This window comes from Corvus cornix, chromosome 7 (genome assembly GCF_000738735.6).
Source record: "Corvus cornix cornix isolate S_Up_H32 chromosome 7, ASM73873v5, whole genome shotgun sequence".
NCBI classification, from domain to species: Eukaryota; Metazoa; Chordata; class Aves; order Passeriformes; family Corvidae; genus Corvus; species Corvus cornix.
The window spans coordinates 38,544,729-38,605,676 of record NC_046337.1 but is presented as its reverse complement, the minus strand read 5'-3'; the positions used below and the strand labels follow the sequence as shown (position 1 = coordinate 38,605,676).

Below are 60,948 nucleotides of genomic sequence, written 5' to 3'. Positions count from 1 at the left end.
TTGCATGGAATGACATGATTTATTTTTTAATGGCCCTGGACACGACAGCAGGGAGCTTTTTCCCTACAAATTTTTTGGGTTTTTTTTTCTTCCCGTAGTGGATGGGGAGAAAAGGTCATTTGGGATAATTTAGCCCCATGTTTCCAGATCCCGGTCTAGTGGAAGGTGTTGGGTTTTAAGGTCCATTCCAAGCCAAATCGTCCTGCAGGACATCAGCCCGGACAAGTGAGGCTCACACCCATCACCCACTCCCTGGGAAAGAAATTTTTAGCCAAACTTCTGAGTGTCAAAACATTGTGGGGTGCAAGGAAGAGTCTCAGCCTCTGCTGGGGGCCATGGAGTCGAGAACATAAATCTCAAAGCCCCGGTAGCTGCATGACATCTTTATTTTTATTGGCAAGAGAAGCAGTATACACAGCGACATTGCAGTCTCTTAGCTCGTTAAAAATATCTCAATAAATAAAACAAATAAGCAACATATACACTGGAACAGAAAATGAAAACAAAAAAAAAAATTAAAAAAAAAAGGGGGGGGAAGGGGATGAGCGGTAGCAAATCATGGAGCAATAAGGGAGAGGTGGCAGAGTGTGGAGGGCAGTCTGTAACCCAGGCTGTACTTGAAACAAATCATGCAGGGAGCTGGGGGCATGGTGGGCTTTTCTCCTCCTTGTCCTGTTTTTTTCTGAGAGCCTTGGTCCAGTTTTGCCATGACTGTACAAGAAATCAGGTTTGGAACTTAAAAAAAAAAAAAAAAAAAAAAAAAAGAGAAGAATACAGCTAAGGGGAAGTAAAACTCGAACCCAAAGATGCCTCATAAATGTGTTTCCTGAATTAAGGTTTTTTCCTCAGAAATAAAAATAAAAACCAAAAAAATCAGCGATAAAAACACCAAACGCACAGACAGACAGACACAAAATCCCAACAACAATGAACAACCAGGAATGTTGCTTCTCCTTCTCTCTTTGGTCAGTCGTTCTGGGGAGAGATGCTGCGAAGTCTCAGCCCCTTCTCTTCGGTGCCGTTTTGCTGCTCAGTCTAAAATGCTCCGCAAGAGTTCAGAGCGAGGGAGGTCAAGAGGGGTCTTTTGGAGCAGTTTTCTTGAGGTTTTTAAGGTTTCAGAAGCTACAAACTTGGATAAATCCCAATTCCACTTCAGTTGCAGACACTGGACAGTCTGGAGAGAAGGGGGGGAGAAAAAAAGAGAAGAAAAATAAATACACCGAATCCAGGACATCTTTGTGAGACAGGTTGTGTGGGAAGGGCTTTTTCCCTACAAATCCAGGCTGTGGTCTGAAACCATGTGTTGGATCCTGCCCCTGGTTCCAGCAGTGTGGAGTTAATCCAGGCACAGGGCAAGATCCAGTCTGCCAGGAGCAAGTGGAAGCACAATTCCTTAGACTTTTGGATAGATAGCCTAAATTCAGAGTCTGGCAGGGACAGACAGGGACACCTCCCACTATCCCAGGTCGCTCCAACGTGGCCCCGAACACCTCCAGGAACAGGGAACATTTTGTGGGACAAACTCCATGACCCCGCAGTGCCCACAGGATCCCCCATCCTGCTCGGGGCAGGACGAGATGCTGCTCCTGCCTTCAGCAAAGCCACCTCAGCTCAGATATCAAAAAGCAGATATAATTATTTCCTCCCACCGAGGAAAGCTTCCATTTAGCTGATTTCCTTTCCTTTCCCTCTCCAAGTTATTAATTATCTAATTACAACCACATTCTGCAGGCGAGCTCAGGGACTTGTCAGGCTGCCCAGGACCACTTAGGAAAGCTCCACCTCTCCCAGTGGTTTGGGGATGCCCACGTCTGACAGATGACAGGCTGGTCCTTTCCCTGTCCAGGGAGGGCTCCAGGAAAGAAAAATGAAGTCCAGGGAGGAGGAAGATACCACGGAGCAATTTTCTGGGTTTTTTTTAATTATTATTTTTTCCAGCGAGCAGGAGAAGGGGGTGGAAGATGGTCACAAGGTTTCGCTGTGCCCCGCTCTTCTCTGAACGTGGCTGACAGGAAAACAAGGTAAAACCAGATAAAAAGCTGGTCTAGTTCCAGGGATTTTTAAAATCCCACCCAAGAGTGGAGAGCTCAGCACAAAGCTGCTCCCAGGGCAGAGCTGACGTCTTCAACCCCGGCTGAGACCCCCTGCTCTGGCTGCTGCTGCCCTGAGGCACCTCTTTCCCGCTGGCTCTTTCCGGTTTCCAGCACCAGCTGGAGAACTGGGAATTTCACAGCAGCTCGGTGCTAACGGGGTGATTTTCTTCCCTGTGGATCGTAGATGTTCCAGAGCTCTGGAATGGCTCTGCCACATCCCATCCTGTGCTCCCGAGGGATTGGAACTAGACTGGCTTTGAGGCGCCTTCCAGCCCAAACCGTGCTGTGATTCTGTGAAATCAGACTTTGATACCAGACTCTGAATCTGGCTTGTGACCCTCATGTCAGCAACCTGGCCCCTGCTTGCTGCAGTATGAGTCTTGCAGGGGGAAGGAAGGGCTGAGGAAGAGGGAAAATGCCCCCCAAAACCTCAGCAGGCTGCTCTTTTCTCCTCTCCTACCTGGTGTGTGGAGGCTGCCCTTGGCATCCAGTGCCACCCCAGCCATGGCCAGGGACACCTTCCACTAGACCAGCTTGCTCAGAGCTCCATCCAAGCTGGCCTTGAGCACTTCCAGGGATGGCAACTGCTTTCTCCTGGGATTTCCAAGCTTTTCTCAGGCATTTCCAAGCTTTTCTCAGGCATTTCCAAGCGTTTCTCTTACCCTGACACAGAGCACAGCTGTGATGCGCTGCCCCAGTGCAGACCCAGCGCAGCTTCCTCTGGCTGAGGCCTTGCTGATCCTCTTTTCCCTGCTTTAGGAGCATTTCCCAGCCCATCATGGAAATCACAGGAGCAGAGAGCTGCTGGCCTGATGGAAGGTGGCAGCAAGAGCACGGCCCAGCTTGCAGGAAATTTCGCAACAGGTCCCCCAGGCCTTTGCTTATATAGGATTGGGGCGGGTTTGGTTACAAAAGGATTGAAATCATTTCCATGGCATGGCCAAGAGTGCAAATGAAATGGGAAATGCAGGAAAACCGTTGGGAGTTTGTTTGGTTTTGCTGGGTTTTGCTGTTTTTTTTTTTTTAAAGGCAGCTTTTCCAACTTCTTTTAAAGCTGAGGATGTAGAAAAAAGGCTCTGCCTCCAGGGCCCAGCCTCTCTCTCCCTCCATGTGGGCTTCTGCCAGCCTGAGTCCCTGCCAGGAAGGTGCTGCCCCACCTTCCTGCCCTGTGTTTGGCACTGGGAAAGGGGTGAGAGGGGTGAGAGGGGTGAGAGGGGTGAGAGGGGTGAGAGGGGTGAGAGGGGTGAGCGGTGCAGCTCACACCAGCTGCCCCCGATTTTGCCCATCACCAGGAATTTTATGGGTTGTTTTCTCCCCACTTTCCCTTCAGCCTGGGGAAGTAAAAAGCAGCGTGGGTCCAAGCTGAGAGCCCAGCACTGCTCAGTGCTGCCTTTGGGTTCCGACCAAGCATCCTTTGCTGGAAGGAGCTGGAATTGCAACAACTGTTGAGATCACTGCTCCTCATCCACGCTGTTAATTAAGGATTTAATGCTCAGGTGCTGCACCATAGCTGGGAAGATGTCCCAGGCACATTTCAGGGTGCTTCTGCTTGGAGGTAAGGCCTGAATGAGATGGGACAGAGCAAACATGGCAAGGTGAGGAAGATGTGGCATTCATAGAATCCCAGCGTGGTTTGGGTTGGGAGGGAACCTCAAAGCTCATCCTGTTCCACCCCTGCCACGGGCAGGGACACCTCTCACTAGACCAGGTTGCTCCAAGCCCCATCCTTAAACGCTTCCAGGGATGGGGCAGCTACAGCTTCTTTGGGTAACCTGTGCCAGGACCTCCCCACCCTCAGAGTGAGGAATTTCTTCCTCCCTTAATCTCCTCTTTTTAGTGTAAAAAATTACTCTGGAATAGCCCCACCAGTGGCTTCAAGCAACGCTGGGTTACAGCACAAAAGGCGATGCTCCTGCTTTAGAAAATCACTAAAATCCCATTCCTGATGGGATCATCATTCCCAGCTGTTTTGGGAATAATCCCTCTAAAAAGCCCTATGGCACAGATCAATCAGAGCACCCATGGTCAGGTCTGGACACTTTGCCTCCCAGCATCCCATCTGCTCGAAAACCTCCCGAAATTTAGACCTCTTGAGCTGAAAATTTTCCACACCCGACGGTGATTCCTCTTTCTCGCCGCTGTTTTTGTTTTCTGGGCAAGAAAAATGGCCCAGCTGTTTCAGGCTACAGGGGGAGTGGAAAACAGCCGTGCTCCAAAAATGCTTCCCCATGCCTGGGAGGTGTTGCAGGCTGGAAAAGCTGGAAGGCAACACGCAAACTGCCCGGCTTGCAGAGCTCCATCCCACCTGGAGCTGGGGGACACGGGGCTCGTTTGGCCCCAGCTCCGAGTCTCCCCACATTGCCTTCCCAGCCGTGCCTGGGGCTGAGTGCTCCTGCGAGACCAAAGGCAGGGAGCACACGGAGATATTTTGGAGATATTTTGGCTCGGGTTCATCTCCGTTGCTGGGCTGGAGGCACGGTGGTGGCTGGCAGGAGCTGGACTCGGAATCACGGACTCACGGAATCATGGAGTCACAGGATGGTTTGAGACCGTAAGGATCATCCAGTTTCAACCCCCCCTGGGAAAAACCAAGCTACAACACACGGAGAGCTTCAGCTGGATGGGAATTCAGGTGGGGTGACGGGAACATCACACGGGGCTCTGCTGTGGCTGAGCATGGGGAAAGCTCTCTCCCCGTGTGTTTCGTCCCTGTTTTTGCACGGTTTAATACATTCTCTGGTATTTTTAGAGCAAAGCTGATGGAAGAAGGGCAGCACCGGCCAATGGATTGCCTACACAAAGCTACACTCGCTGCAGGATCACTGCTGAAGGGATCTTCCCAAATTATTTCAGGGAGTTGTCAACTGTCCCTGGATGTAAAAGTGATGGTAGCCACTTCACAGAGTGGTTTGGGCTGGAAGGGAGCTTAAAGCTCATCTCATTCCATGGGCAGGGACGCCTTCCACCAGACCAGATTGCTCAGAGCCTCATCCAACCTGGCCTTGTTTAAATTCAAATTGTTCAAAATTAATTTAAATTTATTTTCATCGAAGCATCATTTAAATTTAAGTTTATTCATTTAAATTTAAGCCTGTTTAATTTAAGGGATTTTTTCACCTCACAGGTGAACAAGGACCACGCAGAGCCCTTGGAAAGGTTGATTCCCATCCCTCTGGATCTCCGTGCCCCAGATTCTGCATGGAAAAACCCCATTTTATCATCTTAGAATTATAAATCATTATTTTATAATCATTTATAATAATTTAAATTTAAGCTGGTTGAATTTAAATATAAACCTGTTTCAACTTAAGCCCGTCCTTGTTTAAATATAAAACCTTTCCGGGATTTGGATGGTGCAAAAAAAAATGCACCTTAAACCAGCAGAATTCCCTTGTGTTTTGGGGTGTTTCCCACCAGGAAAGGCTAAACCCAGCAGAAATCCCTTGATTTTGGGGGTGTTTCACACCAGGGAAGGCTACAAAAGATGGGTTGGGGATAAATTTCCAGCCTCGTGGTTGTTTTCCGCTGTCTGGGGGGTGCCGGTCCCCGTGGCCCTGGCACAGACCCCTCCACAGGTCCGGAAAGGAGGGAGCCCTGGAAAAGGCAGCAGGGCCAGGCTGCGGGGCTTCAGAGGGGAGGAAGCAGCGGAGAAAGGAATTCAGATAATTGTGTCCGTGCGAGGGGGCGGAGAGAGGGCCAAAATCAGATCTAATGCTGCGGGTATGGACAGACTGAAACCAGATCCCCTGGCTCGGGCTGCTCTGCCTTTGCTGCTCTGAACCCTTATCACCCATCTGCTCTTGAAGTCTCCCAGATGAAGGGAAAGCCACAGTTATGTGCATCTCACAGCTGGGAAAATGTTTCAAAACACATCCCTGGCAGAGAGGTTCATTCCTGAGCCGCGGGGCCCCCCTCGGACCCTTCCTCAGCCAGGGAGAAGCCTCTCCTCTCTCTGATTCACCTTTTCAGAGCTTGGGGCATTTATCTGCCCGTGGCTGGCTGGAGGTGAAACATCCTCCCTGTGCTCTGCAGCCCCCAGTTTGTTATCAGGAGCAGTTTGATGGGGGTGTGGCATGAGGAAATGGAGATTGAAGCCTTTTCTCCTCCCCCTGAGGCTGTTTCTCCCTTTCCAGACCCTCTTGTGCATCACCGAGGAATGCCCATGGTTTGCTAACACCTCGCTGTCTGGGGAAAGCTGAGGATCCTAAAGGGATGATGCCACAAGAAGAAGCCCTGGTCTCTCCTGCCTGGGTCTGCTCCCAGCCATTGGAGCAGGATGGAGCACGGCCACAAGGCTGGGACTGGCTAAAAAGCTCCTCACCCATGGTTGAAAGAAATTTGGGGCAGTTTTGAGTGCTGCTCTCGCATATTGCCAGAAATTACTCCATAATTTTGCTTAAAGTATTTTTTCTCCCCTCACGCTGCTGCAGAAGAGGTTATTGGTCTCCACAGAATCCCAGAATGGTTTGGGATGGAAGAGAGCTTAAAGCCCACCTTGTTCCACCCCCTGCCATGGGCAGGGACACCTTCCACAATCCCAGGTTGCTCCAAGCCCCGTCCAGCCTGGCCTTGAATGGAATGAACCCCTCAAGAAGAAGAGAGGGATGCTCACCAAGGAGAGGAATTCAGTGGCTGCTACCTGTGGGCTCAACAACTCCCCGTGGAAAAAGCTGTCCTTTGGGGCCCGAAACACCTCGAAAAAGCCAATTCTTCAGCATTTCAGGTTGTAGCCCAGCTGAAATCAGTCTCCTGGGCTGTGCTCACCACAGGGAGGAGAAGGGAATGCTGAACAACGAAGCATTTTGCTGCTGGGATGCTCAAAGTTGCTATGTTATGTCCTTCCTCCCTGCAGCAACCTCTGGGCATTCAGGAATGTGTTGCCCCAAGGTGCCGTGTCCCTCCCTGGCCAGAAAATTAAAACAAATATAAAAACAGCTTTAAACCAACAACAACAACAACAAAAAGGAGCTTTAAACAGGAAGAACTCCCTTGCCAAAGGCCTGCACTCCTCCACAGGCTGAGTGGGGCTGGTGGCAGCTGGAGGAGGAGGAGGAGGAGGCAGGTTTGTGGGAGCCCCTCGTTAAAACCTTGGCAGCCCATCACTGGAATGGCAGCTCGGAGCTGCCGAGGGGCGGAAGCTGCTAATGAGCAGCCGGAGCAGGGAAAAGCAGAGCTGCCCCGGCGTTTGGGAGAACCATCGGAGCTGCCTCGTGGGTGGCTCAGAGGAACAAGCACTGAGGGACACCAGAGGCATCTCCCAAGGCAGGGAAGGGTGTGTGGGCAGGGATGGGGGACAAAGAGGGGCAGGAGATGGCCCCCACCAGCCCTCCTGGCTAGCAGAGCTCACCAGGGCTTGCTGCGTCTTGGATCTACTGCCCCGAGTCCCTCACTCACAAGCCACAGGAGAAAGGTGTGGAACCAAGCGGGGAAAAGGCAGGGAAGGAGGTGTTCTCCCGGTGCAGCTCTAGGGAAATACCCAGGGCTGGGGAGGAGAACCTGCCCAGACACCGACGTGTCCCGAAGGAGAGCTCCGAGGCTCACGCCAAGGCTGAGAGCAGCCACATCCCACCTTCCTCTGCTGCCCGAGTCCCACATCCTGCGGCCTTCTCGGGTCCGGATGGGCTCCAGCTGCCCGAGCACCGGCAATCCTGGGCAGGCACTGCCTCAAATGCCCACCCAAAACGGGGCCAAAGCGGTGGGAACGGGCAGAAATCAGGGAAGGAGGGTGGAGTTGCCAGAGGTGGCCCGTCCGCTTTTGCTGAGACACATCCCACCCTGCACAGACACAACTCGCAGGCTAAGGGGGAATTTAATTTAGGACCAAGCTCCCTGGGACATGGTCTCTGGACCCAGGGATAAACACAAATGAGATACCAACGGGGCTGTGAGAACACCCTTCTGCCTCCACCCCATTTTAGGAGAGCAGATATTATTGGCCAAAGGGAAACCTTTCCTCCTCCCCCTCGGCGTTCCTGCCAAAATAATACAGATCCTAGGAAAAACACCTTCTCTAAAAATAAACATATACCTCTGTGGCTTTCTTCTTTTTCCAAGGGAACTCTCTGGGTCTGGCCCGCTCAGCCAGCATCTCCTCTGCTCTCACAGTTTTCCTGCGTGCAGCTGCAGTTCCCAAACCTCAGGAGCGGCAGCATCCCTGTGGGATGCTCTGGGATTTTCCTACCCCATGGACGAGACTTTTCCTACCCGTTTCCCCACTTTACCTGCCCTTGCATAGATTAAATATTTTGGGAGCGAGTCTGGCTCTATCTGTGGCTGAGCACAAGGAGGAACAGCCTCAGTTTTTTTCATCAGTGCAGCACAAAGGCTCTGTAGTAACATCTACTCCTAGGAGTAAATCAGGGAAAGGATGATAAACATCCACTGTGACTGACTCAGCTGCGTGGATTGATGCCAGTGGAATTAATAACAACAAACCCCCCCTGTTTTAAAAGCATCTAGGGTTTAAACTCCTTCTTTTAAATAAAACAGTAACGGGAAAACAAGCAAAAAAAAAAAAATTTGGGGCCACCCACTGAAAGGCAGAGACATGAAATCCACGGAATCCTGGGGGCTTCTGGGAACAATCCACGGGACAGGTACGATTGCCCCGGGAACTCGGGGTGCTTTTTCATGGCCCTGACAAAGAGCAGCTGAGACACCTGCGGGCCAGATGTGCACAGCTGTACGTGTGCTGCTGCCCATCAATCCTCGGGTTCCGTCCCGCTCCAGACGCCGGCCCTCACAAACACAGCTCGGAAGGCCGGGCTGGAGCAGGGGAACGGCGAGCCCAGGCATTTCCCTCTTCCCAGCCGTGCTGCCGAGTCTCCTCCGCACGCAGAGCCCAGCCCTCGGAGCCCGCCTGGCCTGCACGATGCAAACGTGGGGCAGAGACCCTCAAGGGAAATCTGGGGAGAGACACTGGCATCCTATAGCCAGGAGTTTTTAATGCCCCTGCATGAGGGACCTGGCGGGGTAGGTGCCACCCACACTGCGTTTCAGACCCAAGAACCCATCAACACCCGCCCTGGAACTGGTTTGTCCTGGTGTTTATCGCCACGTGGCACAGTTTTGCCACCTCTCCACGGGCACACGTGTAAAGGATTTTAGTTTTTCCTGCAAAAAGTATGGCACTCATGCCCACAACTCTGGGAAGAGAAACCTCGCCTGTCCTGAGTTAGCCTTGGAGGCGATTGCTGAAAAAAGAGCTGAAAAAAGACCCTTTTCCTTGGCATCTGGAGCAGGAATGAAGCTGTGTTTGCTCCTCAAAACTGCCAAAGAGATGCTGGGGCAGCTTCCCTGAAGAGTGGATGGATTTAATCCTGGTTTTACTCTTACGGATCCTTACAGAGCACCACAAAAAGCCCTTGGTGGGAAGGAGACAAGGAAGATTCCCCATCTCCTTGCCTGCTGTGCTCAGTGCCCAGGTTTTGGCCTCCCATCCCAGGTGCCATTCCCAGATGTTTGCAGGAGAAAGGTTGCTACTCTGGCATCTTCCCCGCCGCTACAAGGCACATGCCGAAGGTCCCTGAATTCCTCAATCCCAACTCTCTGGCCCCATCCTCAATGTTTCCCTCATGGCAGGTGCTGTTCCTCGTTCCTTGATAACCACCCAGGCTCTGAGCAACGGAGGTGATTCAGTCCCAGGACTTTGGGAAGGGATTGTACCCGGCCAGGTCTGCATCTGGGATTAATCAGCACGGCTTCCTTGAAGTCAAGGGGCCAAATTCTCACTCGGAATAAAGCGGCTTAACCCTGCTGCAGTCAATAAAGCCTCTCTGATCTTTTTTTTATGTCAAGAATCGCTCAGCTCTTTAAAATACCTGGGGTTACAGGGCGCTGCCCTCTTGAAGGGGGAGCTATATTTTTATATGACAAACAATCCTGCCGGGGGAAGGAGTCCTTGGCACGGCATGAGGCGCTCTGGATTTTGTGGGGCTGGGGTGAGTCATTGGGATTGGCATTTTGGGCACCCTGGGAATGGTGACAGTGACTTGGAATTTGAATGGGTGTCATAAGCTCGGCATTCCTTATCTCCTACTGCCCCGGGGCTCTTTCTGTCCCTTTTCCTTGGCCTGGCAGCTGCATCAGCAGGGCACAAGCCTGGCAAAAGCCACCCTTGGTCCTGCATCTCTCCTCGGTCCCACCGTTTCTCCCAGCCCTTAAATGCAAGCACCACGCAGTGCACTCGTTTTCCTAAACTTTACAGCTGCTGCCTTCCATGCAGATGGCGTTGCCCATGCTTGGAATCACAGAATATCCCGTTAAACCAGGTTTAAAACCCTTAGACCAGGCTTCTTAAACCAAGCCCTCTAGATTGCAGCCCGCTTAAGTACCGTTCGAGGTACGGAGCCCGTTCCCTGCCCTGGTGTTGACAATCCCCTCTACCCCTCTCTTTCCTCTTCCTCCTCCTCTCCTTGCCAGCCTCTTCCCACGGCTGCCTCTGCTTCCCGGGGGTGCCCAGCTCCTTGGGGTGTCCTGTGCAGGGCCAGCAGTTGGACTCGATGATCCCCGTGGGTCCCTTCCAGCTCTGGAGATGTCCTGGACGCAGCATTGCATGAGGGCCAGGTAAGGCTGCTGCTGTGGCCTGAAGGGGTTTGGGGGTGTGCAGAGGACTGACTTTTGTTGTTGTTTTGTCGGAATATGCTGCACTTCAGCGTGGTTTTGTCTGGCTCTGCCTGAACGAGGGGTCGGATGTTGTTTGCCAGCTCCGGTTGGGCACCCGGGGCTGTGGTGGCTCCTGAGGGGACAGGGCTTTCTGCAGGCAACGGCAGAGTGGCTGTGAGTCTCCCTCGGGGCTGCTCGGGGGGGATATTTTATCTCTAACTCTGCGGGTTTGGATGCTGCCATCCACCTTCAGCAGCGTGGGCAGCGCATCCCCCCGCGCCCTGTCCGGGCTCTGAGCACCCATGAATCATTTTTCCAAGGCTCTCAGGAGCAGCATCACTCCTCGCACTGGGCGTGGGGCTGGTCCCTGCTTTATGGGCTTCCCTGAAACTGCTCGGCGGGCCGGGCCGGGCAGGCAAACCACGGGAAGGGGACGGGGAGCCAGATCTTACTCACAGCCTCTTTAGCAACGCGCTTCCAGCCCGGATAGCGCCGGGAGCTTCCCAACCCCCTGCTCTGCTCCCAGAGCCTCCAGTCCCACAAAAGAACACCCCGAGGGATTTAATTCTCGGTGCCACGACTGACTAATCATTTCTAAAATCTTGCTTTATTCTGCTCGCTCTCTGCGCCGCTGCTTCGTGTTTCTTTCCTATCAATAAATTATCCGCTTCAGAGCTCTCGGGTCGCCTTTTCACCGCACTTCTGGGTTTTATGGCTTCGCGAGAGGTAAAGCGAAGTTATCGCTCCCTTGCTGCTGTTTCTCAAAGGGGAACAAACAGTCTCGTTCAAATTTTGGGGGGAAGGAGCGGGCAGAGATGGAACCTCTCTGCTCGAGGAGCAAACAAGTCGGCTTGTCTGTGTCTGGTGGAGGATTTAATCACATGTTTAATATTGAAATGCGTGCTGTTCCCCCCGATGGCTGGGGTGGGGTGTAGCACATGCCCTGCTGACTCAGAGCAGCCCGGCTCCCAGCAACATGATTTGTGTGCAGCACGCACTCCGCAGCCTAGGAAAAAAAGCCCTGGAAAATCGGTTTCCACGGTCTCTCCTAGCCGGTCGTGCTGCAAAAGGCAGATGTGCGTTTCGCTGTCCGCAGTTGTCAGGTTTTTGGGGTTTGGGTGATTAAGTGAACGGGTTAAGTGGACGCTTTCAGGCGGACGAGTGCGGCTGACTCAGCTCGGCAGCAGCTGGCTGGTCTTGTTTAGGTTTGCCAGCTGCAAAAGCTGGACTTGTTTGAACCTCGGAGAGTGACCCCTGCGAGGTTCCCGCTGGGATAATAACCTGTGTCACCGCGGCTCTGATGCAATCCCCGCTCTGGGGGGGAGCAGGACGAGCTCCCCGCAGCATCTGCTCCGAACAAAGGCTCCGTGCTCCGGCTCTGGCAGTGCCGCTCCCCTCTGGGTTTCACGAGCGGTCTGGGATGGGCAGGGACACCTTCCGCTAGACCAGGTTGTTCCAAGCGCCCCATCCAAGCTGGCCTTGGATGTTCCCAGGGGTGATGGGAGCCTCTGGTTGATGCTGAACAGCTTTTCTGCTCTGTACAACCGAGTTTTACCCACGATTTGTGTTTGCAGTACAAGGTGTTTCTTTAAGTTTCGTATTCTCCAGGTGAAATCTGCATGTGATGCTTGTGAAGCGGGAGGGAGGCTGGGTGCTACCTTCGGTGATTGAAATGAGGGTTCAGAGGCTTATGAGGGAATCAGATTGAATGCAGGGAGAGAAGAGGGAAGCTTGGATCTGCCTCTGTCTGGAGAAATGTGCTCGTGCTTCTGCACACAACACACAGATCATCTGTGAGCCCGGATTTAATTAACTACGCCGTGGGGGTGGAGGATGGCTGGGGTGACTTAATTTAAGAACTTTTCACTCCTCTGTGTGCTTTTTGCCTGTTAAAAATGCTTTGGGTCTCCTTTTGAAATTTCTCTTTGCCATTCTTCTACAGGCACAGATGGGCCTCGTCGTATCATAAAATCACAGAATGGTTTTGGCTGGAAGGGACCTTAAAGCTCATCCCATGGGCAGGAACACCTCCCACTGTCCCAGGCTGCTCCAAGCCCCGTCCAGCCTGGCCTTGGACACTTCCAGGGATGGGGAAGATCCGTGTCTGTCTGTGCACTGCACATTTCACCTCGAATGCAGCACTTCCCCGTCAGTAAATGTCGGTGTGAATGTACATTCCAATTAAAGGCTCCCTAAAAGCAGCGGGGATTGAAATCAACACCAATAAACGAGTGAAATGAAGCTTTTTTTCAGGGAGACTGGCTGGTTCCCGTAGCACACAGTTTTCCCTGGAGATGGCAGAAGAAATGCAAATGCTGGGCCACGCTCCCCTCCTGGAAGTGCACGGATGCACCCGACAGGAAACTTAACCTGACATCCCACACGGTTTGGCTGAGCAAAGTGATCTCTGCCCTTTCCATACTTATTTATATTTTCAGTTGACTGCATAATCTGGCCCTCTAGAAAGTCCCTTCAGGAGGTCACGCAGCTGAAATAATAGCTAATGAATTTGTAACAAATTATTTCAGACTTATTAAACACTTTCTTCCTTCCCTTCCAAGTGTTTGCATGCTGCTCCCAAACTAGGTAGGGCTGGAATAAGGAGGCTGGCAGGACCGTGCCAGCTCCAGAGACTTAAGGAGAACTGCTGGCATCGCTTTTCCTTCCAGAGATAGCCTCATTCTGCTCCCATCACCTCATTTGGCTGTTCCACCTCTGCTTTTGGGAAGGTTTTAAGGCCAGGGGATGAGGCTCTTGGACTTCTCCAGTGTTGCACCATCCAACTGATTTCCATCTCTGCTCCATTAATCAGGGATTGGTTTGGGTTGGAAGGGACCTTAAAGATCTTTGAGCGTGAAAGGACCTGGGTTTATTCTTTCCAGTGCTTGGTTACACAAGCCAGGCCCTGACAGCAGGAATTGGTGATTGGTATCTGCTCTGAGGGGATCTGCTCCCCTTTTCCACGGATGCAAAGATCCTCCTGCGTGCATGGGCTGGGGCCGAATTTTTGGGGACTCACTGCCTGGCCCCCTGCTGAGATCCAGCCAAGTCATCCTGTTGGCTGAGCAAGGGAATGCCTGTGGGCTGCCTTCCCAGGACAAGGAGCTGTCTGGTCCAGGGACCAGACACATCTGTGGAGACAGCCCAGGACATGTAGGGACAGCTCTGAACCAACTTGTGCCTTCACCTGGACTTGAGCTGTGTATTCCAAACCTGACAGTGCTGCTTTATCCTTACTTAGGTTGGTCTTGTATGTTAGGGGTTTTAGTTTTCCCAAGAGATCCAAGGAGTAACTAAATGATAAAGGCTGTTGGATACAAGTTTAGGCTGGAATTCTCAAAAGGATGAAGGAAGCTTTCAAGAAAACTTGGTATCTATCAAAAAACTCCCAGCTCTGAAAGGGCCCTAAATCTTTTTGGCTTCAGCCTGCTTGTCAGCCCCTGTCCCTTCCCCAAAAATGGGTCAGAGGAAGGTGGCCCTGGCTGTTTGAAGCTGTGCTGGGGAGCGGGCAGTGCCACAGAGAGGGTTCAATCATTTTGTGATGCTTCAGCTCTGGGGTTTGACCCTGTTAGTGCTGCTCAGACAGAGCATCCTGGCTGGGTGGGCAGCTCTGAGGCCACCAGGAGGAATTTTAACCTCCCACATCCCTCGGCGTTGTGCTGTGCTTTCCCCTGGTTTGGGGCTCCTCGCTGTGTGCCAGGCTCGGCTCAGTGCCAGCAAGGACAGGCTGACCTGTGTGAGCACTCCTGGAAGCTCCCAAAATATCCCCTATCTCACTGATTAAGGCTCCGCCCTCACACAAGGCCCCAACAGATTATGTAATGTCTTCATTTAGCAATTAATGTAGAAGTTTTAGTGGGGTAAAGTTCCAGCCTTTGGGTTTTAGGTGGAAAAGCTTGAGCACGTAATCTTTGAAGAGTTCAAAACTAGCAAAAAAGAGCTTAAAGTAAAATGCATTTTCTGGAATCCTGTCCCAATTCACGTCTGATTAGGGCTGGAAATTGCCTTTGGAATGGGGAGGAAAATTACTCCAAGAGGTATTTGGGTCTGAATTATCCATCAGCACTACTCAGTCAGTTTTCCCTGCCCTGAGTTTTGCATCTGTGTGCTGACCAGAATGGTGACTTGTATTTTTATTTAAAGCATCCCCATCCCTACAGAAACCTCTGGTGGTTTGTGAACCACAGCGCTGCCGATTTCAATCATGCCTAAATATCGAAGGCGAGCCTGATTTGTGCTGGAAGTGCTTGCTCATCAGCTTTCCCTTTAATCAGTGGGGTTGTTGGGACTCTCCAGCCCCCCTTGGCTGCCCTGGTCGCTTTGCAGGATCCTGCTCGAACCGGAGGCCTCGGGATGGCTCCGGCCCAAGTGACCTCCTCAGGATCCTGGTGCAGAATTCTCCTGGTGGTACCCTGAGATCAGCAGATGCTGGCCTTTCTCTCAACTCCCACTCAGTGCCTCAAATCCCAGGGAAAGCTCTCCTTCCGCTGCTACACCCTCTGCTTTGAAGACAAAAGATGATTCAACAAGATATTGGAGGGGGGTGTGGGGGTGTTGGATGGTTCAGTTGCCTTCCAAAACTCACAGGGCTTTCCAAAGCTGGAACTAGGACATTTCCAAAGCTGGAATTAGGATGTTTCCATGCACAGCCTGCCCTCTCCAGAGCTTCCCTGGCACTGATGCACAGCAGGACCTGCAGCAAAGCTAATTCTCCTACTCGCAATTCTTCTCCCAGCCCTTCCCCAGTTACCCAGCTGAGATGTCCTTTGCCTCCCAGCCCCAAAAAAGCAGCCTGTGGATAAATTATTTGGGATCATAAGGGATATGACGAGTCTTTGCAGCTCCAAGGAGAGTCTGGGTGCACCCAGTGGGTGCCTATGGAACCAGAGTCCTGCTATTGGTTTGAGCTGTATTTTATTTTATTCATGGCACAGCCTCTCTCTGCTTGTTTGGGAAGTTATTCCCTGCCTTTGCTGCCTGGAGCAGATCCCAGAGAGCAGCACAGCCTGCTCTTTTTATTATCTGCCCCACTAATGCCTCCTTTTTATTTTTTATTTTTGCCCTCCCTCCTTAGGTCGCTTGTTTTGGGTCACTTTATTCTCAGTACTGACCCCACGGCAGGGTTTTCCAGCTCTGTTGCTTCTGTGACTCAGGAGGGATGTTTTGCTCTCATTTATTAGTTTTTCTGGCCAGAATACAAGAGGTTAAACACTTTGGAGAAGCTTATTCTGTATTTACGGCCGAGGTAGGTTTCTAAATCAACAGTAGGTCGTGTATTGGAGTGACTCACAGAGCTGCTTAACCTTTTTCCTTCCGTTTTTGTCCCTCTCCAAATCCGAGGAACATCTGCAGTTTAGATCTCTGTGATGAGGAGCTGCGAAACGAATAGAAACGGCCGAATGTAAATCCAGCCTGGTGGCACGTGAATGCCTTCTGTGCTGGCAAGGTCCTGCCTGCTGGGGACGTGCCAAGGTGGGCACTGCAAGTGTTGACATCTGCTTTTTGGGGGGGAAATGGAGGCAAAATTGCAGGGCAAGGTGGGCGTGGGCTGGGAGTACGTTCAGCCTGGCCCCTCCAGTTTAGAGAGATGAGCCCAGGGTGGGCTGTGGGTGCAAGGAGAGCAAAACCCACCGGTGCCATCCCATCAAATGGTCACGAAAGAGGTGTCACCCTCTCACTTAGCCCAGAGGCTCTGGTGGAAAGTGTCCATCAGAGGAAAGGGCCCCAAAATCCCGCGGCACTTTTGCTCCCTGCCAGAAACAGTGGGAAACGGGCTGGAGGTGGACAGAGCAGATGGGAGCAAGCTGGGGGCTCCTTCCTCAGCCATCACCTCTGCAGTTTGCTGTGCTTCAAACCCCCTTTTCCCATGGATATTTACAGACCCCCCCCTTTTTCCTGAGCAGCAGAGCAGGCCTGAGACATTTTCACTCCCAAATCGCAGCCAAACCCCTGCCCAGCAGCATTCAGTGACTCTCTTCTAAGGAATGTGTGGAATCTCTCAGATTTTGGGGTTCGTCCCTCTCCTCTCCCTGCCCCAGGAGCTTTCAGGATGGTCCTGCCAGCTCTGTGTGCAGTTTTTGGGGGTCTCTGCTGGGTCTAGGCCTGTGCAGGAGCCCTGTGGGCACAGCATCTCTCTGGGGTCCAGATGCTCCTCATGCACCCCAATCTTTAAAGGAATTCAGTCCCTCAGGGAAGGGCAGATGCTTTCTGTTGGTACCAGCAGCTCTGGGGGATGCTTGTCCTGCAGGATTTGGGCTGACCTGGGAGGCCTGAGAGGTTTCTTTTCTTGCGTTTAGACCACAAATTGCCTTGCTCTCAATGCCTGCCAGCTCTCTGGGGTTTTCCCCCATGAAAGGACTGCGCTGCCCAACCCTCTTGGAGTCATCTTTTAAAATCTGGGTTGTTTATTGAAGTGGCTGTTGGTAAAGGAATGGAGTAGACCTGTGCTTGTTGTGTTTGGAGCTAATTTACAATCTCCTGTTAAGAGGAGGACAGGGCAGGTTTAATCACATTCTCAGGAAAACAGAGCAGAGAAATGGGATTTTTTTTATAAAAAAGAATTTTCTATCAGAAAGGCAGCTGTGGCTGCAAGGTGGAAGCACCTCTGATGCTGCACTCTGACCCTAAATTAAATAACCTGGGAGTCTGTTCTCCTGATGATCTGATGCGGGATGTGCCCAGTGCAAAATTTGGTTCCTCCTTTTCTTGGGCAGTGAGACAGCTCCTGGCTGCTCCCAGGTATTCCATGTGCTCCCTGTTAGGCACACAGGGGATGTTCCCCTTGGTTGCAACCCCAACCCCACCTTATTCTTCATTTAATGCCGTTTATCCTGCCCTCTAGTGCCAGCAGGTGCTGAGTCAGCAGCTGCTGCGGTTTTCCACCTTTTCCATCTCCCAGCCTGGGAATCTGCTGCTGCTGCTGGGGCTGCCAGGGCGGGGAGAGCTGCCAGAAATGTTTGTGCACCGCTGGGATGTGTTGGGAATGGGTACCTCAGAGCAGCTTTGGAGCGAGCACGGTTGCTTGGAAGGACCTTTTGGAGATGTTTGCAAGGAAAACGAGCCTTGTGAGGGAAATGGGAATACACGTGGCAGGCTGTGTGAAGGGAGCCTTTGGAGTTCAGGAGGTTGTTTCAGTGATGAGCTTAAAATGAAATCTTCAAGCCTGGGAAGTGCTTGGAGATGCTGGGGACAGGCAGGGCTGGGATAACACCTGGAAACGGATGTCTTGCTTTTCTCTTGAAGAAAAGGGGGAATAATTTCCTGTTTGAGGAGACATCTGAGAGCCTTTTGTCACCCACTCTGCTGGGAGGGGAGGAGAGAGGAGGCTCACCCAGCCACATCCTGGGGTCTGCAGGCACATCAGTGCTCCCCAGATCTCCCCCAAGCCCATCACACACCTCCCTCCCTCCTAGTGCTGCGACCCTCCTGCTGTTTTGAAGACCCCAGCAGACAGAAGCTTTAGGGTTTAGAGTGCAGGGACACCAAGGCTGCCGAGCTGGGTGTCCATGCAGCCGGGCAGGACGGGGCCCGCCGCAGCTTTTGCACAATTTCCTGGGTTATTTCAAGCTGTGGGGAAGGTCCAGCCGTGCATGGGAGGGGCAGGCAGGGCTGTGGTACGCAAGCAAGGCTGCAGAAAATGGAAAAACAGCCTTGGACAAGTCTCCTCCTCCCCTGTCCCCTGGTCTTGGATCTGAAACTGGGGAAAGGCGGGGGGGGGGAACACCACAACAACACCCCAAGCCTGTGAGGTGACCCCTGGTTTTGCTGTGCTGACGCTGGCGGAGCTGTTAGGGTGGGTTTGTTTCTTTAAGGTGTCTCCCAGAGGGAGGATCAGCCAAATGCGATGTGGCAGCTCTGGTAACTCCTCTTGGCTCTCAGCACGGCCCTCGCTGATCACACAACTTGCTAGTGAAGAAGGTACAGCTGTCCAGGCCTTGGCAGGCGTCCCCACCCTCCGCTTGCTGCCAAATCCTCGCTCGCTTTTTTATAAAAATTCTTAGTTTCCTCAGAGAATGGAAATGGAGCAGCCTCATCTGCCTCCCAGCCCCTTCCAACGCCTCCTGGACCTGCTGGAGTAAAGCCTGGTGTCCCTGCATCCCTCCGTGGTGCTGGGATGTTGGCAGCCAGGGAGAGCCCCGGTTCCAGGGCTCCTGCCCTGCTCTGAGGGGCTGGGGGGGACCAGGGTGAAAGGTTGGGGTCCCAGCAGTGCCTGCACATGGCTGGAGCTGTGCTGGGGGTGGTTTGGCATTCCTGGCATGGGCATTCCCAGCTCTCATAGACACCTGCGAGAAGGGAACCAGTGGGAGGTGGGGGTAAGAGCAAGCTCACCACGGGGCCAGCAGCTCTCCTGAGGCCCTTCCCTGGCTGTGCCACAGCTGCAGAGCTGGAAGTGCCTCATTATCCCTGTTTGCACCTCGATGGAGCAGCTCCAATCACCCAGGTCCCGAATTGTCCCAGCAGCCAGACCCCCTGAAAAGCTTCAGGCATTGATTCCTGGCCTGGGCTCCCTGCGAGAGCTCCAGGAAACCTTCACCTCCTCCTCTCCCTCCTTCAGAAATGACCCAAACCCCCCTGGTTTTGGAACATTTTAGCAATTTTAAGGATGTGCCTGATCTACAGAAGAGCTGCAAGGCGGCCTGAGCAGTGCAGCGGATGAGTAATTCAAGGAGGGGGGGAGCCTATGGATTTCCTCTCCAGAAAGCGCTTTTGGATCTTCAAACAACGCAAATGTGGCTGGAGCCGTCGAGAGGCTGTGCAGTAGCATTTTAGAGAAAGATTAAGGAAAAACAGCACTGGGGAACAAAAGGACATTTCACAGCTGGTGAGATGATGGCATTAGGAAGCTCCCAACATGCCCTGAACAGGAGGTTTATTTTCTGGAGGAGCAGGGATGAGTGGGCAGATCTAAGAATTGTCCTTGGGACTTGTACATGTGCCTCGGGCTCTGCAGTGGGCATGAAAACCTTGCTAATTGCAGCAGAAAATGAGCCGGTAATGGCAAATACGAGAACAATAAACCAGTATGAAAAAGGGGGAATGGATTTGCAAGTACTGCTGTATTTAAGGCCAGGTGTTCTTCTCTCTGGTTCTGACACGATAATCCTGAAAAATCATATGATTCCGTGAGTTGATAATGACATTTTAGCCTGAAAAATCATATGATTCCATGAATTGATTCTGGCATGATTAGCCTGAAAAACCTTATGATTCCATGAATTGATTCTGGCATGATTAGCCTGAAAAATAATATGATTCTGTGAATTGATACTGACATTTTTAGCCTGAAAAATCTTACGATTCTACGAATATGCACAGCTAAAGAATAGCTACAATTTTCAGAGCCGGGTCTGTGCCCCTCGACAGCTTTAAAATATTTACCTTTTGCCACTCATCGAGAGTGAAAGTATTGCCCGGTTTACAAAATAACGGCGCTTAGGAGGAAAGCTTTCGGATTAACTCGGTCCTGTTGAAAATCGGCATGTTTTGAGCTCCCAGTTCCGTATCCTCAGCCCTCTGGGCACATGGCAAAGCCCTGGGGGTGCCTGGAATTGTATTTTTGGTGTGACAGGGTCTTTTTGGAGGTGCTTTCCACTACCAATTTCCCTGGCATGAACAGGGAAAGCAGCGGTGAGTCACTCCTTTGCGCGCGTTATAACGAGAAATATTGATCATTAGGCTGTTTGATTTTAAAGTTTCCAAGGGGATCACTTGAAAAGGATCTCTGATCTCCGCTGTTCTTGAGGTACAAGCTGATTTAAACATTTCAAAAGCCTGAGCCTCTTCTCTGTCCCAAAACCCAAGTGCAAACTCATCACATCGCGATGGAGGTGAGAGCGCTGCGCTCCAGCTCCCTTCCAACAGCAAAGATTTCAGGCCCAGCTGGTATAAAACAGATTATTTAGTGCTGGCAATCCCTGGAATCTATTAAACAGCCCCTTTCGTGGCCAGGGATGAAAAAGCCCTTGTAAAATGCTGGGTTGTTCCGTGCACAAACCCCCACAGAGCTGGGAGGGAGCTTTGGAGATCGCGGGGCCGTGCCTGGAGCGTCGCGCTTGCAACCAGTGCAGCAAAAAGGGCTTGGTGCTAGCAGAAATTTCCTGGGCTCATCAGGCAAAATAATTAAGCGAAACAAATTAAAATATGCAGGATAGCCATCCTATCTAATGTGTAAGAATGCAGGTTAGTATGCTGTGTGCAGAGTGCTTGTGTAAAAGCCGATATTACCTCATCCGGCCTGTTTTTATCATGTGGTTTTATGCCCTGGTTTCTCACTGGGAAATTTCCATGGGGACAATTCCCAGATGTTCCTGCACAGGCTCAATTCCTGCCACCCATCCCATGCTCTGGAGCCCACTGAGGCAAGCTCACCTGTGTGTTTGGGGGAAGAAAGTCTCAAACTCATAAGAATCGGCAAAAAAGTGCCTGTGGCATGAATTTTGTGGGGTTGTGGCATGGAGGTGGTGCTGGGCATCCCAGTGGGACACATGAAAAGGACAGAGGGAGGCAGCTGCTCAGCTGGAGCAAATTGGAAACCTATTTTCCCCATCCAAACCCCTTTAATTAATGGGTTGTTAATAAATTTCGTTGCGTCTCTGTCCTGGCCATATTCAGGGTGGGATTTTTTGTGCTGCAAGCGTGGTCCTGACAGAATCCATAGGGCCATGGCACTGGGGTTTCTGGTGGGCCCAGGTGGGTTTTGCACAGCTGGACTAAACTATAAACTCCTTTCTTGTCCTCAGCAAGGTGGTTTATCTGCAGTTTCCAATGCCAAGCTGTTTTCTGGGAAGTATCTCCCTGTTCACCTTCCTCCTGGGTCCACAATTCTATTTGGTTCTTTCCTCACCTTTCTCAGCTTCCCCTCCCAGACAGGAATTCTGCCTAAGGAGCCACATCACACAGAGAAGTTCCACCGTGATGTGCATAAAATTTACCAAAAGGGTCAGCCACGAATGTGCATTTTTGTGTCTCTGGCAGGTTAATTTTGTTGAGGAGCTTGGTTTTGGGGACACTGAGTGTGGATGCTGTGGGGAACCCCTCCAGCCACCCAGAATACTGGTTTTTCTATGAAAGCCTCTCCCTGGCTCCATCCCACCCTAGTGAAATTTCCAAGCTGGATTAACTAATTTTTTTTAATAGGAAGCTCAGCACAGCCGTGATTCCCCCATTTCAGCAGAGCAATTGGGTTTATTTACATTTAAGCACAAACATATGACTTTTAAAGGAGGCTCGAACAGCTAAAACCGAGGGCATAATCAGATAAATGACTGCATGAGGATTTCTGGTGGCTAAACTCACCCCAAACCCACTTCATACATTTTAAAGCACGACTTTGGCAGGTCTAATATCTCTTAAGGAAATGCTTCTTGGGGGTGGCAGCTAACAAGGCAAAACTCTCTTATTAGGAATTCAATTAAAGCCAGGCCAGGCTTACTGGACCTCTTCCAGTAAATATACATCAAGCTGAACCCGTAGACATCTGTCTCTTCTCTCGCTCCCAGCTCCTCCTTTTGCTGTTTTCCAAGCTGTGGTTAAAAGGTGAGGAGGAGATGGGAGGAAGAGGAGGGACTGTCGCTCGCCCTAGAGTGCAGGGCACAAGGATTATTTTCTGGTTTGGTGTCCGACCACTTTTGTGATCTGGGGGAGAACGGATCTGCCTCAATCCCATCCCTTGCCGAAACACAGGTGTAAAAAAAAAAAAACCAATTAAAAATCCTAAATCACATAATTATAACAAAGAGAGGTTGGATCCAGGTGGATCCCGGCCCCCGGGTGCTGGTTTGGCAATGAAGAATCCACGCTGCCTTTCCTGCGCTCGTTTTGGAGTAGTAGAGCAAAACACCTTTTCCACCCAAAAGGCTCAGAGCTCGGGAGAAGCGCCCAGAGAAGTCGGGGATCTAATCCGGAGAATTCAGGGATCTAATCCAGAGAATTCAGGGATCTAATCTGGAGAATTCAGGGGTCCAATGGTCACTCTGAGCCCACTGTTACCAGCAGGGTTTAGGAGTTGTTGCCGCTTATTTAACGTTTTTATGGCAGTGGTAACCAAACCTCCCTGTCCCGTTTGCACCCTCCTCCTGCAAGGAACCTGTCTCCAAATTCCTGCTGCTGCTTCCCTTGGTGGGATAGAGAAAGACTGGTTTATTTTTTCCCCTCCTTCCCGAGGGAAAACCCTCCTTACTGCTGAACAGTGAAAACCTTGGGCTCTAAGGGTGACAGACCACGAATAAAATTCAGAGAGGGACCCTCTATTTTACCCCCCAAATCCCCGCTCTAAGGCAGGAGGAAAAATACATCCCAAAGGGTCCCGGAGCCCTGATTCCCATGTTTTGCTGCACAGCTGCCAGGAGAAGGATGAGGGCACTGGGGTTGGGGGGACTGGCTGGGGCTGGCGTGGAAATGGTTAAAGGGATGGGTCTGAGGGCAAGGGCTGCCTCGCCTTGATTTATGGGCTGGCTGAGTTAATTTGCTCTTTTGTGTGTGATTAGTTGTTGTTGCTGAGTGGTCATCTTCCACAACTACAAATCTAATTAATGCCGGGGTGCCAAGTGTTGGTTTGGTGTTTTGTTTTGGGGTCTTTTTAAATCCCTGGCAAATATTGCTACTGTTTCAATTCTTGAGAACTGATCATTAATTAGTATGAGTCTGCTAATACCCAGCTAGAGGGTTGCTTGGCTTTCCTCACTTCCAAATTTGCCTGAAGAAGGAAATCGGGGGCTGTGGTGACTCTCCGAGCAACCCACCGAGGTGTCTGGTGGGATCGGCAGCTTGCAAGGAGCGATCTGCTTTTTTTCCCCCTTCCCAATTTTCTGCAAAACCTGGGAAGAGGGGTGAAAAAGCTCCCCGAAATGTCTGCTTTCCCCAAGCAGCTCTAAGTGCCTGGCGGCATTTCGAGCTCGCTCTGTGCTTCGGGCTTGTGGTGCCGTCCCTTTCCATGTTCGTGGCCTCGTCAAACCATTGCTGCAGCTCTCCAGCAAGACATAAATTCTGGAGGGCTTGGGCTCGGAGATTTCAAAGTCGTGCTGAAGCACATGGAAATGATTCTCAGGGCTGCGGCTATAAAAATAATTATATTGCCGGGGGAAAGAGTGACATGAAATGTCCCCAAAAGAGATCTCAGCGGTGCTTACAGGATCTGTCCCGGCTCTGTAAGAGCCCGCTGTGATCTCCAAGGCTCATTTATCACTGCTACCTACAACTGCAGGAAATATGCCCCCAAAAAGCACCGAAGGAAGGAATGCGAGGGGAGAAGCGTTTCGGTCTCCCCCTTTGTTTTAATGAGGATGCTTTGAAAATTAGCGCTGCTCTGCCGAGCTGCGCGGTGTGAGGATGACTAATTTGGAGACAAATTAGGTCTACTTAGCCGAAATGTCTGCCTCGATTGTTCCCTTAATGACCCTTCAACGCACATCTCTCCCGATAGGACTTTTACCGCAGCTCTGCCTCCAGCAGATTAAGTAATAACATGTTTTTACCACTTTTCTAAGCGCTCCTTCGGACCCGATCCAACATTTCCCCTCCGCCATGCGTGTCCCCAGCTCTTTCTGATGGGTAATTCATTTATTTGCGTCTAGCCCCTGGCAGATTTGTCTCTTCGCATGTCTCCTTCTCCGGAGCGTTTCCCTCGCACCCTCTTTTTCAAAGCTCCCTGAGCCTGAGCGTTTTTTGGCTGACTGCAGCGTGTTTGGTGTCTGCTGGGTAACAGATTTATCCTTTCCCAAGGAAAGACACGAACGTAAACAGAGGATCCAAAATGCATTTTGCTGGGCTTTTTAAATGCGCTGAGATGAAACCCCCGCCCCTCCCCGCCGCTACAAGGCTATTAATGTAAATACCAAACTTTACAATCCTTCCTGTCAAGGAAACTTATTTACATTTTTTGAAGGATGCGTATAAAAAAAATGGGGCTTTTGGGACAAAAAGGGCTTCGTTCCAGTGTCGCTACACCCCCAGTTCACTGTGCTGCTCTCATACACTATAGAATTAGGTTTTGTTCCCAGGGCCAGCAGAGATAACATCTGTTTGCTTCTTTAAGGAGAAAATGAAATAGGATGCTGGTGTTTTATACTGGGAACAGCCCTGCGAGTCTGAAGGGGCGATGGAATGAGGGCTGTGGATCGAACACACGCGTTAAACGGGGCTTCTCCAGCATGAGAAAGGTGGGGAAGGGGTTACCAGCGGCAGTGCCAGCCCAGGGGAGGCAAAGGGCTCGTGCCCAGTGAGTGGGAAGAAGGGGCAGACTGGTCTTACTGGTGCGGGGCTCAAGGCTGTGTTGTCCTTTACACTTTGTGCTGGTCCTGCCATCCCGGCTGGACAGGTTTTTTCCCTGCTAAAAGGCATATCAGCAAACATACTGCCTTTTTCCCCCGATTTATTCTTTTCAGTGTAGAGCCTGTGGAACATTCCGAAAGCAAAAGGGAAAGGCGGCTGCAAGGGAAGGGGCGCAGGTGGCGGCCGTGAGGATGGGGAGATGTAGGGGGGAGGAAGGCTCGGCTGAAACATCCCATTGCAGCCCTAGAGGTGCACAAGCTGCGCCTGTTTCTCCTGAAACTCCCAGAGTCAGTTGTCTGGAATTCCGTGGAGCTGAACAGGAAGAGCTCTCGTGGCCAGGGGAGCGAGCAGCAGTGACCTGCTGGCGTTCGCAGGGGCCAGGTGGCATTTTCCCAGTTCCCAAGGCTCTGATTTTCTAATCAGACTGCTCCTCCGATTTCTATTTTGCTTGCAGCCAGAGGGGAACGAGCGTCCCTCCAAGGAGAAAGCCTTTCCTTGCTTCTCTCTCCCCAAAACCTGGGGAAAAGGGAGGACGGCAGCCCAGCCTGAGCAGCGCTCACCCCACGCCTGCAGCTCCTACTCCCTAAGAAAGGCAGGAGCTGATCCCAAATCCACACAGCTATTTCTTGGGGATTGTTTTGTCCATTGAGGCAGCACAGGCTGCTCCCCACTCATCCATAAAATGTCCCACCACCCAACTGTATTTGCCCGTTTTCGAGGGTTTCTTGAGGATCTTGGTGTAGTTTCTTTTTTATTTTCTGGCAGCCGTAATTTCTGTCGCCATAAACGATCGAATTTGACACCGCACCGCACCAGGCCATTTGTCAACAACCTTTTCAACAGTCCAACCACACGCGTGTTCCTGCACACACAGGCACAGGGAAAGGGGGGAAGGTTTGGGATCTTCCTCTGCAAGAGCCGCCCCAGAGCACCGGGTTGGAAGTTGGGTTACGGCGAAGGCGCCGGATTCCGATTCATTCCCAATCAAACCAAAATGTGACGGGGTTTGGTTCTGCATCGTGGTTTTTCTGTAATGTCCTCACAATTTTTTGGGGGGTAGGGACAATCTGAGCACCTACCTATAAAATCTGCCTCATCAGAGCAACGTTAGTAATAATTTAATCGACGTGGGGTTTAAAACGTGGTTTTAAAAAGGCAGGTTTTGCCCCGAACCGTGTGCTAGGAGTGGTTGTGTATTAGATAACAGATTCCCAACCATCCTTGGCTAATGGCAACACATCATTTGGGAAACAACAGAATCAATGCATTGTTCCAACCCAGCACTTTCCTATTCGGCCAATCTAAACTGCTGAAGAAATATGTGTTCGGGACATTTTACATCTGGTTTTGACAAGAAGCCTGGGGTTTTTTGTGCGTGGGGCTTTTTTTTTTTTTTTTTTAATCTGTTTGCTGCAGTTTTTTAGCCAGATTAGCATGGGAAAAGGCTCTCTGTTTTATAAACGGAAGGTTTATCTTTTGAAAAACCCACTCAGCTTTGGATTTTTGCAGTTGAAATCAGGGCAAGGCGTGCAAAAAATAGGAATGCCAGCGATGGCCATAAACCCCACAACAACCTATTTAAATAAAGCTAAACAACAGGCAGCTTGTGCAATCGGTAGAATAACCAATTTTGGGACATTTTTCATACTTCGGGGACTCACTAGAAGAGCGCGTGGACACGTTAATTGCAGCAAATTCCAAACTATTTCAGGATGCAAGTGAAACATTTACATCTGAAATGGTTTTAAGTCTGTTTTACACTGCTAGTAAGTCCTGGTTTCACATTTTTTAGCTTTTTGAAACGAGGCACTGCAGTTGCATCACGTTTTTGCCTGGTTCTGTATTTTATTTATTCCAACGGGCTGCTCATTGCTGCCCGAACAAAGATGGATTTGCCTCTTTAAACAAACCCGGCCAATGGGCTGGGATAAACTTTCCTCTTCAGTCCTGCACATGATGAAATTATTTCATTTTTACATCACAGGGGTGGTGGGGGAAATGTCCCTTCAGTGTGTTTGCCTGGTGAAACGGGTTCATGGGCTCTGTTTTATGTACGGAGCCCCAGACAGCGCCCAGCCAGACCCAAACTCCGGCTGACACAACGCAGAGCTGCTCTGCTTAATTAGCTGGAGATGAGGGTGTTATTAAAAGCCTTTTTCCCCCTCCTTTCTGACTGTTTATTCCTCCCTCCCTGAATATTACAAATGCAGCTGAAGAGGAAGTAGTTTCCTGCTAATGGAAAGCGATGAGGAAGGGTTTAGTGAGGAGAGTAAATAAGAAACTGCGCCCAACGCCAGCCGCTGCTTCACCGGCTCTTTGGGGAAGGGAAACTGGACAAACCCCCCAAAATTTAGCAGAGTTTCTCCTGTCTCTGTTTGCTTTTTGCTGTGTGAGGGGGAAGGGGCACAGCCCGGGACTGCAGCCGACATCTGCTGCTCGTTTCTTTTAAGAGAAACACAACCTGGGGCGAACCCGTCGCCGAGCCCCGCGTGGGTCCTGCCGACCCCCTGGCCCCCAGCTGGGAGGGGATGTGGCCATCACGGGGCTCAGCGCTGGGGTTTTTGGGGTGCAGACGCCCAGGGAGTGGGGCAGCAGCTGGTTTGGATCCCCTTGTCAGCCTGTTGTGGCCATCACCTTTTCCTCTCTGAGCCCTTCTCCGGAGCGGCGCTTTCTGGCAAATCTCACGCGGTGACCGTTTCCCCTCTGTCCCTCATCATCCAGCTCTCAACACCAACCCCCTCTTTCTCTCCCCCATTCCCACAGAGCAGAAGCATGCTGATTATTACTTTTCCCCCCCCAAAATTTGGGGCACATCTCATTTTTGCCTTCCTGGAAGCTCCATGTATTTGAATTTCTGCCGGCACGGGGGGAGCGGGAGGAACTGGAAGTGCCTACGCTGCCCTCCGCGTCGGTGACCCCAAACCCATCAGCGTCCCTGGCATTCCACACCACCTCTCCCCGGGCAAAGGAAGCAAACAGACCCGGAGCATCGTCCAGGAGAAGAGAAACGGGTACCTACCCCTTGGGCTGGCCCGGCCTGGGCGGTGGCTAGTGGGAGGCCGACATGGACCACGCTCCCTCCATCCTCCACACGGAGAAGGCATAACTGAGCCTCTCGTGAGCCACGTAACTGCAGCTCGTCATCTTACTGTCCATCTCGTCGCTCTGTAGCACCTGGTAGAGGAAGTCTATGTACCGCGCCGCCAGCTTGAGTGTCTGGATTTTACTCAGTTTGTCAGAGGGCAGCGTGGGGATGATTTTCCTCAGGGCGGCAAAAGCTTCGTTGAGCGACTGAGTCCTCTGCCTCTCTCTGACATTGGCCAGGATCCTCTGGCTCTGCAGTTCTTCGTAAGATTGGGAGCTGGGACTGGACTTTTTCCCCCTCTTCCCTGGGTTGGGGCTGCCATCTTCGCTGGACTTCTTACTGTATCTTCTCTTCCTGCCAAATCTCTTTGGCTGCCTTTCCAGCTCCTCTTCACTGGTCCCCAAGCTATCCACAGGGGAAACAGGAGAACTGGAGCTTTCTTCCATGCTTTCTGCAAGAAGGGGAGGGGAAGAGCCTTTCCCCCCCTCCTTATGTTATGTGAGTGTGTGTGTCTTAAATGTGCTTTAAATTCCTGAGACAGATCCTTTGGAAAAACAGGAGGACTCCTTTTTTCTTTTTTTTCCTTTTTTTTTTTTTTTTTGCTGACCAAACGTTTTCCAGGTTGCTTGAAGGGCTCTTATTTCAAGGACCGAGGTTGTGTAAAAAAATTGAGGTCTTGGAGAGAGGAAGTTATTCTAACTTTTTGGAAACTTTAGCTGAGCTCAGTTGCTAAATAGTTGTCAGAAGTGAGGGAGGTGCGGGGCTCCCTCCTGATTGGCCGGCCAGGTCGGTGGGAGGAAGGCTTTTCCCCTGCTAAACTTTCACAGTTTTATGTTACACTTAACTAAAATCTTGGGAATGCACCTCGAATCAAAGATAGCTGGCGAACGCCAGCCCCTGCCCCCGGGGATGCTGCGTTTGCAGCACCCCTCCAGGATAACCCCCCGCACCCACCCCGGGGGTTTTTGGGGTGCTGCCTGGGGTCCCGTTCCCAGCTCCGTGGCCAGGCTGCAGAGGTTCCGTGCCCAGACCAGGGGGAGAAGGAGCGAGCCCCATTTTTATGGAATGGGGCCCTATTTTGCAGCCCCCAGTGCTGGGGGTCTTGCGAACCCCCTGTCCTGCAGGGATGGGGTGGGGACCTGCCTCCCCATCCCACAGGGTGACCTCGGAGTGGCAGAAGTTCCCTGGGGCACGCTGAGCTATGGGAATGGTGGAGATTTGGGGGCAGAGGGGCTAAACCCCTACTTGTGGGGGGCATGGAGAAAATGGTCCTGGACAAACCCAAAATATGGATGAGCTGGGAAGCAGTTTGTGGAAAACCCCATGGAAATGACCCCGGAGAGGCAACACTGGGCATGCACTGCCATTTTCTCGCCGCTTTCCCCCCTTCCATGAAATGCTAAGCAGTACATTTAAGGGAATCTGCAGCCAAGGTAGGTAGGAGGACATTTTTTCCTCCTCCAGAATATGCTCCTGCTGAATTTGTGGTATCCCAGCACACAAAAACTGTGATAACAGGATTTTTGATCTAGCCAGCAGAAGACAACAGGTCTCTTTTTCTCTCTCCGTCACAGCATGGGGGAAAATGTGGGAAAACTCCGCGTGCTTCTGTGCAGCTAAGGCAGGGAAAAATCAGATTTGGACCTCTGATGTCAGTCACAGCCCAAATTGCAGGAACAGATGCATTCCTGAGCAGCAAAGATCATGTTTTCAATACGGAGCAGGGAAATAAAATAGAACAATGATAATAACAAAAAGAAATAAGACAAAAGCAACTCGTAAAACGCCGATGTTGTATCAGAAGAATTAGTTTGGAGTGGATTTCTTTGCGAAGTTTTCCAGTAGGCATCAACACTCATTAATGGAAAAAATAATGTCTGGTTTGATTGGAAAGTGTTCCTTGGTAGGAGAAGGAATTTTTGGCTGGCCTGGGGCTGGCTGCACTGCTGGTAGGTAATGTTTATAGTGGAAAGCCTTCCCCAGGCAGCCCCTGGGGACAGCCTGTGTTTGCTTTCCAAAGGAAAGGTTCTCAGGTGCAGCACAGAAGTCGGAAAGCGAGGCCGTTCTGCAAATAGATTTTTAATCCGATTTAAGACTCCGGCGAGCTCCCGCTCACACCCCAAATCCAGATTTCCAGAAGGGTTCGGGGCTGGATCCGAGAGTTGATCCAGCATCTGAAACCTGGAGCTCCACGAGTGCAATGGGGTGGTGCCCACCAGCCCCACAGACCTCAAAGCAGATGCCACCCCTTGTGAGGGATATTTGGTTCATGCTGGGGTTATTTAGGAGTCTCCTGAGTGCCTGGAATTGCTTCCAAGTATTCAGGGAAGCCATAATGGAAGGCTGGAGAGGCACCATTCCTGGTATTCCCAGCAAACAGGTTCCCGGCTCACGGCACCGCATTTGTGGGGTGAGGCGCCGGGGGTTTGCAGGGATTCCTGGAGCATGGGAGGACAGGTGGGATGCAGGGATTCCTGGAGCACGGGAGGACAGGTGGGATGCAGGGATTCAGGGAGCATGGGAGGACAGGTGGGATGCAGGGATTCCTGGAGCATGGGAGGACAGGTGGGATGCAGGCCTGAGCTCTCAGAGTGCCCTGCCCAAAAGGGCTGCAGGTGCCTGTGAAAAGCTGCTCGAGGAGGGAGCGGGGATGTTTTGGGCTGTATTTGAGAGCACCAGGAGCAAGATCCCAGCTTGTGAGGGTGAGTGGAGCTGCTGGTTGTGCCTCTCCTCTCCCCCTGCCCTGCCAATATTTATTTCCCAGCTTTTTATGGCCCTGCCATCACCACCGAAAGCAGGGCTTGATCTTCCAGAGTGTGAGGGGTTTCCATGGAGTGGGACTTGATCCGAGGGGTTCTAGGGGTGGACTGTGTGGGTGGATCTCAACATGCCCCGTTCTCAGCTGGCACAGGGAGTTTGCCTGCAGGGTAATCCCGCACAGGCATGGCCACAGCTCCTGGGCATCCCACTGGGAAAAAGCTGCGGCCACGTGGCGTGATCCCGGCCCAGCCGAGCGGCTGCTGCTCCTGGCACTGTGGGATGTGCCTCTCCGGCTGCACGGCGGCAGCAGCAGAGCGGCCCCGCGCTCCTCCGGGTTAAAGAGCTAATATTAAGTAAATAAATTAAATAAAAACCCGCCTCGCTTCAGCAAACGAGAGCGAAGGAGTGTTTGCAGGATCGGGGCACGATTTCTCCCTAAGGGAATGGCTGCTGTGCATAACCTCTAAACGTGCAAAGCCTTTTAGTATCAGGCAGGCTTCATTAGGGGAAATTTATGGTGGGATTTGGCCGTGGGATAATTACGGAGTCTCTGAGCCGGGCTCCAGCGAGCATCGCTCCGGAGCTGCCGTGAGTTGTGTGGACCCTCCACTGCTGCAGTACTTGGTGCCAGGGCTGAGGCCGGTGGTGACAATCCTGCAAATATCTGCCCTGGAGCACACCAAAGGCACGGGACCAGCCCCGGCTGAAACGTGATCCGGCTCTCCTGGAGGAAAAGGGGAGTCTGGGGAGGTTTGTGGGGGAAGCAGCGCGAAGGTGCCGCTGGCAAGGCGGGCTGGGCTGGATCCGTCCTTCCTGCTGCCCCGGCAGGGTGGGAGGCAGGTTAGGAAACAAAACCTGTCACATTAAAAAAGTAGTTTTGGTGGAAGTTGAACGCCCTGTTTGAATGTGACGCTCACGATGGTGCTGCTCCTCTGCCTTTACCAGGCTCCTTGACTTTTTTGTTAGAGGGCAATGATGAATGTGGATTGGGATTTGGGGTCAGTGCTTGCTCTCCGTAGGAAGCCTGTGGGCCAGTTGTCCCCTTGGAAGGGTTTGGCCAGAAAATCTAACCCCTCTGTGCTGAAGAGGAGAAGGTTTGGATTTCTGTGTCCTGCCGCCCCTCCCTCTGCTTGTCGTGGGAAGCGGGAAAAGACTGTGCAGGTAACATCCTTTCAGTGCATCCAGGCTGCTCTTCCAGCTCTCTTCTGCCGGGGGAGCTGCCAGGGATGCCAATTTTCGGAGCAAACTGGAGGAAAACCAGACGCTGTTGTTCTTTTTGCCTTCCTCCTCCTTGCTACCTCCTGCTACAGAGGAGAGCATCACTTCTCCTTCAGAGACATCCCGCTCCCAAACTGCACCCAGCATCGAACCACCTCCACTACAGCCAGTAATTAAGCTGATTCCTTTTTTTCCCTCCCTTTTTAAGGGATAGTTCCTTAGTGCTTGTGCAGCACCCACCGGGAGCGATCCTTTGTGGGCACCTTCCCCGTGCTGCCGGGTTTGTCCCTGCTCCTCCTGCTGCCTGGGCTTTGTTCCCCCATCCCTCGTGTGGCAGGCGGACGTCCCCCAGAGCATTCCCCCTGCGGTGACAAGTTCATAATCAAAAGCAAAGGAGCGGCGCAGATAAGGGGCGGGAGGTGCGGGGAGCGGGGCTTTAGGGATGAGACGCTTGGAGCGCAGCGCGCTTCCAAAGTAATTGGATACGCTCGGGCCGGAGTTCTGCACAGGAATGTACATCTGTTTCTGAACTGTTACCAGCTGATGTGCCCGCTCTTCCTGTCTGCTTCCTCCCCTTCCAAACCCCCGCAGCAGCGCGACCAGCAAGGAGAGGCTGACCCGGGGCAGCGGTTCCCACTGCGGGATGATCCCGGCCATAAGTGCAGCAAGGTGTGCTTTGGATCTCCCCGTGAGGAGCGAGGTGGTGGCAGCTCTCTCCTTGTTCTGGTGGATTCACCTGGAGCCCTCGGCTTGGTGCTTGAGGAGGCTGGAAATAGGGATCCTTCTAGGCAAGACTTTGCAGGAGGCTGACAGGAAAAAAAAGACACGGGGAGGACTTTGAGATTCTCCTTTCCTTTGAGATGTCCCTTTCTCTCAGGAAATGCCCACAGGCCCTTTGTCCGTCTCCTTTATGACTGTGGCAGCTCCATCCAAGCTTTGACCAAGCAAGGCGGGAATTTCAAGGGTCATCCTGTTTTTCATCCTGGAGGAGAAAAGGCTGCAGGGAGACCTCAGAAGCCCTTCCAGTGCCTAAAGGGGCTCCCGGAGTGCTGGAGGAGGACTGGGGACAAGGCATGGAGGGACAGGACATAGGGAATGGCTTTAAGCTGAAAGAGGGTAGTTTTAGATGGGGTATTGGGAAGGAATTGTTCCCTTGGAGGGTGGGGAGTCCCAGAGAAGCCGTGGCTGCCCCACTGGAGCACGTCTTGGAGAGGAGAGGTGCTTCTGAGCCCTTTTAACTCCTGTAGGACATGGACAGGTGTTTAAGGTGATGGATGTGTTAAAATCAGGCCTGAATTTCTTCCCCTCTGGAATAAGAAGGGAGATCTTTAGTGGCTTCAACAGGTTTTGGGTTGGGATCTCAAGCGTGAAGCTGTTGAGGACCCATTCACATCTGCACCACTGTCAGTTGGACAAGGATTATTTAGGCCAGACCCAGTTCTGCCTCAAACATCGTGTGCAGTATTTCAGATCTGATCACTGATTTGTGGCAGGATGAGAACTCCATGTAATTTCTCCTGTTGGCAGCGCTGGAATGGCAGAGGAGGAAAGGAGCCCAAAGGCAGCGGCGTCGCAGTTGTGGGTTCTATTTTTAACGACAGCAGAAGGAACGGGTGTTCTGGGGAGTAAAAACTGGTGGCTATCGTGGTTCCAAAAATAACATTTCTATTTTAGATCACTTGCTTGAGGCCACCACTAATTGCAGACCCGGGTGGAATGTCTCCCTGGGAATCCACGGGCAAGAAATTGTTTCTTCTTTTCCCCTCTTTTCTGGAAGGTGGAATATTAATTGTGGCTGCAGCAGTAGCAACTGTAGCTTAAAAACCTGGGCTAGGAGAAATGAAAATATTGTTTCATGAACTGGAAAATCAAAGCATGGGAAATATTTTGTTCTCCTCACCTTTTCCTGCCCCGTTTCCGGCCTTGTTAAATTGGGAAAGAAGGGCTTCCCACTAATGTAAAGGTGAATCCAAAGCCAGCCTGGGTGTTCCAACAGCATCCAGGCATGGCTGCAAGGGTCAGGCTTCTCTTAAATTCTTTGGGATTGCAGCGCCAGCTTACAAGGGGTTGTTGCACCTTTGACTAGACCAGGTTGCTCCAAGTCTGTTGTTCGTATTCTTGCATTCCAGTATTTTTGAGGATTAACCAGAATCCTGGAGGTGGAGCAGCCTTTTAGCTGACAGCGCTGGGAGGTGAAAAGATGGAAACGAGGTATTGGGAGAAACAAAGCAAAGCCCTGGAGTCATTTCGCTGCCGTGGCAATAAGTGGTTTTCCTCATGGGTCCAGGGAAGGACCTCTCTCCAAGCAAAGTTTTAATTGCTGGGGATGGAACGGAACCATTGCCTCTGGAATTTAAGCATGGAGGTGCAGCATTTGGCAGGTCAGATGGGGAGAGGGGAGCCAAAACAATGAACCTGACACGGTAACTCTGCCTGCAGAGGGAAAACTGCTCCCAGGAGCTGGGCACACCTGCTGGAGCACACCGGGATTTTGGGAATTGTCACGATTTGGAAAAGTCGCAATTTTGAACACCAGGGTAAAACAAGGAAAAATTTGTTAGGGCTTCTCAGGTGAGAAAAACGGAGTTTTCCAGGAGGAGAGGATGGGGTCAGTTAAAATCAGTCGTTTGCAGGTTCTTTGGCCAGCTCTGAAGCTCCCCTTGGCTTTTGGATACTGGAGCTACTCACGGTTTGCAAACCCTGGAGCTCTCCTTTGCCTGGATAACACCAGGCAACCTCTGTCCTCGTTTCTCATCCCACAGCACTGCAATTCCCCTATGATTTCATCCTTCCCTTGCCTTTGGAGCATTCCCATGCCCAGCAGCCGGGCTGTGGGATCACAGAGACAGGACCTTGGAAAGGAAGAGTTCTGCTGGTTTGGCAGTTGGGTTCATCCTCCCTGAGTATTCATCTGCTTGAACGGGGGAGCTCCACCTTCTGCCTCAAGGTTTGAGTCCTTTGGGCCTTGCTTTCCTGGATTTAAGTGGCCTGGAAGAGGGAAGGGATAATGAAGAACCCCCTGGGTGTCTGGTGAGTTTCTCTCCAAGGAGACAAAGGAGAACCTGTTACTGAGGGGAAAAAAATGTTCGTTTTCTAAATAGAACAACATTTTGTGAAATGTGCCAGCATTCCTAGGGAAATATGATTTATTTTGGAAAACCAGGCACCCTGAGTCCTTCACCTCTATGTGTTGCAGTTTAGGTATCTGCTGCAGCAATGGGCTGGTGCCTTCTGATCAAATTTCTTGGCTACCAGCTGATTTGGTTTCACTTTGGTGTTTAATTTGATGCTGAAAGGTTGAAATCTTCCATTTAATGAAGAAAAAAATAATAATTACTGAGTAAACTACACTCACAACATCAGAAGGGAGAGCCAGCTCTGCTCAGCTGAGAGAGGAAATTATTTTTCTTAGACTGATTAAAACTTCTGCTTTTTTCTTTGTCTTTACCAACACCTGTTTAACTCAGGCACCTGAATAAACTTTGAAGAGAAAAGATAGTTTTGTTAAAGGCTCAACCAGACCCCCAAAAGCTCGAGTTCCACTTCTGGGACCCTCAACAAGTCCAGGGGAAACCAGGCTTGACATTCCTAGCGAGATCTGGGGAGGAAAAAGCAGGAAAGGCCCATTACTTCTTTCAAAAACAATTAGGTGGAAAAGCCCCGAGCCAAACAAACAAGTCCTCAAAACTGAAGGCTGGTTGAATTTAAAAGAGGCAGCCATAAAAATTCATAAATGAGTGTAATTGGGTTCGGGCTGTTGCTGCAGAAGTGTTGAGTGGACTGGCTGTTTTCTCAGGAGCAACAGCCCTGTTTGGTGGGACGTCATGAGCACAAAGACTCCCGGATGAAGCTGTGGCTGTAGACACACGGCCTATGGCCACCACCCTGCCATGAAGGAACGTGTGTGCAGTAGCCCAAGCGCTGGAAATGAAACAATCAGGGAAACAGCTGCACCCCTCAGAGGCACAGGAAGAGCATTCCTGCAAAACATCTGTGGATTTGCATGTGTAGAGTCAGGGAAGATGTTTGGATGAGGCAGCAGGTATGAACCTGCCAGGCCTGCTGCTCCTGGGGTCCTGGGCATCCTTCACCCTTTCCATGGCATCCCTGCTGTGCTTGGCTGGGCAAGGGTGACCTGCTCATTATTGTCATTGAATCCCAGAATGGTTTGGCTTGGAAGGATCTTGGAGGTCCCATCCCACACCTTCCACTGTCCCAGGCTGCTCCAAGCCCCAGTGTCCAGCCTGGCCTTGGACACTGCCAGGGATCCAGGGGCAGCCCCAGCTGCTCTGGGCACCCTGTGCCAGGCCCTCTCCACCCTCCCAGGGACCAATTCCTTCCCAATATCCTATCTATGCCTTTCCTGTCTCAGTGGGAAGCCATTCCCCCTGTCCTGTCACACCAGGCCCTTGTCCAAATTTCCTCTCCAGATTTCTTACTGGTCTCCTTCAGGTATCCTGAGCCTCAGTGGGATTGGCCAGTGGGGAGCAGTGCTCCAGCAGAATTCCTGGGCTCTTAATTCCTGTCCCAGCTGCCCACACCTTGCCTTGCAGCATCTCCCAGTAGAGGTGGCCTTGGGAAACATTCCTTTGGCTGAAGCCACAAGGTGCATTCCCGTGCTTGGATGTGTCCTCGTGGCGGGGCAGGTTTTGGTCTCAGCAGGAGAGAAGAACACCCTGTATGGGCATCTTCAAGTGTAAAAATTATTGCACGAAGTTAAGGGGGCGATGCACGTGCTCAGACCTTCTCCAGGAGGTGACCTGGGCGGCAGCTGCGGCCTGTGCATACGGCCCAGCCTCCATGTTATCCAACCCTGGAATTAAATACCGCTGCCTCTCTGCCAGGAGGACGAGCAGCACAACCTGTGGCGGATTGCAATGCCCTGCATTTTTGTGTCTTTTAGCTCAAAACGCCTTTTAAGTCGCTGCTGGAGGAGGAGGAGAGCTGTAAAACATACCTGTCCTCGGCCTGAACCTCCCCCAGCTTTTTCATTATCAGTTGAGCTTTGCGATTTGTTTTTTTTCTGGCATCAATACGGCTGTGAGGTTTCATTTCCTCCTCCTTGGCGCTTTTGGCAAAGCTCGAGTTTGCTGTCGGTTCCACTCGAGGCCCTGTCAGGTGACTCGGAGTCTGATCCACAACTTGCAGCGTCAGCACAAAACTTTATGTTGCTCTCAGCAGGCTTTGCAGCGACCTTTAATAATTCCCTCCTCCCAAGGGGGCTGGAGCAGGGATCCAGTAGGCATTTGTCGTGCCTCGCTCTCCTCAAGGGCCAATAATTTCGTGCAATATTTTCGTAGGCCTTTGATCCATCACTGTTGCTCGATGGTGCTTTGAAGCCTTAATAGCGCCCCATATCCCGCACTTATTAAATTCAAATTCTCCCGTCGCATTTCCCTGGAAGATACATAAAAATAACACATGGAGGAAATAGAGCTGGAAGATCCTTTGTGTGAGCTGGCTTACGTCTCCTGTGTGGGGAAGACACCGAGAGTGTTGCCTCAGCACTCGTGACAGAGCCATCTGCACAGTTTTGACGAAGTGGGGAGTATCTGAAAAAGCAATAATAGGGCCGGGGAGCTGCAAGCCGGCTTCAAAGCCTGATTTTCAGGATGCTGCTGGGCAGCCTTTCATTTAGAGGGAATTAGTGTTGGAGGCACCTCGCTGCACAGGATGCCCTGGGCTCTGGAAGTGGATGTGTCTGGTGAGCTTTAACTAGGCTCCTCTGGAGTTCTTCGTGGCAGATATTTTGGGGTTGGGATAAAGGTGCCATTGAGGGGCCTGGATGATCTTGAGGCCTTTTCCAAGTTACATGGTTCTGTCTCATTGGGGAGGGAAGGGTAAAGCAGTGGGATGAGCCATTTGCCTGAGGGTGGTAGAGAATGAAGTGGGAGATGCAAGAGATTTTGGGTGGAAGCTCAGGTCCAAACAGGAGGAGAGACCATCCATTAACTACTGGAAGGACTGGGGGGTAAAAACAGGAGTGTCTCAAGGATCCACAGTTTACAAGATCCCTTTACCATCCTGCTCAAGAGTGACACCCTGGGAACAGCACAAGTCCACAGTGAATCAGGGAAACACTTGTCCCTCTCGATTTTTTGGGGTCTCACCAGTGGAGCAGGGGGAAATTTCTGCTGAATTCCAGCAGAACCACCCAATTTCCATGCAAAGGCCTTCATGGGGACCAAGAGACCCGCAGGCATGTGGGCAGCCACTTCCTCAGAGCTCACCTCCATAAAACCATGTTTTCCCTGGAAAAATCTTCTCCCTGCCTAAGCAGGGAAAGCAGCCTGAGGAGAACAGAGAGAACTTGGCTGCACCAAAAATAAAAAGGGGGATGAGCAGCTTTGGACAGGGTGTGGCGCTTCCTTCGACTCCGCTGTATCCCAGGCTGGCATCACCTCGGGAGCTGCGAGATTTGGGTGGCTGATGAAGATCCAGGGTCTCCAGTTCATCGCCACGCAGGCACGAACAGCACTTCCCAAACCTTTGGTGTGGCTGGTGGGACAAATACCTTCTGGCTTACGAGGCAAAGCCCAAATTAACAGCCAGAAACGTCAGCGTCTCACGGCATGTTGTGCAACCGGGGCTCTGATATTTTGAAATTAGTGTTGCTCCCTGGCTTTTTTTCCCTTTTCTTAAAGCAGGATCTGATTTTTTCCCTGGGAGCACACGCTGAAAAACTGGTTCAGAAAGCAAGTAGTAAAACAAAAAAAATATTGGTTGCAAAGAGACACCTTGTTTTCAAGGAAGCTGAGAACTTCCTAAAGGAAGTTTTCACAAGCGCGGAAATTTCTCTTTGGTGGAAAGCAGAAGTTTGATGTGGCAGGGCTGCTGCAAGTGTTACAAAAGATCAATCTTCAGGCTGACCTTGCTGACATGAGAGTTTTGAAAGCCCCAAAGTGTGACTGCTCTTCTTTGTCCAGAAACACTACTGGGGATGAGGATTGAGGGAGTTTTAACCCGAAATCCTTGCGAGGTTGGTGGTGCCTTGGCAAACACAGGAACATAACGTGCGTTTGAGGATGTGTGGGCCGCTGGGGGAGATGGCTTTCATGTGCTGTCTTGTGATGACGTGAGCCTGCTGGTGGAAAAATGGGCTTTTAAGTGGCAATTCTGGGTCAGCCAGCCAGATGTGCTCAGTGTGTGGGTGCTGAACCCCGACACCCCCAGACCTTGGGCACATCTCAGCGCCGGCACCTTTGTCCTGCTGTGTGACAGTGAATGCAGAAGACTGAGATCGGATGGGGCTTTTTCAATCCTGGTGTGCGCTCCCAGCGTAGTTCCCATTCCCATTCCCATGGGTGCTGCTCCCCACGAGGAGTGGGGCAACACCAGCTCCCGGTGAGCGCGGCAGGAGCGAGGCGAGGCCGGTGCAGAGCGATTTGCAAGCAAACATCTGCCGGGCACCGAGCACAGATAAATCCCCAAATCGGAGTGGAGCAGACATGTGATGAAATCCTTCCAGGCGGAGGGGAGGGGGAGGGGGCCAGCAATCCAACGTGTCCTAATATTTTCATTATAAAACTCAGCGTATCAGTAACACGCACACGTGAAGCTATGGAAATGCCGAGCCCGTCGTCGTGCCATATGTTTTAAATATCATCAAGTAGGCCGGTTTTGGGGTATATTTGATATTCTGGCTGTTGTCACTAGGACTGGACCAACCGATTCATATGGAATATGAATTGGCCTTGAGCTCGGTCTAATCGCTGACCCAAGGAGAGTTTTGCAAAAGGCATTTCTAACCTGAGGAACCATAGGCTCGGTCTTGCGCCGGGGGAGGAGGGCGGGCGGACTCTTGACCTAGATACAAATCTCTGGGGTTAAAAATCAAGAGGCTGTTGGATAGCAGGGACCAAAACATGCCACTGATAAGATTTGTTCTCTCGCTCTCTCTTTTTGTTTTTTTTATCTTTTTCTTTAAATGTTTTTGCTGGAAAACACACCTCGCACAAAAATCATGATTGCTGTTTCTTGCACGTTGCTGTTTTCAGTATTTTCCCTTCAGTGTTTCTCACCACGAGGAAGTAATGAACTATGCTTTTAATTTGGAAACTAGTGTCAAACTCACAGATCCTTTCAGATCCCCCACATTTTTTTCAGGCAACAATTAAATATGGAAGAAATCTTACTTCTTGTATTCTTATGTCTTCTTAAAAAGAGGGAAACCCCATCCAAATCTTCATTTTGAAATATTCACATGAAAGACTCCCCTGTTCAGTAGAAAAGCAGAGAAATATTTCTGGGGACAAATTCTTTCATGCCTTTCCTTAGTTCCCTTTTGCTTTTCCTTTGGGAGGGTCTCCCTGTCAGCAGAAAGGGGATAAAGCAGAGAAAATCAGGGAGTGCAAAAAAATAAAGATACTTTAATTATATTATCGAGCAATTCCCAGTTCTCTCCCTTTTTCCTTTTTGAGGAAAAGAAGGATGAATGATCTTGTGAGAGGGGTAGTGCATGACAGATCCTTTCCCCTCTTACCCCCACTCTTGGCAAGGAAATGGAGTTCATGGCAAGTTGCAAAGGAAAGCACCGTTCTAGGGGAATTTTTGGGGTGGGAAAATTTGGCTCCCTTGTCTGGGCAGCCCTGGTGTCTCTTTGCAAGACGTGGGCTGGGACCCGAACATCTCGCAGGGCTCCTTCCTGTTCCCACGTCCGTGCCAGGAATTGGACTCGGCGGGAGGATTTCGGATAACGTGTCCTGGGAAGACGGGAACCGGGGGGGATGAAGCTCCCTCTCGCAGAGCCGGCCTGGATCTGCAGCTCCAGCACAAATCCAGGCTGATTTTGCTGCTGGAGTTGGCAGATTTGTGTGTGAGGAACAGCCAAGGACTCACAAGGTGCTGTTTTTACACTTTGCTGGCTACGAAACCACTTGGAGAGTTCGGGTTCACCCTGCAAATCCTGGATGTTAAAAACGTTGTTTCCCCCCGTTTGCTCTCAGGTTTGCTTTGCTTTGGTGCCATTGGGACAGGCAGGATTCTCTCATGGGTGAGGTCTAACACAGATGTGAAGATTTGCTGTTTCCCTGAGCCTTTCCTTCCTTTCTTATCAGCTTCTGCTCAGGGGAATCAGTGCAAGGAAGTGGATGGGGTGGATTTGTGTGACTGTAGCTCAGTCTGCAGAAATTGGTGTTGCCAGTGATGCAGAACCAAAAGGGAGAAAAAAATCACCCCTCACCCGGATTTTTAACCTCTGTATTGATCAGTTGTGGTCATTTGCTGCCAGCTCTCTTTGCTGTCACATCTTGCATTTCATTTCAACAGGTTCCTGTTCGGTGCAGGGGCAGAATCTGTGGGCACTTCTCTGTACAGCTGAGGGAATCTGGGATTGGCCAAACCGTGCTGATCTGGTGAAAATTCAGGCTTGGCCTGCTGGGAGCCATTAGAGCTCCTCACTGATTTAATCAAGAAGTTTAATGCCAAAAGGGACAGTTTGATCTCTTGGACCGGGGCTGGAGACACCTGGGTAGAGTTCACTGAGGTGTTTGCCTAAAATTTTCTCTCCCTACCTCTTCCTTTTCATCTTTACCTGCTTTCTTTTATTTCCCCCTGTGTTATTTTTCCTTTCAATCCTTTAAACTAGGTCCCTGGCAAATGACACCATCCCTGCCACAATGGACGTGTCTCACCCAGCCCCATCTCGAGCCACTCAGTCCGTGACAGCCTTTCAGTCCACTTCTCCAATGTGACAAGAGCAATCCTGGCTCCTTCCCTGCAGTGACTCATAAGGACAAGTTATTAAGATATTAAGTCCCAGGATGGGGGCCAAGAGGGTTCAGACACAGCCTGCACCACTGTTGCTGTCTCCATCCTTCTCCAGGGCGTGTTTACAGATCAGCTGGAAATTTCCTAAATAAGTTGATTCTATCCATCAACAAATCCCCTTCGGGTAATGCACATTTCATGGCAGTTCCCAGTGTTCTGCCTACAGGAGGATATAAAAACTCCTTTTGTTATAATATAGCCTCCTTGGCAGCTTGTAACTCAGTGGGAAAGGCTCTGGATTCCTGGAGGAGCGCACTGTGTCAGCGATTTTGGGGATTTCAGGGAGAGGGAGGGAGGCCTCACCGGGGAAAAAAAAGGAAAGCCCGAGCAAAACTGTGCTCTCCTTTTAAGAAGAATGGGTAAAAATTAGTTTGAAGATAAAAAGAGTGCGAGTAAGGGGTGTGAAAAGATGATCTTATCTCGGCAAAGGAGGTGGGATTTTGCGGGAAGAGGGAGCACTGGGTGTGTGTTGGTCAGATTTCACTCCAAAATGAAAATTTGAGGGAGCTTCCACGCACACTTTTCCCAGGGATTTGTCACCTTAGCAAGGCGGTGGCAGAGGTTCCTCCATCCCTGAGTGGGTGCATCCCAAAGGGGGATGCTGAGGAGCCTCCAGAACTTGGGGTGTGAGGACACTTTGGAGACTTCCACAGTCTCCTCCTCTCTGCCACACACTTAAAGGTGTCCCCAGCCAGGATTTCTTCCATCCAGGGGTTTTCCATTCTTCATTTTCCTGAAGAACATTTACATTTCCAATGGAGGGGTTTTCTCTGAATTCAGCTGATCCCACCCAATGGAACGTTCAAATAGGGATAAGTCTCCTGGTGAAGTTAATTCCCCTCATCCCACTGATTTTTTTTTTTGCATTATCCCAAGTGTTATTTCTTGAAGGGGCCTCTTTCCTTAGAAATTTGGGTTCATCTGGAAAAATACCTCCAAAGGTGGGCAGAGGAGGTTAAAACTTAAAAAATTTAAAACCTTTCCTTGCCAATTCATAATTTTCAATGGAAATCTAACCCTCACAAACTGTGGGTTTGGGGAAGAAAATTTTGACTGGGGGCAGTTCTGTGGCTTTCCATTTTTCTTTTTCTTTTTCTTTTTCTTTTTCTTTTTCTTTTTCTTTTTCTTTTTTTCTTTTTCTTTTTCTTTTTCTTTTTCTTTTTCTTTTTCTTTTCTTTTTCTTTTTCTTTTTTTCTTTTTCTTTTTCTTTTTCTTTTTCTTTTTCTTTTTCTTTTTCTTTTTCTTTTTCTTTTTCTTTTTCTTTTTCTTTTTCTTTCTCTTTCTCTTTCTCTTTTTCTTTCTCTTTTCATTTTCCTTTTTCTTTTCCTTTTCTCTTTCTCTTTCCCTTTCTTCTTTCCTTTCTCTTTATTTTTTTCAATTTGAAATTTTAAATCCACACAGAGCCCTGCTCTCCGCCTTCTTCTCTCTGCCCACTTCCCTAAAAACCCAGAGAGTTCATGCAACCATCCATAACTTGCATTGCATCCTTTTCCTATTGATTTTTCAAAGGAATGGCCTAAATTTTAGTACCTCAAGGGAAAAAAAGAAATTAAAACACAATGATACAATGATTTCTTCATCTTCCTCCTTTTTCCCTCTGCTGATCCGCACACAAAAAGGATCTTTTCAGACCAATGCTGGAGGTGTTGTGAGTGCCCACCAAAGAAAATACTGCCGAAGTAGGAGAACTTCCATAAACATTGAATCTGGCAATGTTTTATTTTTTAATGTCTTTTGTGTTTTTCTTGAGCCTGTGGCTTGTGGGATGGGTGAACCTTGGATGCTCTCAGATGTTTAGTAGCTCTTCCCTGTGATGCTTTTAAGTGTGAAAGGGGCAGGTGATCCCTGCTCTGAATATCAACTTGACAAGGAACTTGAAATGGCATTAAAAGGTGGAAGAAAACACTGGGAGATGAATTTTGGATGGGCCTTCCCAGCCCCCTGCTCAGGGAAGCACTGCAAAAAGCGGAACTCCTTGGGAAAGTGTTCTTACAAGTGGTTGTTGTTTTTTAGCTGCCATATTAACAATGAAAGAGAAAGATCCTCCAAAATATTTCTTTTCCATGAAGGGCCTTCTGTCAACAACAAAAAAAGATAATTCAAAGGAATATTTCAGGCAGCTGCTTTTAATTAGCTCACATGACTGGCTGGTGGAAGAATTCAATTAGAGTTGGTCGATTTTCTTCTGGACCAACAAAGGTGAGAGGCAGAGCGGGGCCTGATCCAGGCGTGGGGAGCCTCTCTCGGACTCCCAGCATCTCCCGACTGGTCCCACTGGTCATTTGCCATCTGCCTCGCCATTGATCAGCCCCATACCTTGAGCTGGGTTTTCTCTACACGGATTTACTTCCAGCCTTGGTGCGCTGGGCCGCCTGGCAGAGGAGCTTTACGGCCCCACCGCGAGTGCTTTTTTGGGGAGATAATTGCCCAAGTTCAAAGCCCTCTCAGCCAATCCTGTTCTGCTATTCATGCAAGCTGTTTCATAATGCTGTTTTGAACCCTGTTGGTGGCATAATTAAGATTTAATTAAATACAGGAATAGAAACATGTTGTTCATTTGACCATCTGTGAGGCAATGGCTGCGGTGGTTTTCGGAGTTTCTACGCTACATGCTGTTAGTGAGTGTTTCATATTATTTTCCATCTCCCCAACCATACTTGCACGTTTTCAGAGCCACCGAAGAGCCAGAGCAGATATTATGATGTTGTTATAGCCTTGTGTGGGTGATCATCTCTTTCTGCTGCTCTTTGCTATTGATCCTATCCCTCAAACCAGGCCCCAAGTGTAGCCGGAGCTGCTGGGACCATGGGGAATGGGGATGCCAAAGGAAGGATGGCTCAATCCAAAGATAAAAAGGAAAAGGAGAGGGATTTTGTTGATTTGTTTTGTTGGTGAAATGTTCAAACCAGAAGCACACTAGTAATAATAATAATAATAACAATAACAACAACAATAATAATAATAATATTAAATAAATAAATTTCTTAGTGTCTTCTACAGCACCTGGCACAAAAGCAGCCTAGGACAGACAGACCTGGCAATAATCAAGTACCCAGAGTGCACGTCAGGGCCACAGAGTGGCTCCTCCTCCAAGCAAAGCCCAGGAAATGTTGAGCTGATGTGCCCAAATTGCGCATTTTTTTCATATGACAAAAACTCTTTGTGAGCTGGTGTTGAATATAAGTTACATCTAAATGAAAAGGGTGGGGTTTCCCCTAATTAAAACTGGTTTATTTCTGAAACTTTAGACGGGAAATATTTTGATTTCAACAAGATATTATGAGGCTAAATTTGGTTAAATGTTGTGTTTTTAAATAGTGTAAAATTCACCCCCAAGCCAAAACTGAAACTTTTTGTCTCAGCTACAATGAAATGTCATGTTTGATCGGAACATTTCTTTCCCTACTGTTTGCTGGCCTAAGGGATGAAAGAACAAGAAGTTTAACTCAGACAACATTGATGCCTTCTTGGATTTTTCTTGGGGAGGAAGAAAGAGGTGGGGTCAACCACCCAACCCCAAAATAAATGCTTTACAAAGCTCTTGCTGAAGCACCTAGGAAAGCATGGATGAATTTTGCCTTTGCTCCTGCTGGCTCCCTGATTTACACTGCTAAAATAAACTACGCTTTTTTTTGGTGACAATAGTGCTTTAAAAATCAGAATTTTAATAAATTCAATGGATCCTTTTTCTGCTTTTTGTTTCGTTTCGTTCTGGTTTTGTTTTCACTCACTTTTTTTGGGTTTCTGCTTCGGGGCACAGATGAGGGTGACCAGTCAGGTTAGCAGCAGTAATAGTTTACTTCCAAAAACTTGAAAAAAGTGTTTTGGAAAATGACCATTTTCTGGAATTGGGAGGGAAATAAGTGGGGAAAATACTGGTGGTTTATTTCAGCCTCCACGGGAGTGGGTCCATGTTCTCTCTTCACAGAGAAGCTTGGTTTGATGTTTTATGGTGATGTTCTTCCTAACGACGCTCCGTGAGCACGTAAAGCACAGAATGTGACATCTCCTCTGCCTCTTAATTTATCTCAGTTCCGTGAATTCCCAGAGCTCCAGGAATCGTTGTTAGTTGCCATCTTCCTCCACCTTATTCCAGCCTCTTCCTACATGGGAAGTGGAGAGGGATCCTGGTGTTCCAAAGGGATATTTTGGCCCCCACCATCACCGAGTGGCAACAACTGCCCAGTGATCCCAACTTCCAAACCAATCCTCCTTCTCTCCTGCTGCAATATGTCCCAACCATCTCTGGCTCTGCTGCTGTTCTTTGTGCCTTTCTCAACACCCAGGACATATCGTGGATGGCTCGTGGCTTCCAGGGCATCAGCAGGTTTTGGGAAAAGATGATAGGATGTTCCAGGGAGCTGCGGGAAGGGACTGAGAGAAGGCTCTAATGCAGCAAGGAATTGGTTTCATTCTTGTAGATCATCTCATCCCAATTTTAATGGTGTTTGGAAGTCCCTGCTGGGTTCGGCCTCACTCTGTGGCAAGCCCTGAGATTTGGCAGGTGTCGGGACAGCAGGAGTTTCAAAATGTTTTGCAATCTGTCTCTGCTCCTGTCAAAATCACTGCCTTGGAAAAATCCCACTTTTGTTTCAACTGGTTGCCCTAAAAATGAGCGGAAAGGGCTCGTTTTGCCCCCACTGAGTGGCCCTGGCCGATGGGAGGATGATGGGACCATGATGGGACATTGCTCCTCTCCAACCTTGATTTCCAACAGCCGGGAATTTGGCTCGGCACCGGAGCCGAATGGAGCCACTGGCCCCATGCTGGGACTGGGATGGACACCATCCAAGGGGCTGTGACCTTCCCAGCCCCACAGGCCTTTTCTCTGCTCCAAAACACCCCAGGAATGAGCCAGACTCTGGGAAATGCAGAAGAAGCCCATAAACACCTGAAATCCTCTTCAAAGGGCACAGAGAGAAATTTATCGCTCAGTGAGAGCTGTAATTTATTCCAAGTGCTCAGCCTATGATTTGAATATTATTTGACTTTGGAATAGCTTTCCCTTCAAAAAAAAAGCAAACCCACTCAGTGCCTGGATGTTTCTTGTCCTCAAAGTGGAGCTGAGCTGCGTCTGGTTCTTGCCATCCCTTTAACTCATCCCTGACACGATGCATTTGCAACAAGAAACACACACCCAGCACGTGTGGCTGTGAAACAGAATTCCCTCTGGAAGAATTTGCCTCTGGACAGATGTGGCTCAGGTCACCTTTCTGTCTGGCAGAGCAGATGAGCTCCGGGAGTCAGACTTCCATAGGCAAGGAATGGTGAGAGGCAGAAACGGGACCTGCGTTGTTCAGATTTTCCTCCCCGTTGCTCTTAGAAATGGCCATTTTTAAAGATTTCTATTTTTCCCAACAAAACAAAATTTTCTGTGTAAAAGGCCATTTGCTCAGGTCTTTTCCCTGCATTTTGATTCCAGAATTAGGATGGGAAAATCATAAAAACACCGTTGCTTAGAAGCAGAAGTCGGCTCAGTTTTTATGGAACATTTTTAGCGTGCTGTAAAATCAGTGTTTGGCTTCTAAAAACACCGATATTGTGGAGGAAAACTTTGCATTAATATTGGGATGAGTCTATCTAATTTTATTTTTCAGAGGCAGGATTAGAAATCTAATTAGACTTAAAAGAAGAATTCACAACTAGGCTTAGAATTATAATTAGACTTAGAATTATCATTAGGCTTGGGCATAGAGTTTTAAGTGTATTCGGACTTAGAATTATAATTAGAATTATGATAAGACTTGGACTTAGAATTACAATTGTACTTGGACCTAGATTTGGAGTTCTAATTAGACTTAAAATTCTGATTAGGCTTGGACATAGAATTATATTTATACTTGGACTTACAGTTCTGATTAGACTTGGACATAGAACAAAAACAAGACTTGGACTTAGGATTGTAATTAGATTCAGAATTCTGATTAGACTTGGACGTAGAATTATAATTATAATTGGACTCACAATTCTGATTAGACTAGGACTTAGAATTCTGATTAGGCCTGGACTTTGAATTAACATTCTAACCAGCCACTGGAATAGGAAAGCTGCTGGACATTTCCCTTGCAAAAGCTGCAGTTTTGAAGCATTTCTGAAGTTGTGACTTCATGTCTGACCTAGTGGAGGGAAGTGTTTGAGCCTGGCTTTATTTAGGGTCCCGCTTAATCCCTCTCTGAGCGTGGAGGGTGTAAAGACCCCGTGAGCTCCGTTTCTGAGGTGGCAGGGACCTCGCTGAGGTTTTTCTCTCTCTGCACTGAGATTCCCTGAGCTCGGGGAGCTGCTCAGAGGGAATAAAATGGTGCATTATCAAATAATCCCTGGGAATTGGGCTCAGTCGCAGCAGTAACGCTTCCCAGGCTCGTGTCTCAGCTACCACCTATCCACAGAGCATCTTCTGAACCTGCTTTGGCTCCTGCACTGCTTCAAAAATGCAGGATTTGGGGAGGAATATTCCCTTGCCGATGTTTTTCTCCTCCCTAAGTGGAAATGTCGGTGTTTATTTGTGAGCGGGTGAAGAATGCTGTGGGGTTATCGCTTCTCTGTTTTCCCTCAGGTGTTTTTTTGGCACAGCTATGATGTGATTTAAGATAAATAAATTTAAAAAAAAAAAAAAAATAGCCACAACTGTTGGAAAGCCCGGCGATGTGATTGTCAGGGGGACCCCTCCCGACTGCACCCCCGCTCTGCTCCGTTACCGTGATGCTCTCCCAATTTCCCTCACTCCACGCTCCAGGAGACTGGCACAAAAAGTGCCTTTATTCCGAGGGGAGGCCGGTGGGTCAGGTAGCTCCCATCCTGGATCGATAAAGATGCCGGCAGGGCCGGCTGCCCCTGCCCCGGCATCGCTGCGGGGTCTGGTGTTGGAGGTCGACGCAGGATCCCGAGGGCTGCTTTGCGGTGGAGGTAGGAAAGCAGCGAGGGAGCCTTGGCCGTCCGTGGTGTGTGCAAGGAGATGTGTGCAAGGAGATGTGTGCAAGGAGATGTGCTCCCATCCCAGCAGGTTTGGAGCCACGTGCCTGTGTTTATCCAGGCTTTCTCCTGCGAATGTGAAACTTGGGGGTCGCAGCGAGCTGCGCGTTAAAGCCTCCTGCCGCTATCTCTGCTGATAAGAGCGTTTCCTGTGTTTAGGCACGGTTTGAACGGAACTTCCCGGGTGGAATAAAGGGTTATTTCGTGGGGGAACGAGCCCTGGGTGTTATGCTGAAGCTCATTTTCAGAATATCCCGTCCCATGTCCAAGCGGGCAAACGCCAGTTCCAGATTCGGGCTTTTTCTGGGATCGAAGCAGGTCCAGCCGCGCTCATTACAACAATGCACGGACTGAACATTTGGGAACACCGATTGCTGCGCTTGAAACCTGGTTTTATACCTAACATCTCGTTTGGGATAAATGTCAGAGCAGCAGGTGTGTTAGTCCAAGCCTATCTTTAATTTGATATGCAGTTAAACATCTTCAAGCGCTCGGATGTCCTGTAGGGAAAGATGCCATGAGAGAGCAAAGTGCTTGCATCGGATGAAATCTGAATAAAGGGGGTTTTATTTTGCCTCTGTCTTAGGGAAGCAGGGAAAGGAGAGGTCTCCTCCCAAGGCAAGTATTTTTATGTTAAAAATAATTTGCCACGCAGAAGTAAAATGATGCTCCGCAGCAGCGGAACAAAACAGAATTCCTCGGCGAGCTTCCCAGTAGAATATATATTTTTTTAACTTAATGGAGTTAATCCTTGTTTGTTTACCTTCTTGATTATATTAACCAGCAAGGTAGTGATTAAAGGCAGGAGTGTAGCTCATACTAATTATATTTAAAGCCCCTGAACGTGTTTCTTTTTAGTCAGAGATGATTACAATAAACACACCTGCACTATTTTATGAGCAGGCTCGGCCCTGGCTTGGGGTGCCAGGAAAGGCCAGGATTTAACCCTGCTTGGGGGTGCCTTGATACAAAGTGGGGTTTTTTCCCAAGGAATTCCGGAGTTGCAATGTGGAGGGACTGGAGCAAACAGCTGGGCAGGTCTTGGTTGAAAATAGAAATGGATGAAACACTGACTAAATTCATTGTATCCCTCAGCAGGTAAAGCAAAGGCTAAATGTGCTCCTGTGTGAAGGTTCATGGCTGTGTTGGTCAGCAGCCAGTGGCTCTGCACGACCCGTTCTGGTCTTAGCCCAAACCAGTACAAATCATTGCCCCTACTGGTTTATACAGGAGCTGGCTGCCTTCATCGTGGAGCACAGAAATATTCTCACAGAGAGTGAATTTCCCCTTTAGAGTGCTGGCTTTGGGTTGATACGTGGGGGTTTCAAGAAAAAATAAGACTCGCAGAATTTAATTCGCCGCGGCAGAGCGGTTTGGGGAGATAACATCTTCTCGTCCTGCTGTTTAATTAAACCCAGATTTTTATTTGCTATACCTTTTAATTAAAGAGGAATAAGATATTTGCCCTCCTAAGGCATCTGGTTGATTTTATGAAATGTGGGGTTTGGGGTTTTTTTGTTGTTTTACTTTCTAGTTTGAGATTGAAATGCACCACTCTGCTCCAGCACATTTTTTATTGAAGGGAGGTTAGGCAGCTTTTCCTCAGCTCTGGAGGCTCGGAGACAGCCACAACCATGAAATTCCCCTCCGGATTCGAGCTGATCTGCTCACAAAGCAAGGAGGAATAAAAAAAAAGCCCTCCCTGCAGCTGTGAACTTGAGCTAGGAATAAGTAGCAAGGTAACAGATATCACAAAGCAAAAGAAGTGGAAAAAAAAATTCAAGTAAGGCAAAAAAACCACTTGCCTTGCTATTTATTCAGGGGCTTAAATTTATTTAAGCAGTGAGAGTATTTCCAAAAGTACTTATTTTGCGTTCATATGGTAGTGAGGAATTAAAACAAATTCCCTGAATGCTTTCTTAATGTGGTTTTTTAACTGCTTTTTGCTGCTTGGAAAAGATCAGTATTTATATTGTTACGAATTTGATCTCGCTGTTTGTGCTAAGCACCTTTAGAAGAGAGGCTGCTCGGCTCTTCCATGTTTAGTTTTATGAAATCTCCCAAAAGTTAAGGGCAGCACGTTTCAACCTCAAAATAAGATCAGATCTCTTCAGATTCCCCTTGAATGTTCCAGGCTATTTTTGTAGGGTGCAATTCTTCTTCCACATTATTTAAGATACCTTGAAAGTCGATAATTTCTGATTATTTTTTTTTTCCCAAGGCTTTGCCAGCTTCTTCCACTGAATTAATTTCGCAGTTTTGTGGGATTGCTAAGTTATTATTGATTTTTAACACAGGGAATTCACTGGGAAGGTACCAACCCCATATTACTTTCATTTTGCAGAGCGGTTGAGTTCCAGCCCTGGCTCGGAGTCGCGTGTTTTCCCGATGTTTTACCCCAAGGAGAACGGCTTGGCTGCGGAAGAGCAGCGCCGGGAACGCTTCACAAAGATGTAAGAGCTGGGAGAAAAATATAACATGGAAAAAGGAAAATCAAGTTATCGAAAGGGCTTTTTCTTTTTCCTGGTTTTTGTTTGGCTCGGGGGCTTTTCACCCCCTGGAAGCAGATCCGTCATTCTGCTGGGGCCGTGTAATGTTTCTGAGCCTGAAATTCCTGTCACGACGCGGCAGAAATCCTACCTCGTGGTGTGAGAAGGAGAGTTGGATAGTGTCTGTTGGAAACATACTGATAATATGGAATTACCTTCCTGGGAAAGGCTGATTTCAGGGAGCAGCATGTAGTCCAGAAAGGAAAACTGAGAAGCTGCTCCGTGTAAGGTGTTGATCCATCCCAACACAGGAGTTTATCCTCTGTGCTAATTGCACCCTCATGTCAGCTCGGCCTAATTTAAATGTAAGCCAGGCTTATATTTAAACATGGGCTTTGGTGTTTCCCTGGCCTGATAAAGTGGGATTAAAGGCTGCAAATCTGCCTGCTGGATGTGCAAAAATCAGTGCAAGGGCCCCTTCCAGCTGGGAAATACTGCCTTGTCTTGCTGCGTCACCCAAAATGCTTGAATACGGCAGTGGCTCGGGGTGGGTTGGTGTGCACCTCCTCAGGAGGGGGAAATCCTGGGATGGGGGGAATAAACACAGTACTAGAGGGGTCTGTGGTGCTTCAAACAGCACCAGGAGAGAGGCACTCGCCACAGGGGGCCTGGGAGCCAAAAACCTTGGGAGCGCAGGCCCGAATTCCCGGTACCCGAACAACGGGACAGTTTGATGCTTGTTGGAAAGCAGCTCTGGGATTAACTCCCTGGCTGGCCCCGGTGCTGTAACCTCCAACAATGGCTGTTCCAGTTCATCTACGTTTATTGTCCCCTGGGGAGCCGCGGGACCGTGGGCTGGGGAAGCCTCTCCCGCACACTCCACAGGATGCGCGCGGCCCAGCGCGGGGGGATTGGGAACATGCTCCCTTCTGAGCAGCTCTGTGGGCTGCTGTTTAGCAAAATGCCCTCTCTGGGACTGCCAGCTGCATCCCTGAGCTGGGAAACAGGGTTTTGATAAGCCTCATCTGCGACTGGGGCTTGTCGCTGGGAAAGCGGGAGCCAGGGAAACCCGCCGGGCAGCGGAGCGCTGTGGAGAGGCTGCAAGGAAAGGCCCACCAGGCTGATGTCTCTTCATGACTGATAATAATTCCTGATCTCCGTGTGGGAGGTTTTATTACCCCCTCTTTTCCTACCCCACATTTCCAGGAGACAGGGACGCAGAGGTGAGCGTGCCCAGATAGCCAAAACCTGGGATCGCCCTCCCCATTGCTCCGTTTCCATCTGTGCTCAGCAGTGTCTGATGGCAATGGCCTGGGCTAAAACTTTCCATGCTCGGTGTCTGCCTCAGCCTCAGATTATTTTTGGAAAGGGCTTTTGGAGGAGATGGCGTAGCCGTGCCCGGGACTGGGATCAGAGAAAGAGGCATCTCGCCGCGGCGTGGGTGCTTCCAGGATGAGAGCAGGATGCAGAGGGAATGCTGTGCTGCTTCCTGAGGGTGTTCGGGATCAGTGGATGCTCTGCCTGGAGGTTTTTGTGCCAGCTCATGTCGTCTTGGCTCCTCAGGGAAGTATTTCCCTGGTATTTCAGAGCATTCAGGTGCTGCAGAGGCAGGCACTGGAAGGGTAAATTATATTTCAGGCTCTTTCTCTATGCAAGGTGTGTAAACAGGACATGGAAAGCTGCATAAAAATGGCTTCAGGAGGATAAAACCCAAGGATTTGGGGTGAAGAGGCATAAAACATGATCTAAGTGCAGGGATGGAGAGCTGTGCGTACCCTTTACATGCAGTGTTCGCAGCAGATGTTTCTGCTCGCTCTGCTCCCGAGGCGATGATCAGCTTTCCCGGGGCTGGGCTGGAGCAGGGATGCTGGCAGGAGTCATCCTCCGCTTTGGGAAAAGCGAGATTTTAATCGCGCACCACGAGAGGGCAGTGCCTGCAGCTGGATTCCCCTCAGCTCAAACACCCTCCTGCTAACGCGCTTGGACTGCGAATCCAAAACAACATTATCTGCTTTTATTCCCGTCCCCCTCTCCCCCTTTCCTGGCAAGGGATTCTTTCTGAGATTGGAATCGCTTTGGCGCTGGAGTTTGCCTGTTCAGATGCACTCGGACTTCAGCAAGCAGACTGGGTGGGAGTCATCTAAAATTAGCCATCGTGGTGGAAATTACACTTTTTTCCCACAGAAGGAGCTGATGTGGCTTGGAAGGCTCATCCCAGGGTCGGGGCTTGCGGGTCACCCCCACGGCAACACCCTGGGTGCCCACACATGGGTTTATTGAGGGGCTGCAGGTGGAAACCAGAGCTGGCTTGTTGCAAGGAGACTCCTACAAGGCATTCAGGGTGCTGGAGCAGCTCTGGAAAGCCACTCAGCGCCTGTTTGCCTCTTTTCCCACCTGTGCAAAGGGGCTGTCCTGTTCGGGGTGCAGTTTTGAGTACAGGGATGGCCGGATCCATGCAGGGACAGCAGCCCTCAGGCTGCTTTGAGCTCCTCCTGCTGATTGATTCCCTGGGCAAGCTTCCTGGGATGTATCCCGTGCCCATGGAGAGCATGGCCCACAGCCCAGGAAATCCTGCCCAAAGTCTGTCACTGGGTTTGAAGGTGAATGCAGGTCTGCTGAAGTCCCAGCCATCCCACCTGAGGGCACACCATGGTGGTAGCCCTCTCCAGGCGAGGGATGTGGGGCATGAGAGGTACAGAGAAATGTCATTCTTCTCTGCAGGAAGGAAACGGAGGAAAGAATACCTGGGAGCTGCAATTTTCCCAAGTTTTCCCATTCCATCCCTTCCCTGGGAGGGTGCTGAGGCCCTGGCACAGGATGCCCAGAGAAGTTGTGGCTGCCCCTGGATCCCTGGCAGTGTCCAAGGCCAGGCTGGACATTGGGGCTTGGAGCAGCCTGGGACAGTGGGAGGTGTCCCTGCCCATGGCAGAGGGTGGCACTGGATGGGCTTTAACCCAACCCCCTGCCATGGGCAGGGACACCTCCCACTACCCCAGGTGGCTCAGGAATGAAAACTTGCTGCTGTGGGTCTGTGGCCAAAAAAAATAAATTAAAAAACCAAATTGTCCTTTCACCCCCAAATTGTCCTTGAAACTACCAACACCTTCTCAAAAGAACTGCTCACAGTGGGGATGGGATTCCTTTTGTTCCAGGGTTTCCATGCTGATGGAGGAGCACAGAGCGTTGTTCCAGAAAGGGTTAGCAGTTTACTTGTGGAAGAAGGAAGGTGTAACAAGTAATTCTCACTTCTCTTGGCAGGGCGAGCGGCGGGCTGGAAGCAGGGGCTGTGTTTGGAATGAGCAATTCTCCTGCTGCTCTTGGGCCCCTGAGCTGCCCCCCCTCAGGGGCTGGAGCACGAGAGTACCACTGCTCAGCACCTCCTGGAACCCTTCCACGGGAGGTAGGGCCGTGGGACTCCTGGTGAGAGGATCCTGCTGCTTTGTGAGGTGACGAGGAAAAGCAGAGCTGATCTGTGCCCTGCTGCTGAGGGAGAGCAGGAAGGTGGAGCCTGAGCCTCAAACCAGGGATTCCCTCTTTGGGCATGTGCTGCTGGACTGAGGAGCCTTGGATAGGTCTTCACAAAGCCAGCTTGGGGTCTTGGTCTGCACAAGGGTGTATGGGCTGCTGTACAAGCAGGCTGTGTGTGTGCATCATAGGGTCTGTGTAACTTAATCCTGGAATAAAATGTCAGGGTTCAGGACGCGAGATGAAGAAACCGAAAAATGAGGGGAGCTATCAGTTCCCTGCCAGAGAGTCTCACTGTGCTGCCAGGCAAGCCTGCTGACAGGAGAGCACAAATCTGCTATCAGCTGTGACCCAGGGAATGAGCGTGAGCTGCCAGGGGAGAGGAGCGGTGGGCACGGAGCATGTCCACAAAATCCACACTCAGCACTTGCCCTGCGTTGGCACGGAGTGCAAATGTCCTGCACAGAGATCATTTCCCCCTCATCTTTCTGCCTCCTAGCCCACATCCAGGAGCTGAAGTTCAGTCAGAAAAAGGCAGGGTTGTTCAAGAACAAACGTGTGCCCAGCCCTGGAGCTATTCAGGAATGGCTTTCCTGGAAAAAATCCCTGAAGAGCCAATTTGCTTTTGCTCTGTTTAGCAGGAAGAGAGCCACAGCACCAACTTGGCTCCCCTTAGCCACAGAGAGTGATTGCCCTCTTAATTTGCTTTTATTTACATGAAGTTAATGGGACCATCAGAGGCTGACCTGACTCTGTGACACCTTCACCATTTCAGCAGCCAGTTGCCTCCAAAGGATTTAACAACACACCACCCACAAAGCATCCTTTGCTTTAGCAGCTTTGGCTGGAGCATCAGCTGGAAGGGCCTGGCAGACTCCAGGTAGCCTGGGGAGGGCCGGCAGAGGTGGACTGTCCCCTGCAGGCAGCATCAATCAGCAGAAATCAAGCTGAAGGTGGTGGAATGACACCGGTGTCAATCAGGAGAAACAGCTTCATCAATTCTAGTGGTGGCAATAAATGCATTGACTCCTACTCATTGATTCAAGAGCCCAAGATCGGGGTTTCAGCTCCCAAAAGGAACATTTTATTCCTGGCTTTGTCTCCAACCCAAGCCCCAGTCCTTACATACCCTGCTGCATTTTTTCCTAGCTCAGAGTCACCATCAAATTCCAGCCTTGAGTCTCTCAGAGTCCTGCCTTGTGTGACGATTCCTTGACAGCAGCAGGGACAGGTGGCAGTGACCCCACAGCAGGCAGAGCTTGCCAGCCTGCAGACCCCAGCCCAGCTGGCAAATCCCATAGGAACGGTGCTGCTGGTGGAACTGGGCTGCGGGAAGCTCAGCAGATATTTCTGCCTGTCCTGGCGTTGCTGTTTGAGCGTGGAGCAGCAGCGGTGGGTGTTTGCATCTCAGGAGAACTTCAGCTTTACCTTCCTCCCTTCAGCTTTACCTTCCTCCCTTCAGCTTTACCTTCCTCCCTTCAGCTTTATCTTCCTCCCTCAGCTGGAGGAAAAGCTTTGTCCCAGGACAACTCTTCCTGCTCTGTCATTGCAATGCTTTTGATACCAGTGGCGTCTCCAGGTTTGTTGTCCATCCAAAACCAGCAAAATGCCTGAACCTGGGAGATGCCCCCAAATCACCTTCCTATGGATGTGCTTTCCTGCTGCTCCTGCACACACCCAGCTTGCTCCCAAAGCCATTATCCAGGATTTCTGGGCTGGAGCAAAAGGCAAACAAAGAGATTTCTGATTGTGACCAGGTGCCTGCAGCAAATATTTGTTTCGGGACGTGGCATTATTGTCCCGTGTCCAGCACAAAGCTCTGCTGCAGGGTAGAGAAAAGCAAGGCAGACATTCAAATCTTTGAAATGAGGGGTTTATGGAGAGAGGGATTCTGGATGCCCAAAATTAGCTTGGGATGAAGGACTTTATAGCCCTGGGTAGAGGTGATTCCCCCACCAGCCATGACAACCCTGGAGAGGCATTTTCTGTACCCTGATGATTGTGGGGGGTGACCTGAGGGCTCTGGCTGGGAGCAGCTTGGAGGGATGAATCCCAAATCCCTGTTGCCGTCAGTGGGAGCTTGGAGAAATAAAGATCCTGACGAAAACCCATGGAAAGCCCTACTGGGATTATTTGGGCACTATTTGGACCACTGAGATGGGTGTGGAACTCTCAGCCCTGGCTCTGGTCCCACTGAGCCCTCATCTCCCCAGGAGGGTGATGATGTGACAGCTGCTCCAGGGGTGCTGCAGAGCTTGGGGCTGAGGGGCTGGATGGTTCCATGTCCTTTAGGATGCACTTGGGCATCCTGGACCAAGCCCCAAGGCATCCCTGTGCACCCTTTTGTGCTAATCTGTGGCACACTTTGATGACATGGAGGACCAGCATTTCCAGAGTAGAAAAGCAGGCAAAAGTAGAAGAATGCATTTTCAGGTGGTTTTTTTTAAATATTTTCACCTTTTCAGGTGCTGTTTCCTGTAAAAATTCATCCAAGAGTCAAAATTTGAGACTGAATGTTTTATTCTAAATTGACTGAAATACATTGTTGAATTCAATATGAAATTCCCCTTTTTGTTTCGACAGAAAAATTGAAAAGGTAAAAAGGTTCTTCACAGTTTCCCCCTCCAAGGCCCCTCTTCACCTTCACTTTCCCCACAACAATCAACCAGAGCAAAAGCTCTGTCCCTGACATGTTTTGGCTTCTCAGAGATGGGAGCGGTGAGATGAACTGATGAGAATGTTAAATAATAAATACATTTTCTTTTCTTCAGCCCAAACATCCTTCCTGCTACAAAAGGCCACCATAAAGAACATTAAGGCAGAATGGTTTCAGATTGAGGGTGGGCAGGCCCTGGCACAGGGTGCCCAGAGCAGCTGTGGCTGCCCCTGGATCCCTGGCAGTGCCCAAGGCCAGGCTGGACATTGGGGCTTGGAGCAGCCTGGGGCAGTGGGAGGTGTCCCTTCCCATGGCAGGGGGTAGGACTGGATTAGATTTAAGGTCCCTTCCCACCCAAACCTTTCTGGGATTCTGTGAAGACGTGAGAAATTTTGGGTATCTACAGAGCCATGTCTCACCTCCTGGAATTTCATGGTCTCTGTGCTCTGGATCACTGGTGACTTTTGCAATCACCACCCCGGACATCTTAAGCCAAGCAGTGGATTCCCACCGGTGTTGCTTAGTTTTTCTCTCATGACCTCATTTCTCACGTACTGGACGTGGATTTGGACATAATCCTCATCCAGTGGAAGAGAAAATGTTGGGGCTGTGGTTGTTTTTTAATGCTTTGCTTTTTCCAAGTGAGGGCAGCTCTATCAGCAGTGAGAAACTGGGAGAAAGAGAAGCTGAAGGGCCTAAAGAGCGATGAATCAACAGAGAAAGGGGCTGGGTGCTGGAGATGGGGAGAGGAAGCGCTCTGGGACGATGAGCGAGGTCGTTCGTGCCGTGTTCTCCCTTGCAGGGCTGGGAATGCAGCAGCTGGTGCCCAGCACTCCAGGCCTCAGGTTTCGCCGCCTTCAAAGGCCTTTCCTTAATCCCACTTCACCCAGGACAGGCGGGCTGTCAGATCTGCACGAGGGAGAGAGGAAAACACGGTCATTTAAACATTTCAATCAACCCTCAACAAGTCAGCTATCCAGCCTCTCCAGAAGGGGAGCCTCACTCACTTGGATCTTTCCGAGTGGAGTTCTTCACACCTGGAAGCCTGGCAAAAGGGGGTGATCCCAATGAGAACCACTTGTGTTGTTTGAAAGAAGTTAAAAACGGGGGAATCTGGCCACTAAAACATAATTTTTTTCTGTAGTCAAGGGAGTTATGAGCAGTGGTATATCAGGAGTCATTTTCCCAGTCATCCAGATAATGGAAATTGATAGGAAAGGAGAAAAAACTCAATAAAAAACTCAATTAACTTTCCCTTTCAAGTAAACTGATCGCTTTTCCCCTGCAGACTCTGTCTCTTTGGCACTTGCCCGTAATATGAAAGAGGAATATTTTTATTAACTGACTTTTCTCTTCCCTTACTTGTGCTGCACTTTTTGAAGGCTCGTTTTGAAGTCCCCTTTCCAAGATCCAAAGGAACTTATATAGCAAAGGAACAGAGCTGGAAAGGGGATTAATTAACTTAAAATCCAAAGTACCACGAACTGCTGAACCCACCCCCCACCCTGCTCCTCCCTGCTCTAAATCACCCAAAACCTGTTGCTTTCTGAGGTTGAAGCCCTGTGTTGGGCATTTTGGGCCATTTCCCATCTTCACCACGCAGTGGCTCGATGAAAAATCTATTCTGGAGGAAGAAAGGCCGAAATTCATCCCACCTAAGTCAGGGATTAAGTACAAACCGAATAGAAAACAGAATAACAGCCCTTCGCTTCAAAATAGATATAATTATATTAGATTATAAATTCCAAATAGGCATTTACTTCCCCATATTTTGAAAATAGCTTGAAATTTGAATGCTCTGTCTTGTGTGTCCTGGTTCATGTGTTGAACCATAACCTCTGAGAAACTCTGGGTTACTGGAACATCTGTATTTTAAGAAATTACATGCTGTTTGTGTCCAAAACCAGGTGTTTTTCTCAGCTGAGCATCAGCTAAGGAAAACTTCTGAAGAAAACGTGGAAAATCTCTACAGGCTCCATCAGAAAAGAACAATTTCGCACAGGATTAAGCAAAAAAGTCTAAAAAGATATTCTGAAAATAAAAATCTTTCATCTTCCTAAAAGGAACCATTCCCTTAGCAAGTTGCTTTGGGGGGGGGGTGGGTAAGGGGAGCGTTATTTGTTCAGTTTTTTAAAGACAAAGATCCTCCTCAAAAGAAAGTTAAGAGGGTGAATTATGATTTTCTGCTGCCACTTTATTTTGGATTTCCCCTTTTTGAGGGTCATTTCTGTGCTGTTCCAGAGCTATTTGGATGGGGCACGTGGCTGCCCAAAGGAAACTTGCCCCGTGCATGCCCAGGCGTCGCTCTGCTCCCCCAAACACCGCCCATCCCTCGCTCACCGCTCGTATTCCAGGCCGCCCGCTGGGGGCTTTGGAGGCCGCCCCTCAGGCACTGCTCCACGTAGGCCTTGGGGTCAGAGCCGGACACGAGGATGTCCCCGAGGAGGGCGATGTAGGCGATGGCTAAGCGGAGAGTGTCGATCTTGGACAGGCGCTTCTCGTAGGGGAAGGTGGGCACGTGGCAGCGGAGCTCGTCGAAGGCCGAGTTGATGCTGAGCATCCTCCTGCGCTCGCGGAGGTTGGCGGCGCGGCGCTGCCGGGGCCTCCCGGGGGACCCTGTTGGGACAGGGGACTTGCCCAGCTCAGCACCCCCTGAGTGCTCTGCCAGGCACTCCAGGAGGAAGTTCTCCAGCTGGATATCGGGATCTGCCGGCTCCCAGAGGAGAAATTCCGGAGTGGGGTCCCCCCGCTCGAAGTTGTAGCAAAGTTCCTCCATGCCCTGGCCCACCAAGCTCAAGGAATTCTCACAACTTCAGGTTAAACTGGTTTATCAAGAATATGGGATTCTAATTTCAAACGTGGGCAGGGAGTTTTGGTTGTGTCCTTGAGGAAGATTATGGGAAAATTTTGCACGGTTGCAAATCCAGGTAGGAGTCGGGATTTAAATACTTTGTGTCTTCTCAGCAGGAAATACTTAATGGCTCCTCTTCTCCTCTCAAAACTAATTAGTACACGTGCCTTCCTTTTTATTAGCTGTCCACTACAAAACATTATGAATGAATCCAAGACAGAATGAGATTCCTATTGACTTTCTCCTGGAAAATCCATTGAAGCAGTTATTGAGCCCTTCCACAGGTCCAGTCTCTCCCCTTGCTGTTTAGAGGAGGTTCACAGAGGGATTTTGTTTGGTGAGGAGTGGTTGGAGGAAGGAACAAAATAGTCCTTTATCTTTTTGGTGAAGTGTTAATAGCCCCACAGTCTCCTGCGGCCGCGCAAACAAAATCCTATTATATCGCTGTCACAAACACATGGTTCTGTGTTTGACAGCACGAGCCAGTGGCATCTTCTGCTCCTCTGGAGAGGGAAGGTGCGGGATGCACTGCTGTGGAAAACCGGGACACAGTGGTACCTCATTAAGTGAGCCAGCAGCACCTCCTTTGCTTGCTGCGTTTCCCATTTACACTTGAGTCACACGTTTGCTCTGTGGATATTCCGTGCTCTGTCCCACACCAGGAAACAACAGCAGCTGTAAAACCACACTGGGTGCAGTCCCGGCGTGGTGCAGCTGGTGGG

The 60,948-nt window shown here is 50.1% G+C and overlaps 2 protein-coding genes across 2 annotated transcripts; both read right to left on the bottom strand.

Moving 5' to 3' along the window:
• Positions 1–367: 367 nt before the first annotated feature.
• TWIST2 (twist family bHLH transcription factor 2) lies at positions 368–28,764 on the bottom strand. The gene is made up of 2 exons (XM_010407919.4): positions 27,985–28,764; positions 368–1,174 (listed from the first exon to the last, which is right to left on the bottom strand). Exon 1 carries the CDS (start codon positions 28,494–28,496, stop codon positions 28,014–28,016), a length of 483 nt encoding a protein of 160 aa, XP_010406221.1. The 5' UTR covers positions 28,497–28,764; the 3' UTR covers positions 368–1,174; positions 27,985–28,013.
• A 28,938-nt stretch (positions 28,765–57,702) lies between these two features.
• LOC104694601 (helix-loop-helix protein 13-like) lies at positions 57,703–60,436 on the bottom strand. Its single transcript, XM_010407973.4, has 2 exons — positions 59,716–60,436; positions 57,703–58,284 (listed from the first exon to the last, which is right to left on the bottom strand). Exons 1-2 carry the CDS (start codon positions 60,149–60,151, stop codon positions 58,247–58,249), a joined length of 474 nt encoding a protein of 157 aa, XP_010406275.1. The 5' UTR covers positions 60,152–60,436; the 3' UTR covers positions 57,703–58,246.
• Positions 60,437–60,948: the final 512 nt, after the last annotated feature.

Coding starts and splice junctions, on each gene's coding strand:
- LOC104694601 (XM_010407973.4), bottom strand. CDS start 60,151: ATGGAGGAACTTTGCTACAACTTCGAGCGGGGGGACCCCACTCCGGAA. Junction 58,285..59,715: donor GGCGGCCTGGAATACGAGCG/GTGAGCGAGGGA, acceptor TCCCTCGTGCAG/ATCTGACAGCCCGCCTGTCC.
- TWIST2 (XM_010407919.4), bottom strand. CDS start 28,496: ATGGAAGAAAGCTCCAGTTCTCCTGTTTCCCCTGTGGATAGCTTGGGG.